The sequence below is a fragment of the Nicotiana tabacum genome, chromosome 17 (assembly GCF_000715075.1).
Source record: "Nicotiana tabacum cultivar K326 chromosome 17, ASM71507v2, whole genome shotgun sequence".
NCBI classification, from domain to species: Eukaryota; Viridiplantae; Streptophyta; class Magnoliopsida; order Solanales; family Solanaceae; genus Nicotiana; species Nicotiana tabacum.
This window is the reverse complement of record NC_134096.1, coordinates 62,661,341-62,733,429: the sequence shown is the minus strand read 5'-3', so window position 1 is coordinate 62,733,429 and position 72,089 is coordinate 62,661,341. Positions and strand designations below refer to the sequence as shown.

Below are 72,089 nucleotides of genomic sequence, written 5' to 3'. Positions count from 1 at the left end.
GAGGAAAGATAGTTGGCACCGACACAGTTCTATTCAATAACAAATGTGATATTACTGAAGTATATCTTGTATATGGACTCAACTGTAATCTCCTGAGTTTAAGTCAGCTATGTGATTCGGGGTCAAAGTTAAATTCAGGAAAACAAGATGCGCTATTGAAGATGAGTCAGGTAAAATAATACTCCTAGGAAAAAGGTATGAACATATTTACATTCTTGATGGCACTAAAAATCTAGATAGTCACATCTGCTTAGCATCTATATTTGATGATCCATGGTTGTGGCATAAGAACTTGTTCATGCAAGAATGCATCTAATTGAAAAACTCTCCAAGCATGATTTAGCTATTGGTCTTCCTAAACTCAATGTTTTCTAGAAATCATGTATGTGATGCATGTCAGATTGGTAAACAAACTAGAAACTCCTTCAAAAGCAAAGACATTGTGTCTACCACCAAGCCCTTACAATTGCTTCACATGGATTTATTTGGACTTACCAGAACTGCTAGCATTGGAGGAAAACAATATGCTTTTGTTATTGTTGATGACTACTCACGTTTTACATTTATCTCATAAAGATTAAGCTTTGAAATACTTTGAGATTTTCTGTAAATGAGTTGAAAGAGAAAAAGGTACGATATTACAACCATCCAAAGTGATCATGGAGGAGAATTCGAAAGCATGGCATTTGAAGATTTCTGCAACGATTAAGGATATACTTACAACTTTTCAGCTCCAAGATCACCTCAACAAAATGGAGTAGTTGAGCGGAAAAATCGAACTCTACAAGATATGGCCATAACAATGATATTGGAACATTCCCTGCCAAATCATTTTTGGGCAGAAGCATTAAGCACAGCCTGCCACACTCTCAATAGATGTCTTATATGACCTATCTTGAAGAAAATTCCATATGAATTTTGGAAAGGTAAACGGCCTAACATAGACTATTTTCATCCTTTTGGCAGCAAGTGTTTCATCCACAACAACGGTAAGAACAATCTTAGAAAATTTGATCCAAGAAGTGATGAAGGTATTTTTCTGGGTTATTCCATAAATAGTAGATCTTTTAGAGTTTATAATAAATGTACTTTATATGTAGAAGAATCAGTACATGTCATATTTGATGAAAATAATACTACGGCCGAGAAAGGAATTATTGTAAGTGATGAAGATATCAGCCAAGAAACATCATAAACAAGCAAATCACAAAAGTCGACTGATAATACAGACAGTGTCATAGAGTCAACTAATGAACCTGTCAATAATCAACCAGAATCACAGAAGGAGTCAACTACTCATACGATTGCAACACGTCCAAATGGGTGGAGAAGTGAACCGGAATATCCTCATATGTTTATCATAGGATATCCAAGTGAAGGAATGAAAATTAGGGAAGCTCAATAGAAAAAGACAAATGTAGCACTCATCTCTCAGATCAAACCAAAGAAGGTTAAGGAAGCATTAAAAGACTCTAGCTGGGTACAAGCAATGCATGAGAAACTCGATCAATTTGATAAAAATTAAGTCTGGGAACTGCTACCTAAGCCTACAAATGCTACTGTAGTTGGAACCAAATAGGTTTTCAGAAATAGGCTAAATGAAGATGGAAAGGTTGGGAGAAACAAAGCCAGAGTAGTAGCCCAAGGTTACTCACAGCAAGAAGGTCTCACGACCCAACTCCATGTCAGGCCGTGATGGCGTTCAGCACCGTTGCTGGACAAGCCAATAGTGAACAACTTAGTGATTTCCCATTTAGCTTAACTTATTTTAAAACATTTGGTAAATAAGGATTTTTAAGGCAAACAAACGGAAACATGTAAAAGCAGTTATAACTGTTGAATTACAACCCAAAAATGAAAGTCTACTCATACGTGCCAAGATCTTGTGTCACAAGTGTATGGGCAACTAGTAGAATATACAAAAGATAACTACCCTACTGTATGAAACAGAATAGACAGATAAAAACAAAAGAGAAACTCTAGCATGCTACTGAACGACTTAGAAGGGACATCTCACTGTGAAGTCTCGGTCCAAGATCAAGTATATGCGTCGGGCTGGTAACTAGATGCACCAGCCTCAGATCCTGTACAATTAAGTACATAAGTGTAGTATGAGTACATAAAAAATATGTACCCAGTAAGTATCCTGCCTAACCTCGAAGAAGTAGTGACGAGGGGTCGACTTGACACTAACTAGGCCAATAATTATATAATTAAAGTACTATGCTAAGCATGGATATCATGAATGATATTGTCAGTTCAACAACAGGAAGAGATAAGTCCTTCTTTCATAATTATAACATAAATTTCAGTAATACTATTTAGCAACTTACATTTCAAGGCATTTAAAAAGAATAAATCATGGAGAATTTCCAAATAATTAGCATGCACAATTATGCCGAGGTCGTACGGCCCGATCCAACAAAATATTTAAACTGTGCACTACCGAGGGTCGAACGGCGCGAACTATAGATGCATATATTTTCCCCGCTCGCGAATCATACATGCGACGCGGTCAAACATAAATTTAAGGGATTACCCCCTCGCGAATCATACATGTGACGTGGTTACACAAAGATCTCAAAATTCTTTATAGTACTCTCCCATTCTTTTCAAAATACGACATTCAAATGAAAACTTTTAAGATCCCATTATTTTTTTCCTCAATTCCAATTCCTTTTGAAACATTTAATAAGAACACTCCATTCCGCCCTTCTCAAGGCAAACAATATACATAAAGCAATAACAATATCAACAAGGCATGGTGTAAGCCTAAGACTACCCAGACATAACAGGAATAGTAGCTACATACGGACTCTTGTCACTTTGTGCGTACCTGCCCCCCACAAACAACAACACATATTAATTTAGTTCACTTATGGGGTAATTTCCCTCTTACAAGGTTAGAAAGGAGACTTACCTCATCTCAAGGCCTACTTCCCAATTCAAGAACGCGCTTAAACCTCCGAATTTGACACCAAACGACTCGAAGCCACTCAAATATTATATAAACTAATCAATCTATGCTCAAAAGTTCATAATTCCACCATTTAAGTGATTACCCAACCTAAATTGCAAGATTCCTAAAATTCACCCCCAGACCCACGTGCCCGGATTCCAGAAATATTTAAAGAAAGTTGTTACCCATAACCTTAGGAACATAAATATATAATTTTTACTAAATTTCATAACGAATTTCGTGGTTAAATCTCATTTTTATCAAAAATCTAGGTTTTCACCTAAACCCGTAAGTTTCACTAATTTACATGTTATAACCTACCCATAAAGCATGTATTTAACTCACATTTGTTAGGAATTACTTACCTCAACTAGTTAATGGAAATCCCCTCTCTAACCAGCACCAAAAATTGCCCCCAAGAAGAGTAAGAAGTGAGCAAAAGTGCTCAAACCCTGATTTAAAACATAACTGCCCTTCAACGACTTTCGCACCTGCGGTTAAATTGGCGCACATGTGATTATGCTTTTGTGGACTACTCACGTAGGTGTGGACCAAATCCAGGCTTCCTCATCTTGCTTCTGCACCCAGGTGATCGCATTTGCAGCCACGCAACAGTGACAAACGACGCCCATCTACGACACTGCCCGCTCCTACGATGCCTCCCTTCGCACCTGCGCTTTCGCAGGTGCGGTCCTTCTTCCGCTTCTGCGATGGCTGGGCAGCCTATGCTGGGATGCATCTGCACTCATGGGGCTCGCACCTGCGACTGACCAAGTGCAAGTGCGATTATGACAACAGCTGGAGCTTCAGCTTTGGCTTCCAAATTCCAACTTGGTCTGAGCCCCGTCCAATTGACACTCGGGGCCCCCGGGGCCCTGTCTAAACGTACCAACAAGTTTGAAATCAGAAAACGGACTTTCTCAAACTCTCAGTACGCTCGAAACAACATTAAAACTAAGAATCACACCCTAAAACTAATTGCATCAAACTTAAGAACTTCAAGTTGTTCAATTTACTTCCAATGCGCCGAAACGTACTTATACTACTCGGAATGACACCAAATTTTGCGTGAAAGTCTTAAATTGCACTATGGAACTATTTCCAATATCGTAATTCTGTTTGGACCTCGATATTACCAAAACCCGCTCCAAACCAAATTTTAAAGAACTTATAAAACCTTCAAGAACCAATTTTCACTACTGGGCGCCAAAATGTTCCCGGGTCATCCAAAACCCGATCCGAACATACGCCCAAGTCCGAACTCATCATACGAACATATTGGAACTGTCAAATCCCGATTCCAAGGTTGTTTATTCAAAATATTGACCGAAGTCAAACTTGGCCTTTCAAGCTAATCTTAAGGAACCAAGTGTTCCGATTCCACCCCAAACTCTTCCAAATCCCGAACCAACCATCCTCGCAAGTCATAAATCAGTAAAAGCATGTACGGAAAGTCTTATTTAGGGGAACGGGGTTCTAGAAAGAAATATTATCGGTCGGGTCGTTACATTCTCCACCTCGAACTGGTTTAGATTCATACCTGAAGTGCTGAATAAGTGTGGATATCTGCTCCGCATGTCCACCTCGGACTCCCAGGTCGCCTCCTCGACTGGTTGGCCCCTCCACTGAACCTTTACCGTAGAAATCCTCTTGGAACTCAACTGGCGATCCTGCCTAGCAACTGGCTCCTCCTCATAGCCCAAGCTCTCATCTAGCTGAATAGTGCTGAAGTCTAACACATGTGACAGGTCGGCATGGTACCTCCGGAGCATAGACACGTGAAAAACTGGATGAACCCCGGATAGGCTGGGAGGTAAAGCAAGCTCATAAGCAACCTCCCCAACTCGCTTCAACACCTTAAATGGGCCTCTTATTCTTGGTCTCAACTTGCCCTTCTTTCCGAATCTCATAATACCCTTCATCGGTGAGACTTTCAAGAGAACCTTATCGCCTATCATAAATGATACATCACACGCCTTCTGATCCGCGTAACTCTTATGTCCGGACTGTGCTGTGTGAAGTCGCTCCTGAATCAACTTTACCTTTTCCAAGGCATCCTTCACCAGATCAGTATCATATAACCTAGCCTCGCCGGGCTCAAACCACCCGATGGGAGAACGACATCGCCGACCATATAAAGCCTCAAATGGGGCCATCTCGATGCTGGAATGATAACTGTTGTTGTAAGCAAACTCACCCAAAGGCAAAAACTGATCCCACTGTCCCTCAAAGTCAATCACACATGATTTCAGCATGTCTTCAAATATCTGAAATGTCCGCTCTGACTGCCTGTCGGTCTGTGGATGAAATGTTGTGCTGATCTCTACACGGGTCCCCACCTAACTCTGTACGGCTCTCCATAAATGTGAAGTGAACTGAGGGCCTCTATCTAATATGATGTAAACAGGCACACCGTGCAACCAAACTATCTCCCTAATATAAACCTAGGCCAATTTCTTTGAAGTATATGTAGTTACAACCGGAATGAAGTGTGCCGACTTGGTCAATCTGTCGATAATGATCCAAACTGCATCAAACTTCCACAAGGTCCGCGCCAATCCAACTATGAAGCCATAGTGATGCGCTCCCATTTCCACTCAGGTATAGTCATCTGCTAAAGTAGGCCACCTGGCCTTTGGTGCTCATACTTGACTTGCTGGCAATTTAGACACCTAGCTACATACCCCACTATGTCTTTCTTCATCCGCCGCCACCAATAGTTCTGTCTCAGGTCACGATACATCTTTGTAGCACCTGGATGAATAGAATACCGAGAACTGTGTGCCTCCTCTAGAATCCTATCCCTCATGCCACCGACATTAGGAACACATAGATGGCCCTGGAGTCGCAGAACACCATCATCACCAATAGAAACCTCCTTGGAACCACCCTGTAGTACCGTCTCTCTAAGAAATGCCAAGTGCGGGTCATCAAACTGTCGGGCCTTGATCTGCCCCAATAATGAAGACCGAGCAACAACACATGCAAGAACTCGACTGGGCTCTAAAATATCCAACCTCACAAGTCTGTTAGCCAAGGACTGAATGTCCAAAGCTAATGGCCTCTCCTCCGCTTAAATAAATGCCAAGCTACCCATACTCTTTGCCTTCCTGCTCAAGGCATCCGTGATGATATTTGCGTTGCCTGGATGATAAAGAATGGTGATGTCATAATCCTTCAGTAACTCAAGCCATCTATGCTACCTCAAATAGAAGGAAGAAACTTAGTATACCATCAATTGCACGAGAGGAGATGAATAAAGAATAGTTGCCTAACAGTCTATAGCCTCTCGAAGATAAGTACGGACGTCTCTGCACTGATCCGCAAGACACTACTAGGCCTGACCATGACTTGTGAGACCTACGTGAACCTAGAGCTCTGATACCATGTTGTCACGATCCAACTCCATGTCAGGCCGTGATGGCATCCAGCACCGTTGCTGGACAAACCAACAGTGAACAACTTAGTGATTTTCCATTTAGCTTTACTTATTTTAAAACATTTGTTAAATTAAGTATTTTTAAGGCAAATAAACGGAAACATCTGAAAGCAGTTAAAACTGTTGAATTACAACCCAAAAATCAAAGTCTACTAATACGTGCCAAGATCTGGTTTCACAAGTGTGTGGGCAACTAGTAGAATATACTAAAGATGACTACCCTACTGTATGAAACAGAATAGACAGATAAAAACAAAAGAGAAACTCTGGCATGCTACTGAACGGCTTAGAAGGGGCAGCTCACTGTGAAGTCTCGGTCCAAGATCAAGTATACGCGCCGGGCGGGTAACTAGATGCACCAGCCTCAGATCCTGTACAATTAAGTACATAAGTGCAGTATGAGTATATAAATAATATTTATCAGTAAGTATCCCGCCTAATCTCGAAAAAGTAGTGACGAGGGGTCAACTTGACACTTACTAGGCCAATAATAATATAATTAAAGTACTATGCTAAGCATGGATATCATGAATGATACTGTCAGTTCAACAACAAGAAGAGATAAGTCCTTCTTTCATAATTATAACATAAATTTCAGTAATACTATTTAGCAACTTACATTTCAAGGCATTTAAAAAGAATAAATCATGGAGAATTTCCAAATAATTAGCATGCGCAATTATGCCGAGGTCATACGGCCCAATCCAACAAAATATATAAACTGTGCACTGCCAAGGGTCGAACGACGCGAACCATAGATGCATCTATTTTCTCCGCTCGCGAATCATACATGCGACACGGTCAAACATATATTTACGAAATTACCCCGCTCGCGAATCATACATGTGACGCGGTTACACAAAGATCTCATATATGTTTATAGTACTCTCCCATTCTTTTCAAAATACGAAATTCAAATGAAAACTTTTAAGATCCCATTATTGTTTTCCTCAATTCCAATTCTTTTTGAAACATTTAATAAGCACACTCCATTCTGCCCTTCTCAAGGCAAACAATATACATAAAGCAATAACAATATCAACAAGGAATGGTGTAAGCCTAAGACTACCCAGACATAATAGGAATAGTAGCTACGTACGGACTCTAGTCACTTCGTGCGTACGTGCCGTATGTGGTCTCCCACAAACAATAACACATATTAATTTAGTTCACCTATGGGGTAATTTCCCTCTTACAAGGTTAGAAAAGAGACTTATCTCGTCTTAAGGCCAACTTCCCAATTCAAGAACGTGCTTAAACCTCCAAATTTGACGCCAAACGACTCGAAGCTATTCAAACATTACATAAACTAATCAATCTATGCTCAAAAGTTCATAATTCCACCATTTAAGTGATTACCCAACCTAAATTGTAAGATTCCTAAAATTTACCCCCGGGCCTGCGTGCCCGGATTTCGGAAATATTTAAAGAAAGTTGTTACCCATAACCTTAGGAACATAAATATATGATTTTTACTAAATTTCATAACGAATTTCGTTGTTAAATCTCATTTTTATCAAAAACCTAAGTTTTAATCTAAACTCGTAATTTTCACTAATTTACATGTTATAACGTACCCATAAACCATGTACTTAAATCACATTTGATAGGAATTACTTACCTCAACTAGTTGATGGAAATCCCCTCTCTAACCAGCTCCAAAATCGCCCCCAAGAAGAGTAAGAAGTGTGATAAAGTGCTCAAACCCCGATTTAAAACATCACTGCCCTTCAGCGACTTCCGCTTCTATGGACAACTCGCACAGGTGTGGACTAAATCCATGCTGCCTCATCTCGCTTCTGCACCCAGGTGATCGCACTTGCGGCCACGCATCAGCGACAAACGACGTGCATCTACGACATCGCTCGCTCCTGTGATGCCTGCCTTCGCACCTGCACTTTCGCAGGTGCGGTCCTTCTTCCGCTTCTGCGATGGCTGGGCAGCCTATGCTAGGATGCATCTGCGATCATGGGGCTAGCACCTGCTGCTGACCAAGCGCAGAAGCAATTATGACAGCAGCTGGAGATTCAGCTTTGGCTTCCGAATTCCAACTTGGTTCGAGCCTCGTCCGATTGACAGTCGGGGCCCCCGGGGCCCCGTCCGAACGTACCAACAAGTTTGAAATCAGAAAACGGACTCGCTCGAACTCTCGAAACGCCCAAAACAACATTAAAACTGAGAATCACACCCTAAAATCAATTGAATCAAACTTAAGAACTTCTAGTTCTTCAATTTACTTCTAATGCGCCGAAACGTACTTATACTACTCGGAATGACACCAAATTTTGCGTGAAAGTCTTAAATGACACTACGGAACTATTCCTCATCTCGGAATTCCATTTGGATCTCGATATTACCAAAACCCACTCCAAACCAAATTTTAAAGAACTCATAAAACCTTCAAGAACCAAATTTCACTATTGGGTGCCAAAACACTCCTGGGTCATCCAAAACCTGATCCGAATATACGCCCAAGTTCGAAATAATCATATGAACCTATTGGAACCGTCAAATCCTGATTCTGAGGTCGTTTACTCAAAATGTTGATCGAATTCAAACTTGGATTTTCAGGCCAACCTTAAGGAACCAAGTGTTCCGATTCCACCGCAAACTCTTCCAAATCCCGAACCAACCATCCCCGCAAGTCATAAATCAGTAAAAGCATGTACGAGAAGTCTTATTTAGGGGAACAAGGTTCTAGAAAGTAAAACGATCGGTCGGGTCGTTACATAAGGAGTCGACTACGATGAAACCTTTGCACTAGTAGCTCGACTAAAGTCTATATGGATTCTTCTTGAATATGCATCCTTCAAACGATTTAGACTTTTCCAAATGAATGTCAAAACCGTTTTTTTAAATGGCTTTATTGATGTGGAGGAATATGTAAAACAACCTCCTGGTTTTGAAGACTCAAAATTTCCTTACCACGTGTATAAGTTAACTAAAGCTCTGTATGGACTCAAACAAGCTCCACGAGCCTTGTACGAAAGACTTAGCTCATTTCTACTTGATCATGGCTTTACAAGAGGTAAAGTAGACACTACATTATTTATCAAAAGATCATTAGGAGGTAATCTTATTATTCAAGTCTATGTTGATGATATTATCTTTGGAAGTACTAATCCTCTTTTGTGCAAGGAATTCGCTAGTCTTATGCAAAGTGAGTTTGAAATGAGTATGATGTGAGAGCTTACATTTTTCCTTGGACTTCAAATTCAACAATTTGAAGAAGGAACTTTTGTGTGCCAGACGAAATATACAAAGGAATTAATTCAAAAGGTTGGCATGAGCAGTGCTAAAGCAATTGGCACACCAATGAGCCCGTCAAGAAGTCTCGACAAGGACGAAAAAGGAAATCCAGTTGATGAAACTAAATATCTTAGAATGATTGGATCTTTGCTTTACTTGACTGCCAGTCGACCAGATATTATGTTCAGTGTGTGTAAATGTGCCAGGTTTCAGCCAGCCCGTAAGGAATCGCATCTGACTGCAGTAAATAGTATAATCGTTATCTCATCGGAACTATATCATATGGACTATGGTACCCCACGTTCTAACAATTTTAAGCTTGAAGGTTTTTCAGATGCTTATCTTGCATGTAATAAGGAATACAGAAAGAGCATCGGTGGAACATGTCAATTATTGGGAAAGGCATTAATATCATGGAACAGTAAGAAACAAGGCTCAGTTTCATTATCCACAACTAAGGCGGAATATATTTCCATTGGGAAATGTTGTGCACAGTTACTATGGATGTCTCATCAACTGGGTGACTATAAACTATTTTTTAAACTTATTCAAATATTTTGTGATAACTCTAGTGCTATATGTCTCTCAAAGAATCATGTGCATCATTCTAGAGCTAAGCATATAGATATTAAACATCATTTCATTAGAGATCATGTCCTTAAGGGAGATATAGAATTATCATTTGTTGGCACCACTGATCAATTAGCAGACATTTTTACTAAGCCTTTACTTGAAGATAGATTTTGCTTCCTAAGAGAACTATTTGGCATTATTTCTCTTGACCATAAAAATTAGAACCTATGCGTTAATTTTAATTCTTGCGTGTCTAACGTTTTCACTTTTATTTTCTCTATAAGTACGCATTAATTAAGCGCCTCTGATTTCCCTCTCTTTTCCCATTAGTCGCATATTTCAAGAAAGGAAAATCAATCATCATGACCCTTCACTGACACCCATTCCTTTCCTGTACTCAACCATCAAAATCCTTTCTTTTTAATCCTCCGAACCATCCTCCCTTGTCTTCATTTTTCTTATCACTCAGAAACTCTTCTTCAAAATTCTCCAATGGCTAAACACTCCAAGAATCCTTCTGCCTCCACTAGAAAAAGTACTTGTTCAAAGGGAAAACCCTCTTCTCAGCCTCCAGAACAAGTAGACCTAGAGTCTGACCACTCATAAGGGTTTGCCTCTTCTCAGGCAGAACCATCTGACCACTCTCTATGAATAGGAGAAAAAGCTATTGGCAAAAGGCCCATGGAAGACCCCCTTAAATCTTTTACCCCAAGAAATCCAAAGTAGACCTCTCGAGTTCTCTAGAGTCCAACCTCAATTTTTCGGATACCCCAAATAGGGATTTCTTTGTTTCTCCCAAACACAATCCCATTGCTCATGGTAGAGTAATCGATCTTGATGACGTGGAGGCCCTATTGCGGCCAAACGCACGCGCAAGTATACGCGGTCGTCAAGTAATAAAGTGATAAGATAGAGTGTCGAACCCACGAGGACTTGTTATCAACTAATAACTAGATCATACTATCCTAATTATCTAAACAAGGATTAAACCCAAAAATTATGATGCTAAAGTAATTAAACTAAAAAGAAAATAAATAATGAACTCTGAGCAAATGAAGAGCAGATTTTTATGTTATCAATGTACTGAAAACGATCTAGGGTTATGGGCTATCTAACATTCATATTGTATTCTTCAATTAAATTGACTAACTAATTTTTTTAGCTTATTGGTTGACAGGGTTAATATCGCTCATAAGAATCTGTCGAGTTCTTACTCGCCTATTCAAGCTAACCTAACGCCTATATGTCTATGGAATTAGAACTAACAAGAACGCATCTATATTTCTTGTACATCAACCAAGCAAGGCAATTAGGTATATGTCTATCCTAACCGTGAATTTGTTCCCCGATGCCCAGGTTCAAGAACTTGCTCTACTCAATCCTATATGCAATCTAGAATTTCCACTTTCGAGTTCAATTCTAGATTTGTAGATAGTATTCAATTGGTGATCAAGCATTCAAATAATTAAGCGCATGATTGAATAAATAAACTAATACAATAAACTAAGAAATAAAAATCAATATTCGAATAACAATAGTCATGAAAAAACCACAACCCTAGAACGTGAAGTTTAGCTCCACATAAACATGGTAGCAAAACAACAAATCATTCAAAGAAACATAAAAATTACTAAGGTTGGTGGAAGAAAAGATGAAACCCGGCCTCCACGGAGGCTCTATGCTCTCCCTTGGTCAAAAGTTACTCTCAAAAATGTTCTCCCATATATTTATACTAAGTAAGGTCGGGCCCAAACGAAACCACCTTCTCTTGCGCGAAATAGGAAAAATACTCTGTAAAAATACACAGGTGCGCCGCATGGGGCGACACGCCACGCGGGGTGGTAGTGGGATTGGTCAGAGAAATCAACACTTGAAGATGAAGGCATATTTTGTACAGAAGCGGTGCGGTGAGCGTCGCACAGTGCGTTGCGTTAGTAGGATTCTTCAGAAAAATTGGCAAAGTTATTGCCTGATGGAATTTTGTCCAACTCCTAGTCATTCATGTCATTAGGCATGTGATATTAAGTCTCATCATCAAAGGCTTTGGTTTTGTTGCCTTCTGATACAACATTGAATTGCATAGTCACCAGGTGACTTACATTGGCCTGCCCAATGTGGCAACACTATTTCATCTCTATGTAACCTTTTTCTTTCATTTTCCTTGTACATACTCAATTTTCGACCTTCAAACGCAATCCCAATTTAACCCTTGAACTTTTACTCAGGCTTCAAAGTCCTTTAATAATTCTTTTAGCTCCAAAAATACACCTTAACTTGGAATCATACCCTACAAGGCATAAAACAAGCAATTAGTGTAAAACACTAGCGATTAAAGCTCAAACTCAATTAAAGTGTAGTAAATTAGAGTGTAATAAGCGACTAAAATATTAGTTTATAGCTTACCATCAACAACCAACACTTAAACCATTGCTCGTCCTCGAGCAATCAAACCAGACTTTATATAGACACAAATTTATTAAACAACTCTCCTAACTCATCACACCAAGAATATTTAAAATAGATTAAGCACAATAGTGTAACATCTTCACCTCAAGATTTGACTCACAAGTACCACGCATTATTTACAACTCACTCACTTACTCTAACATAGAGGTCAATGACATTAGCTTTCCTTCATGAATCAAGTGCCCTCACACAACAAAAGAGAGTAGTTCCACACAATAAAATTTATAAACAGTTAAGAACTCAAGATAGAAAGAATTAACTCACTCTCAGAAACAACATTCATATGCCACAAAAGATGAACCATAGGCTTGTCCGTAGTGTACTACTCTACTAATCGAGCTCATTCAGTCTAGGATCAAGTAGGACTTTAATTGGTTATAATGTAGGCTGCGGGTCGGGCAGGATACATTTGGATATACGAGTGACTACACCTCCGTAAGCACTTTAATACATGTACTTTAACATTCAAACCCCATACTTATGTCAAACCATAACTCCACCTTCACATCAATGTATATTAACTCCATACTTCTTTAAGCACAATTACATCAAGAGTCACCACTATCAAGGAATATTTCTCACAACAATACAACTATTTTTATTTCTTTTTCAATTCAAGTGAAACTCTTACTTTTTCAAAACATTGCACATTTCTCCTTATTTCATTAGTTCCACTCAAAAGCCAAACCAACCACCCCACACTTCAACTTTTACAAAGTTCATAGCAATTCAAGTGCTCATGAGAGGTGAAAAGGTTCAAAGAGATGGTTAATTCAAACAAATGGGTAAGACTTGTAATGTGGTTGCCAAAGAAACAGGATTACAGGCTCAAAGGGGTTAACTACGATACATAACAATTAGGCGGGTAAAATATAGATAAAATATACATATCTGGCTCAACAAAGAAACGCCTATATCACTTCCAAGACTGAACAAAACTACTATTTCACTTTGCAAACACACGGGACAAGTTCTAGACATCAAATGCAATGCGTAGAATAACACAAAACCTTACACACAACATGGCACATAACTCACTCAAGATTGGACTCATCAAGACATTCTAGCCAAAGCAGTTAAGTAAAGTTAAGATCATACAATTTAAGATACTTATACAAGAGTCAAAAATTGAGCCTAAGCATCACAACCAAAGTGCTCACTGTTCTCAAGGCATAACAAAGTCAAGAACTATTGCTTCAATTCAACTCATAGCACAAGTTTTCCTATTTCTAACCAAAAAAAATAAAAACTAACTATACCCGGTTCAAACAAAACCCTTGGAAAAGAACTGCGACACAAAGAAAAACAAATGGAGAATTATTACACTGCCTAACAAAAGAAAATCTTTTTATCTTTTTTTTTTCACTTAAATCCCTCAAGAAAACTGTCTAGGAGATCCATCGTCGGGAAAAGTCCAATTTTTCTAATTCTTTCTTCTTCTTTTTTCGATTTTTCTTCAGAGCTACTAAAATACTACACAACTATAAAACACAAAAATATGAAACTAAAAAAACTAAGAAATTAACATACTAATATAATACTACTAATGAATTAAAGGAATTCTCCCACCCCACATTTGAAAGAGTGCAGTGTCCCTAATGCACAAATAAAGTAAAACAATAATGAGGGTGGACAAGAAACTTCCCTAAAAGGCAACGGCTCATGGGGTACTCAGACTTCCTCCAAGTATAGTCCTTTGTATGGGCACCCCACACTTAGTCCCAACTATCTAGATGGCTTTTGCGCATTTCCTATGGATTTGCTCCCTATGCTTATTATCCTACAAAATAAAAACAGACACTACAAAAATAATATAATAAAAATAAAATAAAAGAAAGCAGTAAAGCTGGGTTGCATCCCATCAAGCGCCTAATTTAACGTCGCGGCATGACTTGAAGTATTTTTTGCCTCCACCTCGAACTTATGAATTGAGCCCCTAATTTGGCTTCAAGCTTTCTGTTATGCTCCAGGGACGGTGTGACAACTTTAATTGGGCCAAGCAACCAATATCGGATTCTACACTTCTTGGCCTTCGGATGAGGTATGTAATTATGTCTCTCTGCCACGACGAATTCAAGAATGTAAGCACCCCGTTCCTCGTCCAAAGGCTCAGATGACTCGATTTCCATGTCATCATTCAAACTGTCACGACCCAAATTAACCCTCCCTAAGGTGTCGTGACGGCACCTAGTCTTTATGACTAGGTGAGCCTAATATTACGAAAAATGTAAAGAAAATACAACATTTTAAAGATAAACAACATATTGTGAATAACCAAAAGTAGTACCACTCGGTATATACAAAATAATTTCCCAAGACCCGGAATATCACTAAGTCCAAGCTGCTATAATCTATGTAGCTCTATCCAAAAGTCTGAAGTTAATAAGGAAAATCTCTAAGCGAGGGAGTAGAAGGGGACTCTGATGATCTACGGACGCAAGAAGAAGTACCTTGAAGTCTTCTAGAATCAGCAGCACGCACTAACCCCTAGGCTGATAGCTCGCACCTGGATCTGCACAAGAAAACATGTGCAGGAAAGGGCATGAGTACACCACAATGGTACCCAGTAAGTACCAAGCCTAACCTCAGTCGAGTAGTGACGAGGTCAGGTCAAGACCCCACGGAGTAAATATAATTAATCAAATAGTAAAAGATATAAGTAAAGTTTACGGTAACACAGTTAAAGAAATTCTCGAAAATTTAACAGTTAAGGGAGCCCTCGGCTCAGAACAAGGTAAACACAATGGGGAATCTCTCGGGATACCGTCCCGTAGTTTCGAATGAATATGTAGTACATGGGGGATCTCCCGAAATACGTCCATAGTCCCAAAGTAAATATGCAGTGCTGGGGGATCTCCCAGAATACGTCCATAGTCCCAAAATAAACATGCAAGATAGGGGGATCTCCCGGAATATGTCCGTAGTCTCAATTTAATTATGCAAGACAGGGGGATCTCCCGGAATACGTCTGTAGTCCCAATTTAAATATGCAACACAAGATGAAATGACAGGTATGGCATCGAGTTATATAGTTTACAATGAGCACAGATAAGGAAAGTAGGGACTTAACTAAGCATGGCGCACGGAATGTCAAATAGGTAGTTAAAACACGTAAGCATGCTTCTCTAATCTAAGCTAAACAATTAAATGTATTAGTGCAATTTAATAAGGGAAAACAATTTATGATTTAGAAAGGAAAAATGGGATTTTTGCAATAATAGCCAGTGTACGTACTCGTCACCTCACGTACACGGCACCCACACATCAATTAATATCAAACATCCTAAGGGGAAAGTCCCCAACACAAGGTTAGGTAAGCCACTTACCTCGATCGCTCAAATCAATTTGATATCACGTTCTTGCCATGAGTATCCGACTCCAAATGGCCTGAATCTAATCAAATTAGTTGCATAATGTAAATATAACTACAAGTGCCTAATTTAACTAATTAATTCGAAGCTAAGGCGTGAAATTAGGAAAAATGCCTAAAACGTCTCCCCAGGACCACATCTCATAATCAGATAAATATTACAAATTATGAACACCCATTCACTCACGAGTTCACTCAAACAAAAATCATCTAAATCTGACGTCAAATTCCCATTCAAATCTCAAATTTTCAATTGGGGAACCTTTTCCCCCATTTCCGAACTTCTACCCTCAAATTCCTTAATTAGACGAGGAAATCAATAATAGATTAATGTATTATGATCAAAATAGAGTTAGAATTAGTTACCCAATAGTTCTCCTTCAAAATCCCTCGAGAAATCGTCTCCCACCGAGCTCTAAATAGAATTTTGTGTTATGAAATTTCAAACCCTTGAAATCCCCTTTTCTGCCCAGCGATCCTCGTACCTGCGGGGGTTTCTCGCACCTGCAGATACCGAACCTGCGGTCCAAATGGCGCATCTGTGCATTTCATTTACCTCCTCTTCCTCCGCACCTGCGATGAAAGGGCCGCACCTGTGCGTGCGCGTCTTCGGAAATCCCTTTCGCTTCTGCGGACCTTGCGCACATGCGATGACCCTAACGCATATGCGGGCATCGCAGATGCGGAATTCACCTCGCACCTGCGACCCCTGGCACTCCCCTACTTTTCCGCTTCTATGCTTGCCTCTCTGCACGTGCGATCCCACATTTGCGGTCTCTCCACCACACGTGCGAAAATACCAGATGCATAAAGACTTCAGCAGCAACACAAATCCAACTTTTCGATCCGTTAAGCACTCGAAACTTACCCGAGGCCCCTGGGACCTCAACCAAATATACCAACCAATCCTAAAACACCATACAAACTTAGTCGAGTCCTAAAATCACATCAACTAACGCAAAAATCACAAATCATCCTCTGATTCAAACTTAAAGAACTTGAAACTTCTAAATTTGACAACCGATGCCGAAACCAACCAAACCACGTCTGATTGATCCCAAATTTTTCACACAAGTCATATTCAACATTATGGACCTACTCCCACTTCTGAAATCAGATTCTGACCCTGATATCAAAAATTTCCACTACCAGTCCAAAACTCCAAAATTTCGACTTTCGCCATTTCAAGCCTTAATGAGCTACATGCCCCCAAAATATATTCCGGACACGCCCCTAAGCCCAAAATCATCCAACAAAGCTACCGGAGTCGACATAATACCATTCCGGATCCGTCTTCACATAGTTTCGACTACAGTCCAATTTCTAAGGCTTAAGCTCTCATTTAGGGACTAAGTGTCCCAAAACACTCTGAAACTCAAAACCAATCATCCCATCAAGTCACAATAGCAGAAATATATATGAGAAAAGCAGTTAATAGGGGTTCAGGGCTCTAACTCTTAAAACAACCGGTCGGGTCATTACACAAACACAATGTTGAAAAATGTATGGAATGAGGACCAATACGCCCTAACTCTAAAATTGTATTACTCTTTACATCCTCATACTTACATGCACTAGTGTCTTCAAATATAACATTATATGTTTCCTCGCATGGCTCTAGTTTACTTTTCTCAACATGGGCATCATTAACAAAAATATGCACGAATGATTGGCTCTCCACTTTTAGCTCCTCAATTTGGTGTATAAGCTTCTTTTTAGCTTCACACAACTCATAACTATTTTGTTAGGTATTAGACGCATCAACCTTTGCATTCAATTGAGCCTCTAAGTCGTGAATAGCAGTGCCAAATTTATCGATCTCTTGTCCCAGTTCAGCTCTTCCTTCTATAAAGTATCTCATCTCATTTGTAATTTCCTTATGTTGAGCCTCATATATTTCTAACTTTTCAACTTGTTCCACGAGCCAAGTTTGACTCAATATCTCCTCTTTTTCAAAATTTTCCTCTTGCTGGTACTCGCTCTCTTCATTTGATTCTTCCAAATTGGCCTTCATTCCTATGATTGCTTCCCTCATTCTTTTCATATCTTTTTTTAGTTCATCACGATGCTCTGCTACTTGCCTCAAAATATCCTTAATGTATGCATCACGTTCCAAATCCTGCACTTTATTGCCCATATCAAACTCACAAACATTGTTAGAAACATCATAACATGGGCTCAGAGAAGGAAATAAAGAATTAGGACAACCATCCCAAGGAACACCTTGACCACCACATATATTACAAATATTCCACTCAAATAATTGAGATTATGCGCACAACTCGGTCCCAGAAATATTCTGACAATTTTTCCATTAGTGGGGTCCTCCACAATATGGACAAGGATCATCAAAATAAGAATAATCATCATTCGAACAATTTTCATTCCAAGATAAATAAAAATCCTAACTAAACTAAAAATATAAAAAATATAAATATCTAATCTAGAGAAATAGCTAATCTAAGTCCCCGGCAATGGCGCCAAAAACTTGTTGCGGCCAAACGCAAATGCAAGTATACGCGGTCGTCAAGTAATAAAGTGATAAGATAGAGTGTCGAACCCATGAGGACTTGTTATCAACTATTAACTAGATCATACTATCCTAATTATATAAGCAAGGATTAAACCCAAAAATTATGATGCTAAAGTAATTAAACTAAAAAGAAAATAAATAACGAACTCTGAACAGATGAAGAGTAGATTTTTATGTTATCAATGTACTGAAAATGATCTAGGGTTATGGGCTATCTAATATTCGTATTGTATTGTTCAATTAAATTGACTAACTAATTTATCTAGCTTATTGGTTGACAAGGTTAATATCAATCATAAGAATCTGTCGAGTTCTTACTCGCCTATTCAAGCTAACCTAACGCCTATATGTCTATGGAATTAGAACTAACAAGAACGCATGTATAATTCTTGTACATCAACCAAGCAAGGAAATTAGGTATATGTCTATCCTAACCGCGAATCCATTCCCCGATGCCCAGGTTCAAGAACTTGCTCTACTCAATCCTATATGCAATCTAGAATTCTCACTTTCGAGTTCAATTCTAGATTCATAGATAGTATTCAATTGGTGATCAAGCATTCAAATAATTAAGCGCATGATTGAATAAATAAACTAATACAATAAACTAAGAAATAAAAATCAATATTCGAATAACAATAGTCATGAAAAAACCACAACCCTAGAACGTGAAGTTTAGCTCCACATAAACATGGTAGCAAAACAACAAATCATTCAAAGAAACATAAAAATTACTAAGGTTGGTGGAAGAAAAGATGAAACCCGGCGTCCACGGCAGCTTTATGCTCTCTCTTGGTCAAAAATTATTCTCAAAAATATTCTCCCATATATTTATACTAAGTAAGGTTGGGCCCAAACGAAACCACCTTCTCTTGCGCGAAATAGGAAAAATACTCTGTAAATAATACACAGGCATGCCGCATGGGGAGACGCGCCATGCGAGGTGGTAGTGGGATTGGTCAGAGAAATCAACACTTGAAGATGCAGGCATATTTTGTACAGATGTGGCGCGGTGAGTGTCGCATAGTGTGTTGCGTTAGTAGGATTCTTCAGAAAAATTGGCAAAGTTATTGCCTGATGGAATTTTGTCCAACTCCTAGTCATTCACGTCTTTAGGCATGTGATATTAAGCCTCATCATCAAAGTCTTTGGTTTTCTTGCCTTCTGCTACAACATTGAATTGCATAGTCACTAGGTGACCTACATTGGCCTGCCCAACGTGGCAGCACTATTTCATCTCTATGTAACTTTTTTCTTTCATTTTCCTTAATTTTCGACCTCTGAACGCAATCCCAATTTATCTCTTGAACTTTTACTCAGACTTCAAAGTCTTTTAATAATTATTTTAGCTCCAAAAATACACCTTAACATGGAATCACACCCTACAAGGCATAAAACTCATAATTAGTGCAAAACACTAGCGATTAAAGCTCAAACTCTATTAAAGTATAGTAAATTAGAGTGTAATAAGCGACTACAATACGAGATTATAGCCTACCATCAGGCCCTCAATTGTAAGGTAAAGGATTTGTTTATTTTTCAAGGTCCAAGGATGGTCTAAATTCCTCTTTGTACCCCCTCCCAAAGTTTATGAACCATTAGTTAGAATGTTTAATGCCAATCTTCATTCTAGCAAACCTGATAAGTTAGAATCCCTAATTCTAGGAAAACGCATTATCCTTTATTGTGCTATGTTTGACTCAATTTTTTAGTGTAAGTGCTTTGGCTTTTCCATGCTTTTCAAAAATACTTGGCCTCATGATATTGAAATTTCTTTTGATCAAGAATAGCGTTGTATTGCTGAGTGTCCATCTGATTCCCTTCCTAACCAGATAGGTCCCGGTGATGTTAGTTTCGAAACCCGAGTTCTGGCCCACATTGTTGCAACTACTCGTCTTACTCGCGCTGGCTCATTTTCCACCTTCTCTTAACGAGACACCTTTCTTGTCTAATGTCTTGTGACCAAACTTAAGGTTAAATTGTCCTCATGGGTTATAAACTTCATGATTGAAAGTGCTGAAGATCCCACCAGTCTACCCTATGGTATGGATATCACCCACATCTTGGAAGTCCACAACATCTCTATCTCAGAATACTCCTTTGTCTCTGTTTCAAAGTCCTACAACTCTAGAGCCTTTGACAGTATGGGGTATGTGTGTACTAAGGGTTCCTGGGTGAAGAAATAGGAAGGTGAAGCCAAGAATGTTCAGCCTGATTCTAAGATCAAAGCCTATGTTTCCCATCATAGTATAGGTAATCTTGATCTTGTAGAAAAATTAACTGCTATTGACAACAAGTTGACCATCATCAAAGACCTTCTTGTTGCAACTCAATCAATGGTTGGGGACATCCATGCCATTTCCAAAGAGACTGGGTCCAACGTTTCAAAGATAAGGGTCAAAATTCTCAAACTTGCAGAAAACGCAGTCAAAGCCTTCAAGGAAGTACATGACAGGATTGATGGGGTGACAGTTTCAGCTAATGGCAGCTTTGAGCGTCTAAAGGAGGCGATTTACAACACTTTCACTTATTTCTTGCGTCGTTAGTTGTGGATGTTTCAGACAATTTTCTTTTGCCATTTTGCTGTTTTGGACTGGATAACCAGTCGTTGGATACTTTCTTTACTTTTGCTAAACTCTGCATGCCTATAATTTGCAAATATATGCCTATGATGTACATGTTTCTACTTAATTTCAATTGTATATATGCATATCCCCTCTTTGCTGATGTCAGGGGGGGAGAGATAGTCATACATTGCAGGACAAATAGCAACACCTGTTGAGGGGGAGGGGGAGTCGACTGAAGCATATGCAACACCTGTTGAGGGTGAGTCGACTACAGCAGAGCAAGCCAACAGAGAAGTAAATTGTTATTTATATATATTATTTTTGTCATCATCAAAAAGGGAGAGATTGTTAAATAGGAGTTTCAATGATGAAAAATAATATATAACATTTGGTGCAGGATCACAAGGGATAAAACAAAGACATCAAGACTCCATATCATTCAAGCATGGACTAGGGAAACAATCCATCAACGGAAACAAAGAAAAGAAAAAGTATCAATGACTATCTATGAAAATGGAAGAAGCAGCAAAAATTCGAAAGAAGAATCAATCAATGATTTGATAGATAATTGACGGAAGCTAGTATAGGAAGGTCCCAAAATCAAAGGAAAATAAAAGTGCAAAGTTCTACATTGGAGATCATTAAAGCCTGATATCATGGATCCATCATCAATCACTCAAGTAACGAAAAGATTTGCCCAGCAGAAGAAAAGCTTGTCAAGGTCACAAGTTAAGGAAGATCAACTGAAACCTAACCTTATTCTTGGAAAGAATCAATTTGCGATTTGGTTCAAGGATCAATTCCCTTGGGTTTGTAATCTCTCAAGATTCGTGTCAATCAAGAATCAAGAACGTCTCACGAAGTATATATACATCTATTCCAGGCTTGAAGCAGATATACTTTGAACGAACCATTATCACTCTTTTTGTTCTACTCCAAACAAGCATTGTACTTCTTTTTAAATTTGGTGTGTAATTAGTGAGAGAAGAAAAGGAGATAAACATTGGTGAGGGATTATATCAAGAAGGGAAAAGTGACATAGAAACTAAGTTGTTGGTGTAAAGATACATCAACCAACTTGTACTCGAGACACTTCAAATACTGAAAGAGATCACCCTTGCAACCCAATGGGTTTGGACATTGGATTCACATTGAATCCGAACCATTATAAAAATTCTGGTGTCTTTATTTCTTGCACTTTATTTCTGCATTATTATTATTTTGTTCTTACCTCTAGTCGACTAATTGGTAAAATAGTCATATACTTAGAATACTGAAAATAAAAATCGTCAATTCACCCCCTTGTACTTTCATACTTGAGCAAAATTACAATCAGAAAACCAAGCGATGTTAATCGAGAGTGAGGAAATCATAGGTAAATTCAGTTGTGAACCATAAATGAGAACTAAAAGCAATTTTGTCTTATCATATAAGCTTCTATGGTGCCTATGGCAACTTAAAGCATCCTAATTCAGTGTCCTTGACAATTGCCTTCACAAATTGATAAATGTGGCACATCTATACAACCATGAATAAAACATAAAGAAAGCACATTGTTTCCTTAGCAACCGCTTTCACAAAATTGATAATGTTAGGGCGATTCAATATTGAGGGGTAGAACTAAAAAGATTAGAAACCTCATACTTCAGTGTGCACCAAGTCGATACACAAGCAAAATTAGAAGAAATCCATATCACTTTACAAAAGTTGAATCTAGAGGTGAAGTAATTTTCAAAATTTTATATCCCATTATTAAAGTTGCAGTGCTTACCCAAGAAGAACTGCTTAGTACAAATAAAACATCAAAATTAATAATTCACTGTTATCATTATACAAACAAAAACACAACACTGAAATTCTTGTTTAAAAAGAATAGATCAAAAATTTAACGGGGCTGATAAGAATGTGCAATGTACCTCAAGGGCTTAAAATTTGAAAATTTTGAAATCAACCTGTTCTCCTGATTTGGCCAGCTAATTGTTCTGGCTCTAGAAATTAAACATTTTCTCTTTGTACATAAGGTTCCTTACATAGTGGCGGATATAGGAATTTAAAGTAAAGTTATTAGCAATCATATTGCATAAATGCATAACTATTTGAACACGGTGAAGAAAAACATTAACGAGAAAACTCATAGTATTAATATTATGGACGCCGTAAAATTGTGATAGATAACGTAACTGACAAGAAAAAAGATTGATGGTTTTGTCCCTTCGGGAGGAATTGCTCATCTTCAGAAGGGCCGAACTTTGGAGTCCTTTTTATTTTTCTTTCTTTAGAGTGAATTATATTTTGTAAAATAAGAAGAAATAAAACAGTCAGCAAAAAGGAATTCAAAAAAATATTATTGGATAAAAACAGCGGCGGGTGAAAATGGGAAAGAATGAAAAAAGTGAAAGTAGCTTGATAATATGAGGAGAAAAAAGGGAATAATTTGTCAGTTTTAAAAAAGGCTTGTTGGGAGAAGGATTCGAACCCTCACCCATTCAATTTTCGTAAACTTCCAGCACCCTCCCTTAACCAAAGCACCCATTAAACGTTTTGTCTCCGGGGTACTTTATGCTCTTTTATATTCGTTTTCGCAAATTTTCTATACAATTATATATACACGGAGCCGAGGTTAATGGGTGCTCGAGCACTTAAATTCAATGAGTAGATCTGCCCCTGTCCTTACACATTAATTGATCTGCAGAAGTATAATTTTTATGCACAGAGAATAAAACTTAGCAAATATTGCAACTCCAACTTGTAATATGAAGAAAGGGAGAACATAAAGCAAATATCATGTCTGTGAGGTAGGCGTATAATAGAGAAAAATAAATAAACAAATAAGAAAGTAACATACCGAGAAAGAGGGAGATATGAATGGTCTAAAGAAGGGAAAATGGCACAAATGGGTATGGAGGGTGAAAATCAGTGGAGTGGAGAAGGTGTAATCCAGTTCTTCCACACAAACAAAATTTTAGAAACACTTGTCAGTGCAAAGAGGAAAGTGTTTGGGAAATTATAATGGAAAAAAGAGCAACTAAGAAAGAATGGCAATACACGTGTCCAACAGAAGATTCAATAGCCAATTAAATAGAGCCAAATTTAAGGTACAATTCTAATAACGTTTTGTACAACTTCTAATTGATGTGTTCGTACTCCTTGGCAACTACTTAATACTTCTTACATTCACAAACATTATTTGTACATGTGTCACGACCCGGAATCCCAACCCCGGGGTCGTGATAGCGCCTAACATCCTTGCTAGGCAAACCGACGTGAGATAAATAACGAGAGATACGAACTCAATCTAATACAGTACCAACATAAGTCATGTAATAATAGCTACTCCCAAAGATCCGGAGTCACGAGCGCACGAGCAACTAGAAGTTCTACAAACAGAGTCTGAAATAAATACAATTGTTTCGAAGGAAATGAACAGTAAAAGAGGGAGAGGAAGGGAACTTCAAGGTTTGCGGACGCAGAAGATCAACCTCAAGTCTCCGTATGCAATGATCTTAGCCGACGCACCTGCACAAGAAGTACAAAAGTGTAGTATGAGTACAACCGTCCCAATGTACTCCTTAAGTGTCGAGCCTAACCTCGACGAGGTAGTGACAAGGCTATGACAAGACACCTACGTAAATAAACATGTACAAGTATATATATATACGAAGCAGTAACAAAAATAGAGATTAACAATGTACAGCTGGGAGGGGACATACGAAATGGGAAAATACGACAACTATGGCATGAATGACATCACGTAATAGCCAAATAAATCATCAATCAATGAAGACAGATAAACCAATGATATAAAAATGGCACGGCATCACCCATCATACTTTAACACTCTTCCTTACAATGAAATGATGACATAAGTAAAATAAAATGGCACGGCATCACCCTTCGTGCTTTTACTCTCGATCTCACCATGTAACAATGAATAAATGAGATGGATGGCACGACATCACCCTTCGTGCTTTTACTCTATTTCTCGCCATAAAATAATGAATAAATGATATAAATGGCACGGCATCACCCTTCGTACTTTAACACTCTTCCTTATCATGTAATAAAGATAATATAAATTCGGGAAATAAATAATGCGGAGAATGTATCTAACGCCAAATATGATGCCAAGATACCAAACTTCAACTTCCAAATTATGGAAGGAATGATCAAATAAGTAATAATATAACCTAAGCATGGATATCATAATTAAAAAGGCAATAAATCACAAGGAAACAAGTTCCACCTGAATACTTTAACTCAACAACAATGCATAGTTACTCGTCACCTCACATAAATGTTGTACCCACATATTAAACATGTAGCAAATAGGCAAACAAGTTCTAATCCCTTAAGTCAAGGTTAACCACGACACTTACCTCGCTCTGCAATCAAATCAAAGCTCAATCGGGGGCTTCCCTCTAAAATTCGCCTCCAAACCAATCGAATCTAACCAAATATCATTCAAACAATTCAAAATAAGCTTTAGAAACTACCCATTGGTGAAAAAGATTCAATCTTTAATGATTTCAGAAAAGGTCAACAAAAGTCAACCCGGGCTCGCTTGGTCAAAACCCGAGATTGAGGTCTAAATCTCTATTTTATAAAACCCCACAATTCTACCCAAATCCCTAATTTTCTACCATGAAGGAGCATAAATTAAGGTTAGAAATTAATGGGTGTTGGTGGAAATGGAAGAAAACAAGTTAAAGTACACTAACCTACAAAGTGCGAATGAAATCTCTCTTCAAAATCGCCTTTAGACCGAGCTCTAATGAGAAGATAGTGAAAAATGGGTGAAATCGCGATTTTTAGAAGTTTAAATGACTAGGCGTCAGGTGGTAATCACGTTCGTAAGACACCTGACGCTTTCGCGAAGAGCACTGCCCAGTTGGCCATCGCGATCGCAATCAACCCTCTAAGTTAGCGTAGGCTTAGCCCCCCTTGCCTTCGCATTTGCAAGCATGGGATCGCGTTTGCGTAGAGTAAAGTTTAATTCCCCAGCCCCCCCTCTTAACACTATGCGTTCACGAAGGAATAGCCACATTCGCAAAGGGTAGACCCACCACTGCTACGCATTCGTGACCAACTCCTCGCATTCGCGATGAGTAGTTTCCTCCCCATCATAGTTTCCCCTTCGCGATCGCAAAGCACAAAAGGCCATACACCAGCAACAGCCAAAACCAGCAGATTTCTTAAGTCCAAAATCACTCTGTAGCCTATCCGAAACTCACCCGATCCCATCAGGCTCCAAACCAAATATACACACAAGTGTAATATAATCATACGAACTCGCTCACATGATCAAAATACTAAAATAACACTTAGAACTACGAATCAGACATCAAAATGAATGATATTTTCAAAGAAACTCAAGAATATGTAATTTTACACCCCGGACGTTCGAATCACGTCAAATCAACTCCGATTGCACTAAATTTTGCACACAAGTCATAAATACAGAAATGAACCTATACCAAGTTTCGGAACCGTAATCCAAACCCGGTAGCAACAAAGTCAACCTATGGTCAAACTTAGAAATTCTTTTAGCCTTCAAATTACTAATTTTCAACAAATTACATTAAATCAAGTTAGGGACATCCGAATTCAATTCCAGGCATACGCCCAATTCCCATATCAAGATACAGACCCATCAGGACCGTCAAAATACTGATCCGGGTCCGTTTACAAAAAATGTTGACCGTAGTCAACTCAATTTATTTTTAAGGCTAAATTTCACATTTTTATCAAATTTTCACATAAACATTTCCGGAAAGAGACATGCACACGTAAATCGAGGAAGGCTAAACAGAGTTATTCAAGGTCTCAAAACACATGAATACAAGCTAAAACTAGAAATGACCTATCGGGTCATCACATTCTCCACCTCTAAAACAAATGTTCGTCCTCGAACGGACATAGAAAGGTACCTGGACTGGTGAAAAGTCGTGGATATCTAATCTGCATGTCCAACTCGAACTCGGCTTCCTCGATCGGCTAACCTCTCCATTGTATTCGAACTGAAGGATAACTCTTAGACCTCAGCTGTCGGACGTGCCGGGCTAGAATAGCCACTAGATCCTCCTCATAAGTCAAATCCTTGTCCAATTGGACTGAGCTGAAATATAACACATGGGACGGATCACCGTGATACTTGCAGAGCATTGACACATGGAACACTGGATGGACTGCTGATAAACTAGGTGGCAATGCCAGTCTGTAGGCCACCTCACCTATTTTTTCAAGAATCTCAATGGGTCCGATATACCTAGGGCTCAACTTGCCATTCTTTCCGAACCTCATCACACCCTTCATGGGTGAAACCCGGAGCAATACCCTCTCTCCAACCATGAATGCAACATCACAAACTCTACGGTCGACATAACTCTTCTGCCTAGACTGAGTTGTGCGAAGTTGATCCTGAATAATCTTGACCTTTTCCAAGGCATCCTGACCAAATTGGTACCCAACAATCGAGCCTCTCCCAGATCGAACCATTCAATAGGCGAGCGACGCTGCCTCCCGTACAATGCCTCACAGGTGAGCCATCTGAATTCTCGGCTGGCAGCTGTTGTTGAAGGCAAACTCCGTAAGCGGAAAAAGCTGATCCCAAGAACCCATGAAATTCATAACATAAGTGCAAAGCATATCCTTCAATATCTGAATTGTGCACTCGGTCTGTCTGTATGTCTGGGGCTGAAATGTTGTACTCAACTCAACCCGCGTGCCTAACTCACACTGTACGACCCTCCAGAAGTGCAAGGTGAACTGCGCACCTCGAACAGAAATGATGGACACAGGCACACCATGAAGACGGACGATCTCGCAATTGTAGATCTCAGCTAACCGCTCTGAAGAATAGGTAACTGCCATTGGAATGAAATGTGCCGACTTGGTCAACCTGTCCAATATGACCCATATCGTGTCGAACTTCTTCTGAGTCTGTGGGAGCCCAACAACAAAATCCATAGTAATACTCTCTCACTTCCACTTAGGAATCTCTAGACTCTGAAGCAAACCACTAGGCCTCTGATGCTCGTACTTTACTTGCTGACAATTCAGACAGCGAGCTACATATGTAACTATATCATTCTTCATCCTCCTCCGCCAATAATGCTGCCGCAAGTCCTGATACATCTTAGTGGCACCCGGAAGAATAGAATTTCGGGAGCTGTGAGTCTCTTCAAGAATCAACTCACGAAAACCATCCACATGGGGCACACAAATATGACCATGCATCTGCAAAACCCCATCATCTCCAACAGTAACCTTTTTGGCACCGTCGTGCCGTATCGTGTCCTTAAGGAGAAACAAATGGGGGTCGTCATACTGACGCTCTCTAATACGCTCATACAAGGAAGACCAAGAGACTGTTCAAGCTATAACACGATTGGACTCTGAAACATCTAACCTCATGAACTGATTGCACAAATCCTGAACTTCCGATGCAAGCAGCCTCTCAACAATTGGAATATACGCAAGGCTACCCATACTCACAACCTTTCTACTCAAGGCATCGACAACTACATTGGCCTTCTCGGGGTGATAAAAAATGGTGATATCCTAGTCCTTCAATAGCTCCAACCACCTCATCTACCTCAAGTTGAGATCCTTCTGCTTGAACAAATACTATAGACTTCGATGATCCGTGAATACCTCACACGACTCACCATAAAGATAGTGCCTCCAAATATTCAGCACATGAACAATGACTGCCAACTCTAATTCATGAATAGGGTAATTCTTCTCATGAACCTTCAACTGTCGTGACGCATATGCAATCACCCTGCCATCTTGCATTAATACTACACCGAGCCCAATACGAGATGTATCACAATACACCATGTAGGATCCTGAACCTGTGGGTAACACCAACACAAGCACCGTAGTCAAAGCATCCTTGAGCTTCTGAAAGCTCAACTCACACTCATCCGACCACCTGAATCGAGCACCCTTCTGGGTCAATCTAGTCAATGGGGCTGCTATGGATAAAAAAAACCTTCATAAACCGGCGATAATAACCCGCCAAACCCAGGAGACTCCAAATCTCTGTAGCTGAAGTAAGTCTAGGACAGTTCTGAATTGCCTCGATCTTCTTAGGATCCATCTTTATGCCCTATGTCGATACCACATGCCCCAAAAAGGCGACCGAGTCTAACCAAAACTCATACTTTGAAAACTTGGCATATAACTGACTATCCCTCAGAGTCTGAAGTACGATCAAAAGGTGTTGTTCATGCTCCTCTAGACTGCGGGAGTAGATCAACATATCATTAATGAATAAGATCAAACAAATCCAAATAGGGCATGAATACCCAGTTCATCAAATCCATATATGTTGTTGGGGCATTTGTCAACCCAAATGACACTACTAGGAACTCATAATGCCCATACCGAGTCCAAAAATCCGTCTTAGGGACATCCGATTCCCAATCTTCAATTAATAGTAACCAGACCTCAAATCAATCTTCGAAAACACCTTGACACCCTGATGAAAATGTGCATCACTCTCTCGTACGACCTCGAAATTCGACGATACTTATTGCTATGGTTCCGTAATTATGATACGGATCTAATGATTCATTTTAATCACAAGTCAAAGGTCGTTTGCTTAATATAATACTCTTTATGCCCAAATAAACGATACCAAAACATCAAATAAGAGCGCGACATAACCCAAACACATCCAAAACATATTCGAAACACACCCGAGGACCCCGGGACCCCGCCCAATCACACAAATCAGTCCCAATATATAACACGAACCTATCTAAGGTATCAAATCACACCAACCAACATCAAAACTATGAATCGTACATCAATTCAAGTCTAATGAACTAATGAACTTTTAAACTTCTAAAACTCATCTCGAACCATACCTAATCAACCGGAATGACCTTAAATTTTGCATGCAAGCCCAAAATGACACAACGGACCTATACCAAATCCCAAAACCATAATTCGGATCGGATATCAACAATGTCAACTCTCGATCAAACCTATCAACCTTCTAAACCTTTAATCATCCAACTTTTGCCAAAAAGCATCAAATCAACCTACGGACTTCCAAATCTAAATTCGGACATACATCTAAGTCCATAATCATCATGCGGACCTAACGGAACCATCAAAACTTTGATATGATGTCATTTAACCAAAAGTCAAACCTTGATTAACTCTTCCAACTTAAAGTTTCCGAATGGAGAATTATTCTTCCAAACCAACTCCGATCTTTCTGAAAATCTAATTCGACTACATGTGCAAGTCATAATAAATGAAATGAAGCTACTCAAGATTTCAAACCACCGAATGACATGCTAGAGTTCAAAACGATCGGTCGGGTTGTTACAATTGATTATAGGTGTTTGAAGATAGAATGAGGGGGTTGATCATAACACAGTAGTCTATGGGATAAGTTGGCCACATGACTCCTTCTTAAAATAAGGAGTTCGATTCTAGATCATAGGTCTACAATAGACAATGTGGGTGGTTGATTATAAAACAGTAGTCTACAGGAGAAGTTGATCATATATCTCTTTCTTAAAATAAGGGGGTTGATTCTTGATCATAGGTCTACAATAGATAATGTGGGTGGTTGATTAAAAAAAAGTAGCCTATGAGACAAGTTGGTCACATGACTCTTTCTTAAAATAAGGGGGATTGATTCTAGATCATAGGTCTACAATAGATAATTATGGTGGTTGACAATAAAATAATAGTCTATGATGTACAATGCAGCAGTTGATAGTAGAAACATTAAGTGATTACAAACAACAAGTCTAGAATATTAAAAGAGTTAATTATCTTTATTACAATACCAGTAGCTAAAAGATCAAGAATACTGTAACAATACTTTACAAGTGGTTTTCTTGTGGCCAAGTTCTTTGCAAATGGAACATTTGTTTTTGCCTTATTTCCTGCTGCCAGAAGAACGAGGTTCTAAAATGTTTGGCCATCTCTTAGTCTTTTTTCTATTCTTTGTAGGCTCGACATTGGGTGGAAGTATTTTTGTGGACTGAATCTCGTGAAACACCACCTATTTCTCTTATGTTGGTATTGTGTGAATGGATCCTTCATATGCAGCCAAATATGTTAAAACCTTATAGAACGGAGAGGGGTGCTCGTAAATGGAGGAACCATATCCATCCCTGAAGCTCAATTTCAAAGCCTCCATTATATGTGGGCATGGTATTTTTCCAAATAAAACTGATAACAAGAACATATGTTTAACTGCAGATCAACTACTACATCCCTATCGTGGCCGATGACGCTAAACAAGTTATTCTCTAATTAATGCACCCAGAGCGCATCGTCGACAACCATATTATTCCTAATCTTCTTTTCAGGAGAAGGAACAAAGAGGGTCCAAATATTTTTTTTATTTCAGTACGTCTCTCTTCGAACTTTTCTGCAAACTTTCGAACAATATGATTGAATAATCCAATGATCAGGAAGTCTCTTTGATCCTTAAGCATTGCATTAAGCGATTATGCAATATTTGTTGTCAACACATCGTATCAGTTTCCTGAACATAAGGCCCTGCCCCACCTTTGGAACCCAATTTCATTTGCGAGGAAGTCAGCTAATTCCTTACTTTTATCACGCACTTGCTAAAAATGGTCAAAGAATTCCTTAGTATTATCTGACTGTGCGGCAGAAAAGAAAAGCTTAACAAAATTTCCACAATAAAACCTCTTGCGCATATTTTCAGCAATGTGATGCGTGCAAAAACCATGATGAGCGGTAGTAATTTTTTTTAAAAAGCCATTTCCAATAGGCAAATGCCGATTAGAGATAATGCACAATTCATCACTGTCGTCAACAATGTGCCGCAATTATTCAAAAAGTAGGTCCAAGAATCATCGCACTCTTTATCAACTACACAGAATGCAATTGGAAAAATGTAATTCTATGTATCTTGTGCCACATCATACAACAAGCAACCTCCATACATGACACTCAGGAATGTCCCATCAACACCAATAATCTTTCTCATATGCACGAATCCCCCAATGAAAGCTCCAACAGATAAGAAAAATATCTAAAATATAATTTATCATTAACCTTCAAATCAACAATACTTCCTTCATTATAGGACATCATAACATGGCGATACGCTTCCAACAAAGCATACCCCTCTTCCCGAGTACCCCTGATCATAGCCTTAGCTATTTCACCTACCTTCTAGCTCCTCCAATAGGCAATATTTTGGTTAAAATATGCAAATATAGCATCTTTGAGATCTGAGGGGGATTGGCCTTTGCCATTAACAAACCGCTCCTGGTAATATGCATTCAAAGTCTTTGACAACGTGTTAGGATGATGGCTTGATATGTGATGTACCCCGCATGTGTACTCGCCATGGTACTTGGTAATAAAAAATCTATCAGAACTCTCGTACATTAAAGTGCATAACTTCCATAGGCAACTCATATCTCGGCATGCCACGAAGTTAATTTACTAGTACTATTTTTCACACGAAACATAAAACGTATTTTCACATAAACAACCTCCAACTGTTTTATTAGATCCAATTTGTTGTCGAAATATTTCCCAAGGAAATAACCAATACCATCAGGGTGTCTGTGTTATGTAGCTAAAGAGGCCACCAAACCTTCATCTCCAGTTGCCTGACTGACAATATCTGGGAGCTCTTCTGATCTATTGATAAATGATAAAAATGCATATTTTTGTGTATATTTGCATATTAATTCTTGTGTGAGTCACGGAAGTTACATGATTTTTAAAGTGAAATATGCTCATTATGTATTTTTATGTGTAGGAATGAGTTCAGATGAAAGTATAGTAAAAGAAGAAGAATTATTGCTAAACAGAAGTAAGGGAGCAAAATTGGGAGCTCGTCTATGCCCGTGTGTCGTGCGAGGGCAGACACACCGGATGAGATAGCAGCGATGCAAAATAGTGAAGTATGGCAAAGGCGGGAATCACTTGGCGAAACAAAACTAAAAGAGTTGGGAGCTCATTTGTAGTAGCGCATTGCACGAAAGTTGACGCGCTCTCCGGTTCTCCTATCTGATTTTGGATTGTATTGGACGAACCTCCACCCTACCTAAGTCATATAAATACACTCTAAATATACCTTTTACATAAATTTGGAGGAGGAGACATTACTTTAGGGTTACATTGCACCTTTGAAGGCAAGAATACACTAGGAGCAAGGATGAAGATTCAATCACGAGTTTTTCCTTTCTTCTTCCTATTTTCTATTGTTGGTTATGAATTTTAGTGTTGTATTTTCACATACTAATATGAGTAACTAATTTATCATTTAGGGTTTTGATGAAACCTTTTGGAGTATGAATTCTTGTTAAGTTTGAATATAATTTAGCCTTTGAATTTCTTTACTTGTTCAACTACATGCTTATTTTTGTTGATTGAATGGCCATCAATTGACTGTGCCTATTTATTATGTATTGCTTGGGAAAGGGTACATATTTAGGTAGATGTTGAACAACATCACTCCTAACATATATGAGGAATCAATATGGCAGGTTTAAAGGTGGGTTTAGGAATAACAAAGCCTAGACGTGGTCATAGTGAGCGGTAATGTCATGCCCCGAACCTGGGGGAGAGACCGGCACCCAGTGCCTCACTTAACATAGCATACCAACTTGCGACTAAGGGACTCTGAACATACAATGTCATACTTTGGCCATGGGAACATATTGCAAGACAATTTGCGAAGCAAAATATAAAATAGAACGAAAACTAGCTTTGACTAAACATCAATATAAGGATGGGCCGACAAGGACGTCATAACTACTACAGCTGACAAACCAACAAAATATACATACAAAGCCTACAAGACCAACATGCTGCACTAACTGACAGGATATGTCTACAAGCCTCTACTAATGGATGTACTATGATCGAAACAGGGCCTCGACCTACCCATAAGATATATACACAATATGTACACAAAACCCTAGACCCGGCAACTCTGAAGGACATGGAGCTTACTGATCAGGATGAACTCGGGCAACACCTACTGAGGAGGTCTACCCATCTGTCTATTTGAACCTGCACGCATGAAATGAAGCGTCCCCAGAAAAGGGACGTCAGTACAAAATAATGTACCGAGTATGTAAGGTAATAAAATAACTGAAAGCTAAAACTGAACTGATAATATAATAACTGAAAGTAACTGGGAGTCAAAGATGATCTAGAGATATACTTACTTGTTGATACTGACTCAACTCCTTCAATATAGTAAGTAAAATAAATGTCGGACCCTATAAGGCTCGGTATGTGTAACTGCTCGGCCATAGTAGGCTCGCTCATAGGCGCTCGGTCGTACTAGGCTCTATATCTCGGCCATCCCGGGCTCGCTCATAGGCGATCGGCCACAGTAGGATCGGTATATAACTTACCATCTGATCAGAGGTTGCCCAATAGAGGCCTACCCACCGATTATAGCTTGATGGTGGTAAAAATACTGTAATACTTTATATATATAGACCATATGCTCTCTTTACTGGAAGAAGACAATACTCAATTGAATATAAAGTCCCGATAAGGGAGAATAATTTAACTTATGAGACTAGGATAATGTATATAAATTCGGGAGTATGAACTTCTCTTTATGCCTCGTTATCAAACACATGTAGTTACGGATCATGCCAAAATGAACGAAGAGCTTAGCCTTAACATACCTTATCACAATCTTTCCAATCACTAAGTTGAACTCTCCTCTATGAACCTTAATATGCAACAACTATAATAATACCATCATTAAGTTATGAAAGGTACAACTATCGCACAACGAACGACAAGCTTATTTTGTATTAAAACGGGCAGCATCTCCCCTATAATCCTTACTTCCTACAAATTCAAGATAACACCAACAACACAAGAACACAACAATAACAACCTATATACATTATTTTCCATCCTTATATACACCACAAATACTATAAAATAGCCCAACACACCCCAATCTCTTCATACACAAAATGACCACCATAGTAGTGTCAAACAGCCCGAAAATGTTACGACGAATGACCAGCCCACCACCTTGCATTTATGTGGTGTTTATCCACACCCTTCCTTCTCTAAAATGCCACAAAATAGTAGTAAAACATGCAGCCCAACAGCAACACAAAACAGTCCACAAAATAGTCTGCTACAAATGGATAACTCAAACTCACGACTTACGATCACCATCCCGTGAGTTCTTACAAATATAGAATGACTTAACCATGAATTTACAACAGACAAAAATGGATGAAAGAGAGCAGTAAACTTACCTTATTTGTTGGATAACTCAGCTCCTAACTTGGTTCTTCAAACTCTAGGTTTTACCTCCAATTAGAACTTGAAAGGGAGAGAAAATCAATTAGGGTTTGTGGGCAATTTTTGGGAGGAATTTTGCAGAGCTTATGTCTGGTTATTATGCCCTATTATCAATCTAATATATGAAGGAAATAGGCCTTTAAAAGGCCTCTTTGGATGACCTGAACTGGCCCATTTTCGAACTCTCATTTAAGCAAGTAGGTGACACACCTACTTGTCACCTAGCAGTTTGCACAGTCTCACAAAAATGCATATATCTCTCTACTCCAATGTTGTATTGACAAACGGTTCAATGATTTAGAAACTAGACTCATAGATCTTCAATTTGATGGGTGGAACACCCCATAAATCCAAGTATATTGGTTGCAAATTGCAGCTACATTTGACCTAAAGTTTCAGTAAAACTTATGAACGTAACTTGTGATGACTTTCATCGACTTTTGTTCCACAACTCGCTTGACTTCAAAACATAACACATGACTATCTGTCACGACCCAAAACTATAACTTGTCGTGATGGTGCCTATCGATGGTACTAGGCAAGCCGATTCTTCCAAAATACTTCAAATATTTCACAAAATAAACCAAAAACTTGATATGACAGAATTTTCATAAAAACAGGAGTTAAACTTAAAATACAACGCAGAAAAATAGCCCCAAACATCGGGGTGTCACCAAGTCATGAGCATCTAAACAACCAGTCTAAGAAACAGTGTCTACAAGAGTTTGTGTCTAAATGCCAATACAGAAAAGAAAGATAACAAGAAAAAAAAGACAAGGATTGCGAATGCTGGCAACTACCTCGTGAATCTCCGATACTTAACCATGCACAAGATCAACGACCTCCCTGACCGGATACATCTAGATGTGCACATGAAGTGCAGGGTGTAGCGTGAGTATAACCAACTCAGTAAGTAACAAAAATAAATAAGAAACCGAGAAGTAGTGACGAGTTATACAATTACCGTTCACTTTAGTAATTTGAGGAATGAAAGTAGAAATGATTGAATTTCGGCAATATAAGTTAAGTCAGTTGTACATTTACTAAGTTCAGACAAACCGGATACAATATTTTCCAGAAGTTCAGAACAATGACATAATTCAGCTAAGTCCAGCAACAAAGGAAACAAATGTAACCTCTCAGGGTAACGATCACTCAAGCTCTCAATAGATCAAACACTCGGCTCTCAGCCCTCAATAATCACACTCAATAGGTACCTACGCTCACTGGGGGTGTAAGACTCCAGAGGGGATCCTTCAGCCCAAGTGTTATATCGATGCGGCATGCAGCCCGATCCAATCATATAAGTAGCTAAAAGGCTTATTGCGGCGTGCAACCCGATCCATAATTCATAAATAGCCATAAGGCTCATTGCGGCGTGCAACCCGATCCATATACACTCACATAGCTCACAGCTCGACACTCAGGCCCTATATCAGTCACTAACCTCTCTAGCCTCTCGGGCTCTCAGAAATCATACAAAACAGCCCAAAAGAGATGATAACAAGTATCAACAAGAAAACAAGAGGAAACGGAGATATGACACGCAAGTAAAATTGTGACTGAGCACAAGACAACAAATAGCAGCTAATTCAACAAGTACCTGACCACCGCGGGTCCCGATAGTGATATCATATGGCCTAAGCATGGTTTCTAACATGAATGGTAGTCAAATTTCTAGAAGACAGAGGGAACATGTAATTAACAATAAGTTATTTGACTTTACAGTCTCACGGGACGGACCAAGTCACAATCCCCCACGGTGCACGCCCGCACGCCCGTCACCTAGCATGTGCGTCAACTCTAAAATAATCACATCATACCAAAACTCTGGGATTTCATACCCTCAGGACTACATTTAAGACTGTTACTTACCTCAAACAGCGCAAATTCCTACTCTGAAATGCCTTTGCCCCTCGAATCAGTCTCCAAATGCCACGAATCTAGCCACAAGCAATACGATATAATTAATATAGGCTAAAGGAATCAATTCCACAAGAAAAACATAAAATTATAAGCCGAAATCAGAAATAGACAGTTACGCCCCATGTTTTCGTGCGTGAAAGTACGCAATAAATAAATTTATGGAAGCTTAGAAAATGAGATGTTACATCCCGCATTTTCGTACGTTAAAGTTCCATCGCAAGTTAATCGATGTAAGCTCGGGAATGAGATTATTTTGAGATTATAAGTATTATGTTATTTCAAGCAAGTGATAAGTAAATTCGTGAAGGTGAGAGGGTAAGCAAATCGATGAAAGTGAATTTCATCGAAGTTTGGCATTTTGAGATAAAATATGGTTCGGGCTATAAATACCCGTTATTTATGGACTAGTGTCATACAAGGTACCACGTGACCGTGATAATAAGGTACATGAAGTGTGTTAAAAGTGAGTAGTATTCTAAGTAATTTGGGATAATTCTTAATTATATGGGTAATTGATTAATTATTGAATTAGTGGGGGATTAACAAAGTTAATTAAGTTATTGGATAATCTTAAAGCCAAAAATGTGGTAGCAAAATGTAGTCAATCAAATGACTCTTAAATTATGTTGCTAGGTGTCATAATTTGGACATTATTTGGCCAAGAAATCCCTATCAAGTAGGGCTCACATATATCCTACAAGTTTAAGAAATTTACCTTAGTAAGGTATGATTCTAAGTATGGTTCTAAGTATGGCAAGAGACGGATTAAGCTTCAATTCGGATTTGCAACTCTAAGAGATTTGCAACGAAGCTATTCGGTGTAATCGCAATGAGATTTGCAATTCTAAGAGAGCACGGTACAATCTTTATCAAGAACATTATACGGATTTTTTTCTACTTCGATCCGCCATTACGTGTTATCGTAATTGACGTGTGTTTGAGGGATTGTCAAGAGAATCGGCTCAGGTATATTAAGGCTAAACTTTCCTTCATTTTGGCATGATCTTGTAATTACATGTGATTGATAACAAGGCATAAAGAGAAGTTCATACTCCCGAATTTATATACATTATCCTACTCTCATAAATTACAGTATTCTTCTTATCGGGACTTCATATTTAATTGAGTATTGTCTTCTTCCAGTCAAGAAAGCAGAGAGCCTATATTTACAGTATTACAGTATTTTCATTACCATCGAGCTATAATAGATGGGCAGGCCCCTATTGGGCAACCTCAGATCAGATAGTAAGTTATATACCGAGCCTATTGTGGCCTAGCGCCTATGAGCAAGCCCAGTTGGCTGAGATACAGAGCCTAGTATGGCCAAGCGCCTATGAGCGAGCCTACTACGGCAGAGTAGTTATATATACCGAGCCTTATAAGGTCGGACAACTATTTTACTTACTATATTGAGAGATTTGAGTCAGTATCAGCAGGTGAGCATATCTTCAGATTATCTTTGACTCTCAGTTACTTTCAGTTATTATATTATCATTTCAGTTTCATCTTTCAGTATATTGCCTTACCTACTCGGTACATTATTTCATACTGATGTCCTTTTTTCTGGGGGCGCTGTATTTCATGCGTGCAGGTTCAGACAGACAGACTAGTAGAACTCCTCATTAGGTGTTGCCCGAGTTCAGCTTGATCGGTAAGCTCCATGCCCTTCGGAGTTGCCGAGTCTAGAGATCTATGTACATCTTGTGTATAAATGTATATATGTTATGAGTAGGTCAGGGCCATGTTCCGATCACATTATATCCATCAGTAGAGGCTTGTAGACATATCATGTCAGTTAGTGCAGTATGTTGGGCTTGTAGGCCTTTTATGTATAATTTGTTAGTTTTCCAGACGTAGTTGTTATGACGGCCTTGTCGGCCCAGCTTTATATTGATATTTAGTCAGCATTCACAATTGTCTTGAAATGTGGCCCATGGACAAAGTATGACATTATATGTTCATAGTCCCTTAGTCACAAGTTGGTACGCAAGGATAGGTGAGGCACCGGGTGCCGGTCTAGTCCCCCAGGTTCGGGGCATGACAAAAGTGGTATCAGAGCAGTTCTGTCCTAGGGAGTCTACAAGTCGTGTCTAGTAGAGTCTTGTTATGGGTGTATCGTGCACCACACTTATAAGCAGGAGGCTACAGGGCATTTAGGACTGTCACTCTTTCTTCTTACTCTAGATCGTGTGGTAGAACTAACTTGTAAGAATTTAGATTCCTAAATTCTATTATATTCGTAATACAATGATACAGACATCTAGAAAGACGGTTGGTAAGGGATTGAATATGGTTGTGGAAGAATTGAGTCAGAGGAACTCGATTTTGCACCATGCTTATGATGAGTAAATGTAAGGTCTCCAGTAGAACATGTGGATACTAAGATGTGTAAGCTTCTTGATAAGGATCCCTAAGGCAAGAATATCTATCCACTCTTACGGTAAAAAGGAATAAGAGATTTAGAAGCTAGATACAAGTTTCAACAAGTAAAAGAAGCAAGGTGAAGAAGGGTACGGCGCACCCAGTTAATGAAGATTATCAATATTTGCAACTTAGGCAGAGAAATATAAGCATTTTTAGTTACCTTCAACGGTAACAGAGGTATGTACAACCGGCCACACCCATCTCAGTTATTCCCTATGGGAGCTAACAGATATAGTTTAAGAGAAGGACGGGATATCAGGATCTGACTGGGGTTAGAGTAACCCAAAATGATGGATGGATTGTCTGCGTTTGTTGACATTTTCGAGGGATATTGCAAATATGCTAATGAATCTTCTTGTGAAACACCCAGATGGTGCACTCCAGAATAGTATAGCTAGATATGAATACTGGAATGTTCAAAGACATGCACTGAAATCCTGGAAGGAATAAATATTACCTTAGTATGGCTCCCGTCCCTAGTAGAGAGAGAATGCTAGGCAACCCGAAGAGCCAATGAATGAACCAAGGGGAGCTAAAAGCAAAAGAATGTCTTGTTGAAGTTTTCAAAAGAAAGCGATCGGCAGAAATATTAGCAGGGAAATAAGAAGAGAGATAAGAAAGCATTATGAGTAAGATGTGATACATGGATGACAATGGTAGAAAAAAAAATGAAATGATAGTATTACAGAGTCTATAGTTAAGTAAAGGAAAAGATGAGAGACGACATGCCTTGTGACAACAAAAGAGTATGGACCATAAAGTCATCCTCATTTCGAGAAATAAGTTCATGACTCTAACGTGATTACCAGAAGGAAAAGTTAGACCTTAGAGTAATAGAAATCAGTATGGACTGATGAACAAGATAAACTAAAAATGAATTAGGGACTGAGTGATTTAACAATGGTCGTCATCATGAGAATTTCAGATTTCATTCCAGCGATAATGGAATGGACAACATAAGAAAATTCATGAGAAATTCAGAGAATGGTCATTCAAGAAGACGCTTCCCTAAAGCAAAGAAAATCGCAGTTACATTTGACCCAAAGTTTCAGTAAAACTTATGAACGTAACTTGTGATGACTTTCATCGACTTTTGTTCCACAACTCGCTTGACTTCAAAACATAACACACGACTATCATACGACTAACATAAATCATAACATAACCTCCTTATCATGTTAAGTACCCTAGTCTCACCCCAAAAGTACATGTTATAACATTCCCAACTTGTCGACTTTCGACAAAACATTATTTTCTTCAATTCCTTTAGCTTCTGAACCTTCCAACCCTCTTTGTACTTGTTGTTCATGATCTTCAACATTTGTAACCTCTAAGGTAATATGATAACTTACTTTATATACTTCCAAAGATGATCTCATTTTTGGTCTTACATTAGTTTGCTTACGACGCACTTTTATATATGAAAATATAGGGTATAACAGGTAAGATAGTGTCAGCTAGCATAGTTTGGGAGAATATGTCTAGTAAATTATAGTAGTTGCTCGGAAGAGAATTACGACACCTAAAGTGCTCACGATCAGTAGCGAATAATTAGGCGAAATTATAGGAGACGTAGTGAGAAGGATTCCGGCAATTGGGGAAATCATAACTCTAGACCTTCTTAATCTTGTCTCCAACCCTTAGTATCTTTAGTTGTTAATTTACTATTTTAAGTTGTTAGTTAATTAGTTAGAAATATATTTATAACTTAGAAATTGTTTGAGCTTGTCTTCTTAGTGATAGTGAATAGTTATAGCTAAACCTTAGTTCTCTGTGGGATTCGACTTAGACTTTTAGACCAGATTATATTTGCAGCAACCGCTTATCCTTTTTAGGACTACAGTTGGGCGTGATCAAATTTTGACGCCGATGCCGGGGAACTAACAGTGTAGCTGTAGGTGTACATATTGCTAGGTTTCAAGTTTGAACTTTTATTTTGTTTTCTAGTATTTGATTTTTTTTTGTTTTACTTGGTAATTTGAGAAACATGGCATCTTGAAATTATGAGAGTTTTGATGTTAGTACTTCCACTTTTGATCCTCCTTATACATATTGTGGAGGAAACCACCCATGCCAAAATTATCAAAATATTTTCGAGAGCGAGTTATGTGCACCAACTCAATCTTATATGTGGAATGTGTGTGATATGTGTGGTGGTCAAGATGGGCACTTTCATGGTTGTGCTTATATTTCTTATCCTCCCCTAACCCATCACTATAATGGTTCTACTTTTTCTTGTGAGGTTAACAGGAACAAAGAACCTGGGGATGACAACCTGAAAGAGATCAAGGATATGCTAAGGTACATTGTGGAAAAGAATGATGAGACACAACTGCGGGTACAAAGGCAAGATGTAACTATTCGCAACTTGGAAGCTCAAGTGAGTCAACTAATTGAAGCTTTTAATGCTCAACATGTTAATATTATGGATAGTAGCCATGAGCAGTGTGTATTAGAGATGGAAATTGAGGTGCCAATGGAGGGGTCCAAAGTAGAACACCAACACTCTAACCTGCTAGAATTTGAGGATGCCGATGTTGAAGAAGTAATATTAGAGTCAACCAAGGACATTGAGTATACAAATTTAGTTGACTCTAGTGTGATTGGTTTTAAGGATGTTGAAAATCTTGAAGTTCATGTATTTTAGCGCGTTGGACCTCATTCCAAACACTTCTCTACATTATGTTCGGACAGTGAAATAAGAATGGATCTTTACGAGTATAAAGAGGAGTCCAAGGAAGAGGTAGATGAGCCTTATATTTTGAAATTTTCAAGGTCATCTAGGCAAGGTGACACTCCTCGGCGGAGAGCCAAAAAGTGCATGATAATTTATTTAATTTTTGGCTCGCAAGAATTTAAACCGTCCCATGAGCATAATCATAAACTTGAAGAAAAACTTGGGGTTCAATTCATATGCTCAAGGTGGAAGCAAAAAGTGATACGCGTCATGCCACGATGTTAAATCAAGCGCTTGTTGGAAGGTAACCCAACTTTACTGCTTTCTTTTATTTTTATTATTTTATTGTATTATTTTTGTAGTGTCATTTTTTATTTTATAGGAGCATGAGAAGAAAATCCATTGGAAGAAACCAAAAGCAAGTGAGATGGTTAGAACTAAATGTGGGGTGCCCTCACAAAGAACCAAGTCTGGGGGAAGTCTGAGTACCCCATGAGTTGCTAATACTTCGGCCTTTGACCTACTAGGGAGTTTCTTTTACCATCTTGTATTTATGGGTGTGCATTGAGGACAATACACAATTTTAAGTGTGGGTGAAGAGACTGTTTGGGTGATTTTCTATGCTATTTTAGTTATATTATTTTATGTGAGTTGAAAAAAAATCAAAAATCAAATAAATAAATAAAATTAGGTAGAAATAATCCCTCTTGGTTTTTCTTATGGCCACGGTTCTTTTTCAAGGGATGACTCTTTGAACCAGGTAGTAATTTTTTTTTTCTTGTATGCAAAAAGTTTTGGACTTTTCCTGACGATGGACCTCCTAGACAGTTTTTTTGAGGGTTTAAAGTCCAAAGAAAAATACAAAAAAAAGTCCATTATTTTTTATTTTTGAATTGATAATGGAATGGGAAGAGCTTGAGTATCTATGCTTTTTGACATGTTTTATGTCGGGGCTTAGAGCTGAAGCATTTGTGCTGAGTACTTTCTTCTTGAGTCTTGTGACTATATGCCTTGAGAGTATATGCGACTTATTCTGACACTTGGTCTCGTCCTTTGACTCCTATTATGTACCTCCTATGTGATTGAGTTATATTATGACTGTGCTAGTTGTTTTAACTTGAGAGTGGGGTCTGAGCCGTCCTGAGTAAGTTATGTGCATTGTGTGAAGTGAGATTTGGTTGTACTATGTGTCGTCCCTTGCTAGTCTAGAACTTGACCTGTGTATGAGTTGAAGCAAAATAAGTAAGCTTTGCGAGTCTAGAAAATGATATAGGCATTTCTTTGATTGGCCTCTGAGCTAATTGCCGACCAGTGATAAAATTATCCATTGTTAGCCTGTTTAAGCATGTAAACCTTTTCTTTGGTACCCACATTACAAGACGAATCCCTTTTGTTCTTAATTAAATCTTGTTGAACCTTTACCTCCGAAAGCACTTAAGTCGCTAGAAGTGAAGGAAAAGAGATTGGGTAGTTTTTTAGTGGAATCATAGAAAGGCCAAAATGTGCATGTGTGAATGAAGAGAGCTACTAGTTGGAAATACCAATTTATGAAGGGTGTTGAAAAGATTTTGAACAAAAAAAAAAGGAAAATCCCTCCAATTCACTTTGATATGTGCTAGTGCTTATGTAGATGTGCTTAAAGTCAATGGGCTACGTTATTTATGGTGTCGTAGCGATATGTTGAGTGATCATGAAAAGGATATTCTTAAAAGTTAAAGTGTATTGTATTAAAAGTGCTTAGGAGGGTTAGTCACTATTATCCATATCTATCCTACCCGTCCCTTAGCCTACATTATAACCCATGAAGATCTAATTGATCCTAGACTTTGCGAGCTTAAATTAGTAGAGACTTACATTACGGGCAAGCCTATGGTATGAGCTTTGGGGGAACATGAGTTTCTTTGTGAGAGAGAGTGAATTCTTTCATTCTATGAGTCCTTAAATTGTACTTGAATTCATATTGGAGTGTGCGAACTGATTACCCTCTTTGTTTTGTCGGTGAGGGCACATGCTTTACAATGGATTGGTAAGAAACTCATATCTTTAGTTTGCACAAGAAGCGAGTCACAAAGAGGAATGTAGTGGAGTTAATTTTTGAGGCTAGGATGTTAGAAGAATCATACAATAATTTTAAATAGTCTTGGCATTGGTCTAAAAATGGAAAAATGTATGAAGAGTGCATATGATGGGTTCTAAGCGTTGATATAAACCATTGCCATTGGTGTGATGCTTGAGTATGTTTTGAAAGGTATTTCTTGCCTATGCACTTAATTTTAAGTTGCTCGAGGATGAGCAAGAGTTTAAGTGTGGGGTGGTGATAAATGATGAAAAGTACATATTTTTGTGTATATTTGCATATTAATTCTTGTGTGAGTCGCGGAAGTTACATAGATTTTAAAGTGAAATATGCTCATTATGTATTTTTATGTGTAGGAACGAGTTCGGATGAAAGTAGAGTAAAAGAAGAATTATCGCAAAATAGATACAAGGGAGCAAAATTGGGAGCTCGTCTATGCCTGTGCGTCGCGCGAGGGCAGACGCGCCAGATGAGACAGAAGCGATGCAAAACAATGAAGTATGGCAAAGGCGCGAATCACTTCGCAAAACAAAACTAAAAGAGGTGGGAGCTCATTTGTGGTCGCGCACTGCACGAAAGTTGACGCGCCTTCCAGTTCTCCTATCCGATTTTGGGTTGTATTGGACGAACCTCCACCCTACCTAGGTCATATAAATACACTCTAAATATACTTTTTACATAACGTTGGAGGAGGAGACACTACTTTAGGGATACACAACACCTTTGGAGGCAAGAATACACTAGGAGCAAGGATGAAGATTCAATCACGAGTTTTTCCTTTCTTCTTCATGTTTTCTATTGTTGGTTATGAATTTTAGTGTTGTATTTTCACATACTAATATGAGTAGCTAATTTATCATTTAGGGTTTTGATGGAACCTTTTGGAAGATGAATTCTTGTTAAGTTTGAATATAATTTAGCCTTTGAATTTCTTTACTTGTTTAACTACATGTTTATTTCTGTTGATTGAATGACCATCAATTGACTATGACTATTTATTATGTATTGCTTGGGAAAGGGTACATATTTAGGTAGTTATTGAACAATGTCACTCCTAACATATATGAGGAATCAATACGGCAGGCTTAAAGGTGGGTTTAAGAATAACAAAGTCTTGACGTGGTCATAGTAAGCGGTAAGATAGTGCCAGCTAGCGTAGTTCGAGAGAATATATCTAGTAAATTGTAGTAGTTGCTCGGGAGAGAATTACGACACCTAAAGTGCTCACGATCAGTAGCGAATAATTAGGCAAAATTATAGGAGACGTAGTGGGAAGGATTCCGACTATTGGGGAAATCATAACTCTAGACCTCCTTAATCTTGTATCTTTAGTTGTTAATTTACTATTTTAAGTTGTTAGTTAATTAGTTAGACATAAGAATCTTAATATTTATAATTTAGGAATTGTTCGAGCTTGTCTTCTTGGTGATAGTGAACAGTTGTACCACCAATTTCATTCCCAAATTCGCCATATCCAAAAATCTCCAATTTTCCGATTTCCTCTCCTTAAACGATATATCAAAAGAATGAGGCTTTGAGAGGAATGGAGAAGAAGGGAGATGACCTATGTGTGAGAATACAAGAAAAGCAAGCTGAAATGGAGGATTCAGCTGTGGGAATGGGGATTGGGACGGCAGAAACGACGGGAAGGGTTGGGGATTTTTTTATTTTAAATATGGAAATATTAGGCTTACAAAGTGTAATAAGTGAAACATTAGAGATAAAGACTGAATTTCCCCCCTTCACTTTATAATCATACTTAAGCACTAATTAAGCATGAAAGTCAGTCCTACAATAATTAAAACTTGGCCAAATCAAGTTTGAAAATGGATCATGTGGCCAAGAGGCCCCACTTACTATATATGAACTTTAACAACTTAATTACACATCTAATCTCATAAATTGTCAAGGAAGGACTTTTATTAATCTTTTGCTTGTTTTTTGGAGCATTAAATTTGCTCATATTCGAACTTTTGTGGTAAGAAAGAAAATTGATATTCCAAATGAACAAAATAAAAGTTTCTAATACAAAAGAAAAAAGAATTATTGTCGATTGCTCATATCTTTTCTAAAGCAATTAAAATTAATTGTTCGAAAGAACAAAACTTAAAGATGAGAGAAATCAATTCCATATTTATTATCGAAAAGGGTACTTTAATCACTCGTGTAATATGGCTATATATAATGCATTTTAAAATTAATCACGTATATTCCTTATCTTTAGTTGTTAATCTACTATTTTAAGTTGTTAGTTAATTAGTTAGACATAAGAATCTTAATATTTATAATTTAGGAATTGTTCGAGCTTGTCTTCTTGGGGATAGTGAACAGTTGTACCACCAATTTCATTCCCAAATTCGCCAGATCCAAAAATCTCCAATTTTTCGATTTCCTCTCCTTAAACGATATATCAAAAGAATGAGGCTTTGAGAGGAATGGAGAAGAAGAGAGACGACTTATGTGTGAGAATACAAGAAAAGCAAGCTGCAATGGAGGATTCAGCTGTGGGAATGGGGATTGGGATGGTAGAAACGACGGGAAGGGTTGGGGATTTTTTTAATTTTAAATATGAAAATATTAGGCTTACAAAGTGTAATAAGTGAAACATTAGAGATAAAGACTGAATTTCCCCCTTTCACTTTATAATCCTACTTAAGCACTAATTAAGCATGAAAGTCAATCCTACAATAATTAAAACTTGGCCAAATCAAGTTTGAAAATGGATCATGTGGCCAAGAGGGCCCACTTACTATATATGAACTTTAACAACTTAATTACACATCTAATCTCACAAATTGTCAAAGAAGGACTTTTGTTAATCTTTTGCTTGTTATTTGGAGCATTAAATTTGCTCATATTCGAACTTTTGTGGTAAGAAAGAAAATTGATATTCCAAATGAACAAAATGAAAGTTTCTAATACAAAAGAAAAAAGAATTGTTGTCGATTGCTCATATCTTTTCTAAAGCAATTAAAATTAATTGTTCGAAAGAACAAAACTTAAAGATGAGAGAAATCAATTCCATATTTATTATCGATAAGGGTAATATGGCTATATACAATGCATTTTAAAATTAATCATGTATATTCCTTATCCTTATACTATAAATATCCTACTCCAAGTGGTATTCCAAAAAGAAAAAAACAATTATTTGAAACGCTAGAAGGAGGGCTTGAACCTCCGACCTTGTGGTTAACAGCCACACGCTCTAACCAACTGAGCTATTCCAGCTTTGTTATTTCAGTATTGCATAAAATTATATTTAGTAGACCGTTTAATTCTTAGCACGTGCATGCCACGAGATTCACATCCCTGGCAAGCAGCGCCTCAGCATTTGGCCGTTCGCACCGAAATCCAAATGCAATGTGGAGTCTCGACGCCACTAATTCTTACAATTAGATGCGTCTGAAATCCTTATTTTTGTGAAATTCAATCATTCTTCCGCTCCGTTGAATCAAAAGAAGCATTGCAATCAAACGAACTAGAAATTTCTTAAGCGATGACGGAGGATAATTGCCCTAGAGTTTCATCTTCCGAATCCTTAGACTCCAATTCCTCATCAACGAAGCAAAGGTGCATAAAATTTTCATCTTTAATTTTATTTATCGAAGGCAATCCACTTCAATTGAGATCTAAGTTTCCCTTAATATCATTGACTTAGGTCAGAATTGAAACTTCACGTATTGATTAAATTTTGTTCCCTATCTCCTGATCATGTTTTTGATTGATCGTGTATACCTTCACTAGCTTGGGATTTGGCCTAGCTGATTGAATATTCACATGATTGTGTCTACTTCTCCACGGTTTATTCCTTTTAATGTACTATTGGCTTCATGAGATTGTCATGTCCTTTTAGTCTGATGCTAAGCTGAAAAAATTGGACAGCTAAATTTGTATATACAATTGCAACTCTATAGGAACAACTAGTATTGAGGTAATGGCAGTAGTATTTGCACACGGAAGATCTTATACTCGCTAGTAGTGGTTTAACCTTTCAGAGATTTATACATTTATGAGATATACAGAATTTCTAATACTTTTTTATTTTTATTAACATAATATTGGCATTAGATGATTTAAATTAGTAACGTGTTCAGTGAGAATCCATATAGCCGACCCCAACTTGTTTGGGGCTAAGGGGTAGTAGTAGTTTTTGTTTTTGTTAGAGAATCAGGTTTAACACAATAAATATTAGTGGGGTTGTTTGCATTATGCTGCAGAAGCAGAAAAAAATAAGCATAAAAGATTATGTACTGGGGCCAAATAGAGCTGAATTGATATAGAGATTCACATAACTGGACCCAGCTACTTTAGGATTGAGTCATAGTTGAGATTCATATCATAAATTTGATTGGTTTTGTGTTGGTGTACCTACAGTAACCATCCTCTCTTTTTGTGCGCTTGGTACCGGCATGTGACGCAAACTAGATGCGAAGCTCATACCGATGAAATTATTTGATTGATTGGTTAGTATAAGAAAAAAAAATGTTCAATCATGTCGGCAACATTTCATAGTCTAATAAGAAGTTCTAAGTAAGCTCTTCTGGTGGTTTAACTTTTCAACATCTTCCAGGAAGAGGAGAAAGTGGGATCAGCCTGCGGAGACATTTGTTCCAGATGGAGTTGCAGTATCTGGGATTTTTCCAGTGGCAAACATGGGATCTCTTGCTGGTGTCCCATTACCCGGTGTAGCTCCAGTCTTAGGTGCTGCTTTTATGAATCCTCTTACCGCTATTGGTGCTACTACAGTGCAGCAACATCCTCTCATTGTTGCCCAAAACTTAATTCAAGTAAGATTATCGGAGAAGATGCTGCTTATTCTTTTCTAGCTTGGAAGGTTTCCCCTATTACTTGAGGGTTGTTACCTAGCTCTATGAGTTATTATCCAAATGCATGATCCACATATCAGCCAACATGTGCATCTCTTTTTTTTTTCTTTGGGGGCGGACATTATTTCTGTTGTCAGTAGCCTTTTCCCATTATCTACCTCCTTATATTGTCATCAAAATCAACACGTTTTCTGGTTCACTTTCCTGCGGTTGTCCTACTGCAAATCAACAGTTAATGTGTTTGTTATGCGTCCTTTGAGTTTATATTGAATCTGCCATGCGCTTTATGCCATTTTCCCATTATCCTTCTACATACTGTTGTTTAACATCAGCTTCCTTTTTTGTTTGGGTCACTTCTGATTTTCTAATCATGAACTATTGCAGCCGAAAATTCAGGATGAGTTGATAGCAAGAGAAATTGTCATTAATGACGCTGATCCGGCTGTTCGCTACAGGCTCACAAAGCGCCAAACCCAGGAAGAGGTGAATATTGTTAATGGGTTCTATAATACTAAAGAGGAGTCAAGAAGCAAATACTGATTATATTAAGGTTATGCACCTTATTTATTGATTAATTATCATTGTTTCTGCAGATTCAGAAGAGCTCGGGTGCTGTGGTTATAACTAGGTAGTACATCATGAAGTCTTATCTTGCTCATTGTTTAGCTTTTATTTGTAGTATAATACCTGTTTAACCTGGCTATTGCAGGGGTAGATACAGGCCTCCAAATGCACCATCTGATGGTGAAAAACCCCTCTACCTTCATATTTCTGCTGGGGCACATGTAAGCAATTTTAGTTGTTTGCTTTTAAGATGCACCATTTGGTTCAGGAAGATTGCTAATAAAGTTTGTCCGTCACCAAATTTCATAGATGAATCATTTGTGAGCATTTTAATTACTCAACACATTTGCCTATTGTTAACTTGTTTCTCTTAGTTTCGTTTCTGTGTTTTTCCAATCATTGAAGTGGTTACCACCAATATTTCTTTTGTTCTATTCTCTAGCTTAGAGTTCATTTACTGCTAGTTTTTTTCCTGATTTATCCAATATATACGAATTACTACATATGACGGTAGAATCTTGGAAAATCTTTTCTCTTTTAAAGCAAAAGCTGTGGCACATTTCTGAACCTTTCTAATTTTTTGTTTTTTAATGTCTACATTTTTTGTCTATCCATCTCAAATTTAATGCTCACGTTTGACTTGGCTAAGTTTAGAGTTACAAGTTCACTAATAACTTTTGCTTTCTTAGGAACAAATTAAAAAAAGAAAAGTTGAGTAGAGAAATGTAAAAGGGGGCTCTCATTAACTTTTTGGTGATGATATATTCGATAAAAATTTCCTCATAGGGAAGTTGAACTTATCTTGGGTCACATTATGAAGAAATATTGACATTCATTGAAGTGGGACTTATCTCTGTAATCTTTCAAGTTCTTAATGTTTTGACCTCACTTTACTGTGTAAAGTTATTGTTACGGTGTATTTACATGTACTATGGTTGGTTCAGCTAGAAACAACACTGGAGAGGATCAAAGCAGTTGATCGTGCTGCTGCTATAGTGGAGGAAATGCTGAAGCAAGGTACTGTTAACAATGGATTGAAGGTAAGTAGTATCTGGTGAGGTTTGACAGGAGCTGAACCCAGAAAATTACTGTAACATCTAACTCTTTTACCATCAGGTCAATCATCTGCTTAGCACCTGTGTCTACCTGGGCTTTGATGCTGATCCATCAGCAAATATTGCTGCGCGCATTCGTGGACCAAATGTGAGCTCCCTCTATCAAACTTTGCCCTTTTTTCCCTGGTTTGTTGAGTTATGGTGGTATGGTCGAGGGTTAACTGTTTTGGGAAATTTTCAACGGATAATCTCTCGCATTGTTAGCGACATAAAATGGCGGAACCTTTTATTGTATGATTTTTTATCCATTTGCCTTTTCAATTTCTTTTCTCTATTTGTTATGAGTTGCTTGCAAGTTCAGATATCGGGAATGTACAACCAGTCGTTACTTCTCTGTTATTGATCTGATGTTGGAATCAATTAATTATTGTTTCTCTTCATTGATCAGATTCTGGTCTGAGTAATTATATGATTGTTTCTTTCCAGTAGTTTCTGTGTAATCTGTTTCCCACCCTGTTTGGCATGCATTGATGCTTGATGTACTCTTCTTAAATTTATTCTAATTTATAGAAAGCCAAGAGATTCTAATGTTCTGAGCTTTCTCTGACATCTCCGTCCATTTGGAGAGTTTTTCTTCTGTGCTGGTGGTTGGCTTTTGTAAGTGCAGGATCAGTATATAAATCACATTATAAATGAAACTGGAGCGACTGTCTTGCTACGAGGGCGTGGTACGGGATATTCAGATGGAGAACAGGGTGAAGGTGCCTATTTGTTGATTTTTGATGCAATTTTTCCCCTTGCTCCGTAGTTAGCATGACAAGATCAGTTATCAACTGTGCACCACTGGCCCTGGGGGATTTCTTGGTTATAACAAAGATTCCTCTTGAATGTTTTCTTTTTATGTGCAGATTTGCATCAACCTCTGCATTTACTCATATCAAGCAATAACAGTGCAAGTCTTGAGCGTGCAAAGCTTTTGGCAGAAAATCTTTTGGATACTATATGTGCAGAGTGTGGTGCTTCTAGGTATGCATGTTTCTTTGAGTGTATAAAATGTGATTGCAGCATTTTGTTCAGAAGAGGTTTATATGGGTTGTTGTTTGGTATGATTCTGTTTCTTCTGTTGTTAGACATACCCGAATCCTCATTTTTGTGACTGTCATTGTGCAGAGTCTCTTCTTGTAAGGTTTATGGTGCTGTTCCACCTCCACCACAACCATTAGCCAGCATTCAGGGTTCTGGAAGTGAATCAGAAGTCAATAACATACCTGCAGCCAATGTAGCTGCACAGATTCTGAGCTCCACAACAGCAGCAGCAGTTCCCGTGACTGCAGCTGCAGGTGTGACTAATGTTGTTTCTCAGGGTACAGTGCCTCAATCTGTTGGTTCACTGAATCCTGTGCCATCTCAACCTCCCACTGGTTGCTATCCTCATCAATTAGTTACAAGTAGAACAAGCTATATTGGTTATGATGGTATATATCCACAAGCCACTCCTCTGCAGCAAGTTGCTTTGGCTCTTAGGCATTCTACTTCTCCAGTCACTGCCACAGTTGCTCCGGCAACAACAGGAGCAAGCATCACTTCACAGATAAGTATAGGTTCTGAGAAGGACAAGCGCCCTGCACAGAAGCGTAAATTTCAGGAGCTGCCGGCTGCTGGAAAGAGCCAAGTAACTGTAAACCAGGTATGTGCTAAATCTCCTTGACCTATACTAAGGTCTCTCCAGGCAATTGCCTTTTACTAGCTTTTGATGCGAAGATTATATTGGTAAGAAATGAACACTGAAAGCATTTCTTGTTATAATTTCTGGCAAAGGAATCTAGACTGGAGTATTCAGGGGTTCTTCTGTTATCATTTTCTGCTTGTTGAAGTATGCAACGGGGCACTAGTGGTGCAAAAAGTTTTGCTCCAATAGCCTTTCTTTTGGATGAGGACTAAAATGATAGATGATCCAAAATTAATAAAAAGGTAGATTATATATGAGTACTGGCACTACTACAGTTCCAACTACATAGTGGAAGATTGAGGCGTACATGTATCACTAATCTGAACGGATCAAAAGCACCTCTCCAAGTACTGCTCTTTGACCATTCACTATGTGGTATCTGGCTAATCGATTGCTAGAATGATGATATAACTGAAAAAAGATGTCAGTTTGTATAAAACAAGTTTCCCTTAGTTTTTGGTGTAAATTAGAATATATACAGTGTCGTATCTAGAAGGGGGTTCCTGGGGCATGTGAACCTATGCTCCCCTCCCTAGGTCGTGTATAGTAATGTTATATTTTTTCAAAAATACTTATATGTGTGTGTGTGTGTGTGTGTGTGCGCACGCGCACACACCCAAGCTCAAAGTATCGTATGATGCAATGGTTATTTGGTGCACCTCTCTAAGTAAGGTTGGGAGTTCAAATCTTATGTCAATCTTGTTGTATTTTTCCTTTTTGTTTTTCTAGAATTGGGCACAACCACGGGAGACGGGCATGTCCGGTGTCACTTCTTGCGTATTAATTAAGTACTTTTTTTTTTTTTTTTGGTTTGGTCTTTGAAAATTTCCAAGTCTGACACATTCCTATTCTTCTTTTATCACCGTAAAATTTTATATAATTAAACCAAATGTGTATATTAAAACTAGTAGCAGTAGATTATGTAACATATTGTCAATGGGTTCAACTAATTCCACCATTTTCTACACAAAGTACTAGATATATATGTAAGAAAATTACTATTACTATTTTTAGAAAAATTAATTTTGAACTTATAATTCCAAAAGCTAATGAGTGCAATAGTAAGAACTAAAGGTTAAACCCGTAAAATTTATATCCTGGATCTACCTCTTCGTAATAGTGCACTCATCTTCCCAAAATCCTGGATCCACCTTTGAATATGTAGATGACCCCGATTCAATTCTAAAAGTTTTAGAAGAACAAGGATTGTAGGTTTTTGGCTTTTCACTGATGTGATGTCCATATTTTGGTATCCAGCACAAACTTTGTGCTGTTGATTATATATATACATGTTTTCTCAAAAAAAAAAGAAAAAAAAGAAGAAGTTTCCCTTAGTGGTTGTGGCTGAGAGGTCACTGAAGTTGTATTGATTCCTATTCCTCATTTGGAGGGCCTCTTCACCTACTTTCGAAGCTCCTGTGGTTTCTCCAAATTTATGCTGAAACCAACCTTTCATAAACTGTGGCATCGTAGCAATAGCCTGTATATCTGCCTCGTTGTATAATAAGTTATGTCCTTAATTATTTCTTACAGCTTGAGTGGTCTTCTGCACAGGAGTATCCTGTGTATGTGATTAAATTCTTACTTTGCCTTCACTATATCAATGGTATTAATAAAGGATGAAGTGCAGCTTGTGTATCATGATGATAGGCAAAATCTGGTTTTATCAGATTCTCCTATTTTTGGGTCTCTTTTAAACTTAGTTTGCCTTCACCGAACATCTTAGTTTCTATTCAGCCCTCACGTGTGGCAACTAGCAATCCATGGGCTGCATACCGATCTGGCTCTGAAATTCCAATTTGCTAGTTAATTTAAAGAGCCTTATATCCATCCCCTTAGGAGTTTATTAGTTTGATTCTTTCCCTTAATTGCTTTGGTTATTTTGTAACATTTGCCTGTTGGGTGGGTTGGGGGGGGGGGGGACAAAGAACGGGACTTCCTTGGTTCTCACTTTAAATTTGTATTACATTGCTGTTCCAAATTGAGCATCTGAAATTCCTCAAATTTCCTTACATTTTTCAGATAAAATGCATATATTTATTTCTGGTCTAACCTTTTCTACTTGATATTCCAGGTAATTTCTCTGACCTTGTATGAAGCTAACAGGCTGATAGTGGAACTCTGTTGGACCTTTGTATGTTTCACAGGATTCTGGGATATGGAGGAGGCATGGGTTGCTGCATGCTATTTCAGTTCTTTTTTATGGTTCCGATGCATAGAGACCATACCCCTTCTGGTTTTGGCATTCTGTCAATTGTTCATACACTAATTTGAAATGCACATGCGTAATCCAATAATGCTTCAACTATTCAAAGGGTAATAAGACTGAGGTCACATTACATTCTGCACGGGAGGCTTTCAAACAATTTCTACTTCACTCTGAAAATGTTTTTGTTTTGGGCATCTGCAATTTTTTGATTTTCCACACATAATGATCTAAGCTCCTCGTAGCAAGTGATAGAAGAAAAGTCAAGTTGCATATCCCACGCTTCCAAGTTATTCAAGTTGAAATCAATAATTCTTAGGATCACACATTTATTTTAAACTTCACTTGCCTGCTACTATACAAGTAAAAGAATGTTCAAGTATGTTTTCGAAAAACTCAAAACTTTTACCTCCCTTTCCTTGAATTGATAAGTTTTATGGATGGACTCCATCTCCCCCTTTGGTTGTCAGAATTCATTGCAGGGTTCAGAGCTCCCAACGCCTCAGAAACGAATGTCAGACGCAGGTGATAGATACAACATTGGAGCGGCTCCGAAAAAGTTGGTTCAGCCATTATCCAGTCCGATGGCACCTCCACCTCCTAGAACGATGCCTTCACCACCACCACCACCAAAGTTTCATTCATCAACAGAGAAAGTGCATGCTAACAATGTAGCTCATAGAACACCATGTAAAATTGTTCCAGGTATTTGCCAGTACTCTAGCTTTTTGGTCTCAAGATTTAAATAACTCTTGTTAGACAAGAGTGGGTTGCTCTAGTGGTAAGCACCCTCCACTTCCATCCAAGAGGTTGTGAGTTCGAGTCACCCCAAGAGCAAGGTGGGGAGTTCTTGGAGGGAGGGAGCCGAGGGAGGGTCTATCGGAAACAGCCTCCCTACCCAGGGTAGGGATAAGGTCTGCGTACACACTACCCTCCCCAGACCCCACTAGTGGAATTATACTGGGTTGTTGTTGTTGTTGTTATTTAAATAACTCTTGCTTGGCTTGTATATTAGTGAGACCTACAGACCTTCATCACCCCCTTCCTTTTCTTGCATTTCTTGTTACTAAGGACGTGGTATGAAGGGAGACAATGTTTTCCAATTTTTTCATGTCTGGTTGGTCTCTAGAAAAAAATATCAGAAAAATGACTTCCCTGGTGGGAGTAGGGAAAACAAGTTTCATAAGTAGCATTTCACGCTGATTTTTTCCTCCCCTCCCTCCACCCTTGACTACTATCCTCACCCCCTCACCCTGCCCTGCCCGCTACTCCATGCCGATTATTTAATGGTTTGATACAATTTGTGCATCTCAGATACTTTAGTCCAGCTAATGGAATATGGGGATGATGACGACGACGATGACACTGATGAAGCAATTGACAGACCTTTGAAAAGCAGCTCAAATGTGGTAGCAGCTCCGAAACCATTTTGGGCTGTTTAATAATGATCATTGCACTTCTCTTGAAAATTTTGGCAACAACGCACTTCTCTTGAAAATTTTGGCAACAGCTGAATGTTAACTGGAAAATGAATGGTCGTTTTCAATGGACCTGGAACTGGCTGGTGGATTTTCCTTGGCTGAGGATCATGTTTACTGTGAAATATTTAATATGTACCCATCTCTCCCCCCCCCCCCCCCAAAAGAAAAAGACGGGGAGGGGGGCAACTTCAAGGGGGAAAAGAGGAAAAAAGAGAAGGTTCTGTAGTATTGAGGACTATGTATTTGTGGACAAAGCCTTGTATTTCCATTATCCTTTCCTCCAGGAAGTAACCAGAAATTCTTTGATGCTGTTGCTTGTAGTTTCAGTCTGAAAATTTGAAGGAATTTATCTCACCGAAACAAAGAAATGGTACCCGTTTCGTTGAACTAATTATCTGTGTATTTAGTAACAATAAGCAGCCATTGAAACTCGCAGGTAATCAGCAAGTTATGAGTGTTTATAGAACTTTATCAACGTAAAAGTTAGAATAAAAACAACTTGAAGATCCAAGTATGTGTTTAACTCTACCGACTGTAAAGTAAAACATTTACACTAAATAATTATAGGATCTAATCAATTTAACATTACAATACCTATTTCTTGTTCAAATTTCAGTTCGAGTACACGCCCAAATGTCTAAAGAAACTAAAGAGTAGCAAACGATTAGCACTGCACAATGCTTAAAATCGGTACTTGGGAGAGCTCCATTAAAATGAACACCGTTTAAAAAGAAAGAAGAGAGATGGTAAAAAAGGCTAGAGTTTAATCCTACACATACATAAAACTAGATAAACTAAGCTATCAGTAGCAACCCTGCTGGAAATATAATATACTTTTGTTGCCTCAATGGCAAGATAAGACATATTATGAACCCCTGGAGTTGGCATAGCCATTTGGCTCATCATCGTCATCCCTGTAACTTCCTTCTGCACCCGCTGTGAAATCACCGTTTACAGATTCAGTCCCTTGGTCTGCACTAAGCTGTTCTTCCACACCATTGTCCACCATACCCGGTGTGAAACTAGCGTTGTAATTTCCAGTATTCCCACCACCATATCCACCGCCAAAACTGCCTTGTCCGACACCTCCAGCATCGTTGTCACCTTCACCACTACCATACCCCACTCCTCCACCATAGTTGCCACCACCTGCAGGATAACTGTTGTTGGTACCGTAGTTACCACCACCTCCATAATTGCTGGATGCATAACCTCCAGCACCTGCAAAACTTCCATCTCCCCCACCATATCCACCACCGCTACCATAACCACCCCCAAAACTGCCACGAGGCCTTTCTGTGGCATAATTAACCCTTATCTGTCTCCCATGGAGATCCTGAAAAGTTAAATAAATATCACCTGATCCTGGTCTCAAAAAGCTAGTTCGAAAAAATTCATCTCATTTGACTGAAGAAATAGACAAAAGCAATTTGGTGACAATATGAAAGAAAGGCACCAAAAAGTGAAGGTAAATAAAAAAGCTGAAGGCGTTTGTCATTCTTCGAGAATAACTCTCACCAGCAGTTCAGAAAGAAACCTGGACATAATTACCTGGCCATCCAAGGCAGTCAATGCACTTGCTGCTTCTTCAGTTGACGTAAAACTAACAAAGCCAAATCCTCTGGATCTTCCTGTGTCACGATCCATAATAATTCTAGCTGCACGAACCACAGATTTTATCCTTTCATCAATTTCAGTGATATATATTCTAATTTGTTCAGAACAAAAATTAATTTCATAGGCTCTGTGAACCACACTTATGGAGTCCACTGTAAAATTTTACAGTAACAGAGGTAAATTCACAAGACAAATACCTTCAATCACTTCACCATGTTGTGAGAATGCCTCTTTCAGAGAGGTTTCATCAGTGCCCCATGAGAGACCTGCAGTCAATAGTTGACAATTATAGAGCAACAAAAATAACATAGCTACTTCGTACAACGGGGAACAAAATCCTTTTACCTCCAACAAAAAGCTTTGAAGAAGACATGCTTCTTATAGCCTGGTAAAGTGATGTTCTTGAGGCACGCAGTTCCAAGTTCGCATGTCTGCTTACACTCTGTTTAAGCATATTTCCAATTCTATTGATAAAAGCCATCTTTAGACCTATGAAAAGAACAGAACGCCAAGAGTCACTATTAAACATCAACATTAAAATAAACATTAAGATGTTAGATACAGAAGAAATTTTTGGTCATAGAATCAATTCCATTTCCACCATAAACTGCTGAAAGGCACTAGATATTATGAACCAGTGCATAAAAGAAAAAGAACGGATCGTTACTTTTCTCTAAGTTCATATTCCTTTCGTCCCAATTTATACGACAGTCTTTCCATTTTGGAACATCCCAAAATATGTGATCCATCCCGTTAACAATATTATTCAATACAACTTCAAGAATCCAAATTCATTCTAATACCAAACACATTAAAATTAACTTTCCAAGCATTATTTCTAAATGTTCTTCCACTTGCAAGAATATCATAACTAGCGCAAATTAACATGTTCAGTCAAACAAAATCATATAAAATAGCGTGAAGGGAGCACATAGAAATTATTCCACATTTTTCATATAACTAAAAGCAGGAAATCACTAAAATAGACGGGTCATGAACTAATCGTTCTAGCATTCAAAAAATCCACCAACCCCACCAACAAAACAATTAAAAAGATGAGTTTATTTTTTTAATTAGCAACAATCGGCATCCAAATGTGCTCACTATTGATATCTAAAATAACAATTTTGTACCGGGAGGAGCAGGCATAACTAGTTAAAAAGATCATATAAAAAGTGAAAAAATCCAAAACCAAGACTTATTGTAGTAAACTAGTACTGGTATTCAAGAAACAGAATGGAAATGGCTAAAACCCTAACCTTTTGACTAAAACTAAACAACTGTGGCAACAAATGAAACAAATTGAAATAATAACAATCTATGTAACGGGAGACAGATATACAGGAAGAATTTGCAGAAGAAAAAACGTACCTTTGTTGTGTTGATGAAAACTTTTCCTTAAACCCGAGCTCAGTCAGTACTCGGTACTCAGTAGTAGGGTTTTAGAAGTTTGTGGGTATAAATATTGTAAAATATCTTGGCCGTACGATTATAATCAGCAAGATCTTGGCCGTTGATGAAAGAGAGTGTACACGTGGCGGTCGTCAACAGAACATTGGATTAATTGGGAAAAAAAGAAGAAGAAGAAAAAAACTCCCTCTATTTCAATTTATTTAAGCCCTTGATTAGGGCATGTTACGTTAAAACACATAAGGTGCTACTGCAAACTTCCTTCCTTTTTTTTTTTGGGATCATAATTAAGAATGATCAATAAAAATCCCTTATTTTTTCATTTTGGCATGGAAATGGTTCACTCTTTTTGAATTTGTTACTAGCACAATAGATTTTACCTTCAATTTGTTAGAAAAATATAGATTTGGGAACAAGAAAAATCGACAGTAATTAATATTTGTCCGTAAGGAATTTAAAACCGCACCGTCTTGCTGCATGGATTTGTGGCATAATGAATTTAAGTTACAAGACATTTTTTACATACTTAATGCGTCTTAAAGGCAGTTTTTATGTGCTTAACACGTCTTAAAGATAATTTATATGCTCTTAACGCGTTTTAAAGGCAATTTTTACGTACTTAACCAGTGAAATAGCCGTGAATCTCGCCAAAGATGTTCAAACTTAAAATAAATCAATAAATTTTTTGATGAATAGGTGCATCGAAAATTTTTAAATCAAACTACACAATATTTAGCTAAGCAATTAAAATACTTGCAAAAGAATTATAGTTTCCTAAATCAAAACTAACATAAAACAAGACAATAAAAGAAATTAGTCACGACCCAAAACTCTGACCTGTCAAGATGGCGTCTAACATGGTACTAGGCAAGCCGACATTTACAAATAATTCTAACACTTTTGACAAAAATGGGTTTAAAGCAGTTTAAATAGCAATTTCTCATAAGCATAATAGAAAGACCCAAAATACAGCGCGGAATAACAACTCCCAAATCGGGGTATCACGGAGTACATGAGCGTCTACTGTCACAAGTCTAGAATACACTGTCTAAGATAGTCCAAAAACCAAATACAATGTAAGGAAAAATAGGGAGGAAGAAATAAGGATTGCGAACACTGGGCAACTACCTTGAAATCTCTTAGAAAAGTCAATTGTGCCAAGCAATCAACACCCATTGTGCCCAGAAGCACCTGAATCTGCACACGAAGTGCAGGGTGTAGCGTGAGTACAACCAACTCAGTAAGTAACAATACTAAATAAGGAACTGAAAGATAGTGACGAGCTACACAGTTATAGTTCAATTTCAGTTCAACAAAAGAAGTGATATATGGCAGCTAAGTGCAACAACAATGAAATCAAATGCAGCCACTCAGAGCAACAGTCACTCACTCCTCCCCTTCTCTCCAACCTCACCATCTCTCATTCCTCACAGTCACTCATTCCTCTCAGTCGCTCGGCACTCAGCACTCGGCACTCGCACTTAGTAGGTACCTGAGCTCACTAGGGATGCGTATAGACTCTGGAGGGGCTCATTCGGCCCAAGCGCTATATCAAGCTAAATCATGGCATAAAATCAATGAAACATGATACGGTGTGCAGCCCGATCTCATTAATATCCTCACAATCATGCCCTCGGCCTCTCTCAGTCATCAATATCTCCAGTCTCTCGGGCTCTCAGAAACTATGAAAGAAATTCTGCCCAAACAACAATAACATGATGTATCAACAAGGAATAATAGAGTCTGAGATATGATAGGAAATTAGAATCTGAGACTGAGTACAAACAACAAATAACACATAATTCAATAAGTACACGGCCTCTGTGGGTCCCAACAGTACCAAGACATAGCCTAAACATGATTACTAACATGATTTGCAGTCAAATTTCTTTAACACATGGGGAGAATATAGCTAATTAACAAATTATTCGACTTCGCAGTTCCATGGAATGGACCAAGTCACAATTTCTACGGTATACGTCCGTCACCTAGCATGAGCGTCACCTCCAACTAAATCACAATACACATAACATGGGGTTTCGTACCCTCAGAACCAAATTTATAACTGTTACTTACCTCAATCCGAGAAAAATCCCTACTCCAATACGCCTTTGCCTCACAAATCGACCTTCGAACGTCTCGAATCTAGACACAAATAATACAATACAATCAACATGCGCTAAGGAATCAATTCCATAAGAACAATTTGAAGTTTTAATATAAAAAAATACAAAATCGGCCCACGGGCCCACGTCTCAGAATCCAACAAAATTTATAAAACCCGAAAGCCCATTCAACCACGAGTCTAACCATACCAAATTTACTTAAATCCGATATCAAAATCCCATTCAAAACCTCAAAAATCTAGCCTAAGAACTTTTCTCCATTTCCCCCAATTTTTCACCCCAAATCACAAATTAAATGATGGAATCAAAGGCATAATCATGAAAATTAACCAAAACCAAATATGAATCACTTACCCTAAACACCCACACAAGAATCTCTCCAAAAATCGCCTTCTACCGAGCTCTCAATTCAATTTTGTGTTATGAACTCAAAACCCTCGTTTTTGAATCTTTTATTCTGCCCAGGTACGCCTCCTTCGTGAACGCGGAAGCACCCTCGTGTTCGCGAAGCACAATTTCCTCTGACCAAGAATCACTTCTTCGCAAACGCGATAAATCACTCGCGAACGCGGACCTTTACTGACTCCTCTCATCGCGAACGCGACCTCACCTCCGCGAACGCGTAGAACAAATACATGGGGTCCCCAGTTGCCTTTTCTCTTCTTCGCGAACGCGTCACCCATCTCACGTTCATTGTGCACTCTCCTCCCAGACCTTCGCGAACGCGTCCTCTTCTTCGCGAATACGAAGAACAAACCTTCCTCGGCCTCCATTTACACTTCGCGAATGCGAGACCATTCTCGTGAATGCGTAAGAAGAAACCAGAACCAACAAAAATCAGAAATCTTCAACCAACATGCCAAGTCCAAAAATGATCCGCCAACCATCCAAAACTCACCCGAGGCCCTCGGGACCTCAACCAAACATACCATCAAGTCCCATAACATCATACAAACTTAGTCGAACCCTCAAACTACCTCAAACAACATCAAAATACGAATCACACATAGATTTAAGCCTAATGAACTTTGAAATTTCTAATTTCTACAACCGACGCTGCAACCTATCAAATAATGTCCGATTGACCCCAAATTTTGCACACAAGTCACACATGAAACTAAGGACCTGGTCTAACTTCCGGAATCCTAATCTGAACCCGATATCAAAAAGTCCACTTCTGGTCAAATTTTCCCAAAAATTTAACTTTTGCCATTTCAAGCCTAAGTCCACTACGGACCTCCAAAACATAATTCGGACACGCTACTAAGTCCAAAATCACCCAACGGAGCTAACTATACCATCAAAATTCAAATACGGAGTCGTTTACACATAAGTCAACATCCGATCAACTTTTTCAACTTAAGTTTTCAATTATGAGACTAAGTGTCTCAATTCATTTCGAAATCCTTCCGGACCCAAACCAACTAACCCGATACGTCATAAAATAATAGTAAAGAACAAAATGAAAAATAAATGGAGGAATGATGCTACAACTCTCGAAATGACCGGCCGGTCGTTACAAAATTTACTAATAAAGTAAGCATAAAACCAAAGAAAAGAGAGACTCGAGAGGGTTTGTAGTATATAGTGAGTTTTTGTTGAAGAAAGTTTTGTAGAGCTTGAATTTTAAATTATAAACACTGTTTAAGAAGCAACTTTTTAGATTAGTTGTTTGTTTTACACAAATTTTAAGTTTTAAGAGTTATTTATTAGGAATTTTTTAGATTGAAAAAGAGTTAAATAGACCACACATGGTGGTCTCCATTTTATTTTGGCAAACAAAATGAGCAAATAAAAATGATAGGGATTCAAATCCGTGAACAATACCTCATTTTGAACGCTCTTGATTATTGGATTACCTCACTCAATTGTGTTAAGGGTGTTCAAAATATAATATATAGCCATATAAAATAATATTTAACATATATATATACACACACACACACACACACACACACACATTATAATCATCCGGCGAAGTGTGTTCGCTTGACCATCCTTGGCATTGTGTGGCTACATCATTGTACTTGATGCATCTTAAAACAGTTCACATACTTAACGCGTGTTAAATATAGTTTTTACGTACTTAATGCGTCTTAAAGGCAGTTTTTATGTACTCAACGTGTCTTAAAGGTAATTTTTACTTACTAAACGCTTCTTAAAAATAATTTTTACGTAGTTAACGCGTCTTAAAGGCAGTTTTTACGTTGTTAATGCGTCTTAAAGGTAGTTTTTACACACTTAACACGTCTTAAGTATAATTTTATGTACTTAACACGTCTTAAAGGTAGTTATTACGTACTTAATTCGTCTTAAAGGTAGTTTTAACGTACTTAAATGCAATATTTATCTTCACAGTAATTTTACGTACTTAACGTGTCTTAAAGGGAATGTTTACATACATAACATGTCTTAAATGCAAATTTTACGTACATAACGCGTGAGAAATGTAAGTTTTACGTATTTAATGCGTCTTAAAAGTAATTTTTACGTACTTAACATGAGTTAAATGTAGTTTTTACGTACTTAACGCATCTTAAAGACAAGTTTTACGTACTTAATGCCTTTGAAAGATAATTTTTACCTTTACGGTTCACGATGCACCATTCCCGGTTCACAAAGCACCATTAATCATTCTGAAATATCGTTAGCATCGTTAACCATTCATGTCGTTAGCGGTTCACAAAATATTGTTAGTGGTTCACAAAGCACTGTTAGCGGTTCACAAAGCACTACTAGTGGTTGCAAAGCATTGTTAGTGGTTCATAAAGTGTCATTAGTGGCTCAGAAAGCAGCATTAGTGCCATTAGCGATTTACACAGTTAACAAAGCTTCATTAGCAATTCACAAAGTTGTATTAGCGGTTTATATTGTTAGTGGTTCACAAAGCGTCGTTAGCGATTCACAAAGCACCATTAACGACCCTCGACGTGTCATTAGAACCACTACAAAGCACTGTTAGCGGTTCATAAAGTGTCGTTAGTTGCTCATAAAGCTCTGTTAGCGCCACTAGCAGTTCACATAGTTAGTGGTTAATAAAGCTCTGTTAGCGCTTCACAAAGTGGTGTTAGCAGTTCACAAGGCGCCATTAGAGGTTCTCAAAGCATCGTTAGCGCCATTAGTAGTTCATGTTATTAGCGGTGCACAAAGAACCGTTAGCGGGTCACAAAGCATCAATAGCTGCTCATAAAGCACTGTTAGCAATTTACAAAACACCGTCAGCATTTTCTAGCAATGTTAGTGGTTCTCTGTCACGATCCTATTTTTTCTCTGTAGGATATCGTGATGGCACCTAGTATTAGGGACTATGTAAGCCTAACACTTACTGAATTAATAGCAAAATTCAACCAACAACAGTTAAATATTAAATAGAAATCTCTATACAAAACTTACAATCCCAAAACTGGTAGTACAACTCATAAGCTCTATAGAGTTTGCTAGAAAATTCCTAAATACAACTGTTCCGAAAGAGAAATAAACAGTACAAGAGAAAGTTTAAAAATGTGACTCTGAGGCATGTGAACGCGACGACAGGTTTACCTTGAGTCTCCACAGCAATGCTCGATCAACTAGCTAATAATCAACAACATCCGAGGCACCTGGACCTGCACAAAAAATATGCAGAAACGTAGCATGAGTACACCACAGCGGTACCCCAGTAAGTATCAAAACTAACCTCGGTGGTGTATTGACGAGGAACAGTCAAGACACTACTGGACTAAACAACCTTAACAAGTATAAATGTTGAACTAACAGGGTACAATATCAATTTAAAGCTAGGCATGATGACTATAATAATACAATATTTTGTGATAGGAACTAAAAGCAACAGTTGGTAACGAGACACAACAGTAATAACATTGTAGAGTAAGCTGAACACAGTTCAAATCCGGTGAAACCAAATAAAGGAAAACAAGTGACAACTCAATAGGAATAACCGCTTTCACAGCAGGTTTATCCAAGAATTTCCACGAGGTACCAAACCTCAAAATCACAAATTACGGGTCCCAATTCGTGAACCCTAATCACTTGGCATCTTGTGCCCACATTACACTTCATAACAGCACGGGCGACTCACGTGCCAAATTCGCCTTTGGGGTAGAGTATTGTGAAATGATATCGGGGAGGCGGCTATAAGAGACCGCGATGTGCAGTAGTTCAGGACTGAAGAGGTGTTCCTAGTATTGATGGCTCGAGAAAGATGATCCACGGAAAGGCTTAAAGTTGGTATCAATCGATTGGTTCAAGTGCTACAGAGATAGATTTTGATTTAAGGCAACAACTGGGCAGCGAAGGATGAGGAAGAACATGTGGGAGGTGTCTTGTGGTGGTTAGGTTCCTAGAAGGCCAAGCGTGAGAAACAGAAGTTGAGTAGTTGCTTAAAGGAGAGGGTTTGACCAAAGTGGGAGAGTTGCAAGGTAGCATATGGATTACGTGGTAGGATAACTACACATTTTGAGGAAAGTTTAGAGTGATTTGGAACTCATGGTGGACAGTGACTAGGTCTACGGGCTTAAGTTGGAATATTGGCTGCTATACGGAGAAAGGTTGGATACGACAGAAATGAGCTGCTTGATATGAAGAGAAATGCAACATGACTTCGGGTTGGAATGTATTGTCACACCTGTAGTTGATGTCAATGGGGAGTAAACGTATTTGTACAACTGGTGAATGAGCACGGGCTCAGGATGTCTTATTGATTTCGTAGTAATTGTACTCAGCGCAACGTCATTGGAAGGTGTCGGCATGGAATTTCTATAGGTAAGTTATCTCTGGTGAGCAGGTTAACGGTTGTGTGGTGTTGACGAAACTCCTGCGAAGAATTCTACTGGCTAACAGTAAGGGATCGAATATGTGAATATGGCTAGTGACTCAGAGTGCCCATGAAATGTTTAACAGAAAGGTTGCGAGAAATTTGGCAGGTTGGTTGTGCAAGATTATGTCAATGGGGAACAAAGAGTATCGGTGGGTTCCAGGGTTATGTAATGGTAGCTTCAAGCTAAGTGGGAGAGCCCCACCGTCTACAATTTGATTGCATGTTTGTCTATTTATGAGGTTTCTGGTTAGCAGCATATTGATAGGTTATTACGACTAAGGAAAGAAAACATCAGTGGCAATTTGAGCAAAGGATTTGAGGAATGTATGCTATATTTGGCCTTATCGATTCATGTTCAGGATTTGGAAAGACTCAGAGTTTATGCTTCGTGTTGATGTGATGTACAAGGAAGGCGATTCAGCCAGGTGCTTCTTTGAGAGAGTGTTCAATTGCTAGCAGAGCCTTGGAGTTGATTATAGTCTGGACCAGGTCAGAATGGGTGATCCTAGTGGATTCAAAATGTTAAAGTGCGATGCCTAAGGATTTCGAGCATGTAGTATGGTTAAGTATCGAGCTTTTGCAGCAGATTATGAAAAGGGTTTAGTGTGTTCTATGTTATCTTAGGTCTGCGGTGTAGCGTTGGAGAAATGGGAGAAAATGACTTCAGATTCATAAAGGAAATATTAGAATGGGCGTATTAGTTGAAGATGCGAATGTGCGCACAAGGAGTGTATGAGACTGTTTGTGGGTTTTAAGACAATGTGGTCTCGTGAAATGGGGTCACTTAGAACGAGTGCAGATTTGGTTCATTACGTTGGAATGGAGCTATTGTTACTATTTCTAAGGCAAGTAGATAATAAATTAGAAGAAGCGGGGTCGGCTAGTAATAGTTGAATCAGCATGATTATGGCAGTGATCAGTTTCTTTAGCGTGAAGTTATACATGTAGTTTGTGGTTATACACTTGGGCTTGAGCGCCACCACCACTTGGTTGATTTGGGAGGTATCTGATTCGAATGGCTTTATTGTGTAAATGGATCCCAAAAAAGTTATGGCAGCTTAGATCATGACTTGAGGTTTGTATTTTCTGCGGTTTGAGAATTCAGTTACGTGTTATAATAGTTCTCCTGAAATGAGTAAAGTGAAAGGTTTCTATATGAGATGTGTATCCTATTAGTGGTTCAGGAGTTATGATGAAATTCTTGGGCTTTCACGTGTTGGTAAGGCGAGTGCGGTGAGCGACACAAAATTTGAAAGTTGAGGATCGAGGTTACAGTTCGGTGTTGACAGAGATGTCACGAGCTCGGACGAAAAGGGAAGAATTCAGATGTTTAGAGTAAGCCGGTATTGTCTTTAGCGTCACGTGAGATCGGTGTCATGTGTGAGAGGCTTTGTGTATTGATTTGCAGATTTTCGATTTTGCTCTACAACTTTAGTATGGTTGGCGGTATGGATGTGCAAACTTGTTGCCTGGTAGAGAAGGTCGTGGGAGCATATCCCACGGGGAGATTATATAAGTGTGACATGTGGTCACTTGATTGGTTAAAGATAGAAACCAAGTATGGAGATTGTGGTACTATCGCTTATGTGAGATTTTATGCCTGAAGGGCGCTCAGTTCATTTGGTTGTGGACTATGGAAGGTTGTTCCGGGATTGGCGATTATTTTTGCATGTCAAGGTAAATAGGGTTATTGTGGATCCTTCAAAGGTTATTAGTCCAGTGTTGAACGATCAGAATTGGTTTGAGGTCCGTGGATCGACCTAAATGTGAATGTAAGCTCTATATCAGGCCGGATGTTTTCATTTCTGCATAGCGTTGTTTGCGGAGGAATCTTCGGGCCTTGGATGCTATTTCTGTCGTCATCTATTCTATGTAATACCTTATTGTGCCATGTGGGTTGTGAGATGACTTGATTATTCGTACATGTGTTGTGGTCCCGAGTAGCTTGCAGTGTTATGTGAGCAGGCTGGCTCTTGATATACAAGTCATTTATTGCACCTTAGTTGTGCTTGAGTTTTATAGCGTATGATGCTACCCGTCTCCCCAGGATTTATATTATGCACTTGGCGTGCTTATGGTTTATATTCAGGCATTGCGTGAGTATAAGCGTTACTGCACGATGTGTGTTTTCTTTAGATTATTATGTGTGGATCGGGTGGCACACCGCCACGGGTATGTTGTTTGGATCGGGTGGCAAGCTGCCATGGGTATCATGTGTGGATCGGGTTGCACGCCGCAATAGTGTGATGATGAGTACAGTTCCCCATATCTATTCTTGGGTGTTTTGTTTCTCATTTCTGAGGAAGGTTCATAACATCCTTTCGGTTGTTTAATTAGTTACGTGGGTTGAGTGGTTCTTTCCAGATTTCATTTTCTTTATGTATCACATTAGAGTTTGTAGTTATTGGGCACATTGTGGCATCATATGAGATTTTTGGCAGTATCTGAGATGGCTTATTACCTGAGTAGCTTATGCTGGGGGAGACGATATTATTGGACCTGGGATCAGTGCGATCAGATTTATATGAAACATATTAAAGAACAAATATCGTTATTTGGTTCACAATGAGGTAATGGTTCTTGTCAGAAGGATAAACTCAATGATTTATTGACTCGGCAGTTGGTTATGAATTTCTACACATTTCTTCCATCGTGGAAACATTGCAAGAGTTGGAACATGACTTATATGTGGCATGAGGTGTGTTGTGGGCATTAGTTTCATGGAATTTCGGCTATTGTTATCGGAGGATGTTATTATGGTCATGTGAATTATGCGATGCATGGTCTAAATTCAACAAAGGTATGCAATCATGTATTGGTACTTCGTGTAGTGATTGATACGGTGTTCGTATGTTGGAAACAAGCATGGTGGAGAATTCTGGATGTTAGAATTGGGTTCTAAGGCTTATTTTCCTAAATAAAGGGGAGTATATTTAGATTGGCTCGAGCTAATGTGCTCAACTGAGTAGTGGTAGCACGGGCAGGTGCACGAGGTGTTAAACAATGATTTCGGACAACTCCGGAGCAGTTCTTAGCATGTTCGAGGACGAACATATATTTAAGTGGGAGAGAATGTAACGACCCAACCGGTCGTTTTGACTGTTAGAACCCTGTTCCCTTAAATAAGACTCCCCGTATGTGCTTTTACTAATTTATGACTTGCGAGGATGGTTGGTTCGGGATTTGGAAGTGTTCGGGTTGAAAACGGAGCCTTGGTTCCTTAGTTGGCTTTAAAAAGGGCGAGTTTGACTTCGGTCAATATTTTTAGAAAACTACCTCGGAATCAGGATTTGACGGTTCTAATAGGTTTGTATGATGAATTTGGACTTGGGTGTATGATCGAATCGGGTTTTGGATGACCCGGGAGTGTTTCGGCGCCTATTGTGGAAAGTTGGTATTTTGGAAGAATTTCATAAATTTGGGTTGAAGTGCATTTCAATGTTATCGATGTCCGTTTGAGATTCCGAGTCTGGGAATAGCTCCGTATGGTGATTCTGGTCTTAATAGCGCGTCCGAATGTTAATTTGGAGGTCCGTAGGTAATTTCAGAGTCATTTGGCGAAAGTTAGAAATTTAAAGATTTTTAAGAAGTTTGACCGGGAGTGGACTTTTTGATATCGGGGTCGGATTCCGATTTCGGAAGTTGGAGTAGGTCCGTAATGTCAATTATGATTTGTGTGCAAAATTCGAAGTCAATCGGATTTGATTTGATAGGTTTCGGCGTCGAATGTGGAGGTTTGAAGTTCTAAAGTTTATAAAGCTTGAATTGGTGTGTGATTCATGGTTTTGATATTGTTTGATATGATTTGAGGCCTCGAGAAGGTTCGTGTTATGTATCGGGACTGGTTGGTACGATTGGACGGGGTCCTGGGGGCCTCGGGTGTGATGAGGTGTGGTTCCGGACCAAGTTTGGGTGTTTTGATGCTGCTGGTTGCTGGTTCTGGTGTTGTTCTTGGCGTTCGCGAGGATCCTCTCGCATTCGCGAAGAAGGGTTTTGCTGCTGGGACTTTGTTCTTCGCGTTCGCGAAGAGGCTCTTGCGTTTGCAAAGAAGGAATTTCTGATGTCCGTCGTCTGACTTCGGAAGCTTATATCTCTCAATCTATAGCGAATCTGGAGATGATCAATGAAAGGTATAGCCCTTGGTATCTAGTTTTCAGAAAGGTAAACCATTTGTAATTTGGACTTGTGTACAAAATGTTATGGTGGATACATTACAGACTATCCAGGAAGAGTTTGGAAGCTTATATCTCGCAATCTACAATGAATTGGGAGATGATCAAAATATGCAAGTTATAGTCGTTGATGTCTAGTTTCCATAAAGTCAAACCATTTGTGATTTGGAGTTTTGTACAAAAAGGTTATGACCATTATACTAGAAGCTGTCTGAGAAGAATTTGAAAATGGCTTTTGAGAATTTTGTTCATCGTGAACGCGATGGGGGGCTCGCGAACGCGAAGAAGGGTCGCCTGGGCAGTGTATAAGTTTGCAAAAGTGGGTTTGGCTCATTTCATCTCATTTCCTTCATGGGAGCCGACCGAGGAGCGATTTTGGAGCTCTATCTTCATCATCTATGTCAAGGTAAGTGATTCCTACCTATTGCAAGTTAAATACTTGGTTTATATACGAATTTAGGCGTGAAAATTCATGGAAATTAGTAGAAATTTTGGATTTTGAAGAAAAACCTAAAACTTGGTATTTTTGGATTTTTACCACGAAATTGGACATGGAATTTGGAATAAATGATATAATCGAGTTCGTGGTGTTATGGGTAACGTTTATCTTCGAAAAAGTTCGAAATCCGGGCACGTGGGCCCGAGGGTAAATTTTACCGACTTTTCGAGCGAAGTTGAAAATTGTTTAAATTGAATAATTATGGGTATTAGATCACATATTTATTGATTGCATAATTTTGGATCGACAAGCATCGGTGTAAGGTATTAGAGTGGCGTTGGAGCCGGCTATGGAGTTTCAGAGCGAGGTAAGTCTCTTGTCTAACCTTGTAAGAGGGAATTTGCCCCATAGGTGATTTAAACTAATAATTGTTGCTAATTGTGGGGGGCTACGTACGCATGAGGTGATGAGAGTCTGTGCGTAGCTACTAATATTGCTTAGTCCAGGTAGTTTAGGACTCAAATCATGAATTACTTGTGATAATTGTATCCTTATTTAATCAAAACATTGGGATTATATTGTAAATTGTTAGAGGAAATTTGAAAAATAGTGAAAGTTTACATACTTGTATTTTGTGGAAAAATCTCTAAATGTTAATGGAAATTGTACATCCTTATGTGTTAATCTTATAATATCTTCTCATTCCGGAGGATCATAAGAAAATGATCTCCTTTCTTGTGGAGCGGGTCAAATGCCTCGGCAGTATAAATGCATTTATGGATCGTGCCGCACTTCCCTCGGCAGTGTACACGACACTCTGGATCGGGCCGTACGACCACGACGAAAATCGTGCCTAATAATAATAATTTACACGATACCTTGATATTTTATTGTAGCTTGTGAAGCTTATTGATAAGTTGGGAATTATTGAAATTGAAAGAATTATTAGCTCTTAGCACACAAAGCGAAGGTATGCCTTATTTTCTTTCAATACTAGCTAGTAGTGAAGACTCTTCTTGCTCACCTTTCTGGGATAGTTTCCATCATAGTCCTTAGTTAGACGAGGTAAGATTCT

General features: G+C 38.5%; 2 protein-coding genes and 1 non-coding gene across 8 annotated transcripts; 1 reads left to right on the top strand and 2 right to left on the bottom strand.

Moving 5' to 3' along the window:
* Positions 1–47,727: 47,727 nt before the first annotated feature.
* On the bottom strand, positions 47,728–47,801 carry TRNAN-GUU (transfer RNA asparagine (anticodon GUU)). Its single transcript has one exon. It is a non-coding gene; the product is annotated as a tRNA-Asn (tRNA).
* A 59-nt stretch (positions 47,802–47,860) lies between these two features.
* LOC107769386 (protein RIK) lies at positions 47,861–56,802 on the top strand. Of its 6 annotated transcripts, none has more exons than XR_012701233.1 (13): positions 47,861–48,143; positions 49,144–49,360; positions 49,784–49,882; positions 49,993–50,027; positions 50,109–50,184; positions 50,908–51,003; positions 51,080–51,166; positions 51,686–51,779; positions 51,927–52,044; positions 52,189–52,705; positions 54,822–55,063; positions 55,424–55,658; positions 56,268–56,802. XR_012701233.1 is itself a non-coding variant. In XM_075234381.1 (13 exons), exons 3-13 carry the CDS (start codon positions 49,226–49,228, stop codon positions 56,393–56,395), a joined length of 1,620 nt encoding a protein of 539 aa, XP_075090482.1. In that variant the 5' UTR covers positions 47,911–48,143; positions 48,948–49,036; positions 49,144–49,225; the 3' UTR covers positions 56,396–56,802. The 6 variants fall into 6 exon arrangements, 2 of the variants coding, with proteins under 2 accessions (XP_075090481.1, XP_075090482.1); XM_075234381.1 differs by lacking the exon at positions 54,822–55,063 and adding an exon at positions 48,948–49,036 and having other exon boundaries at positions 47,911–48,143; XR_012701234.1 differs by having other exon boundaries at positions 54,895–55,658.
* Positions 56,803–56,973: 171 nt separating this feature from the next.
* On the bottom strand, positions 56,974–59,555 carry LOC107818798 (uncharacterized). The gene is made up of 5 exons (XM_016644848.2): positions 59,423–59,555; positions 58,397–58,540; positions 58,249–58,317; positions 57,986–58,092; positions 56,974–57,770 (listed from the first exon to the last, which is right to left on the bottom strand). The coding sequence occupies exons 2-5, from the start codon at positions 58,530–58,532 to the stop codon at positions 57,300–57,302; spliced, it is 783 nt and encodes a 260-aa protein (XP_016500334.2). The 5' UTR covers positions 58,533–58,540; positions 59,423–59,555; the 3' UTR covers positions 56,974–57,299.
* Between the last annotated feature and the right edge of the window lie 12,534 nt (positions 59,556–72,089).

Coding starts and splice junctions, on each gene's coding strand:
- LOC107769386 (XM_075234380.1), top strand. CDS start 48,070: ATGACGGAGGATAATTGCCCTAGAGTTTCATCTTCCGAATCCTTAGAC. Junction 50,185..50,907: donor ATATTTCTGCTGGGGCACAT/GTAAGCAATTTT, acceptor TGGTTGGTTCAG/CTAGAAACAACACTGGAGAG. Junction 51,780..51,926: donor AGATGGAGAACAGGGTGAAG/GTGCCTATTTGT, acceptor TTTTATGTGCAG/ATTTGCATCAACCTCTGCAT.
- LOC107818798 (XM_016644848.2), bottom strand. CDS start 58,532: ATGGCTTTTATCAATAGAATTGGAAATATGCTTAAACAGAGTGTAAGC. Junction 58,318..58,396: donor TTCAAAGCTTTTTGTTGGAG/GTAAAAGGATTT, acceptor TATTGACTGCAG/GTCTCTCATGGGGCACTGAT. Junction 58,093..58,248: donor ACATGGTGAAGTGATTGAAG/GTATTTGTCTTG, acceptor TGGTTCGTGCAG/CTAGAATTATTATGGATCGT.